General features: G+C 42.0%; 2 protein-coding genes across 3 annotated transcripts; one reads left to right on the top strand and one right to left on the bottom strand.

Annotated features, from left to right (window-relative positions):
• The first annotated feature begins 18,212 nt into the window (after nucleotides 1-18,212).
• Nucleotides 18,213-39,444, top strand: ndrg1a (N-myc downstream regulated 1a). 2 transcript variants are annotated; one of them, XM_071375212.1, is made up of 16 exons: nucleotides 18,213-18,369; nucleotides 28,806-28,864; nucleotides 29,176-29,211; nucleotides 31,964-32,069; nucleotides 32,426-32,546; nucleotides 33,072-33,134; nucleotides 34,054-34,114; nucleotides 34,558-34,644; nucleotides 34,830-34,874; nucleotides 35,055-35,158; nucleotides 35,589-35,651; nucleotides 36,210-36,261; nucleotides 36,735-36,782; nucleotides 37,382-37,417; nucleotides 37,718-37,769; nucleotides 38,117-39,444. In XM_071375212.1, exons 2-16 carry the CDS (start codon nucleotides 28,808-28,810, stop codon nucleotides 38,329-38,331), a joined length of 1,146 nt encoding a protein of 381 aa, XP_071231313.1. In that variant the 5' UTR covers nucleotides 18,213-18,369; nucleotides 28,806-28,807; the 3' UTR covers nucleotides 38,332-39,444. The 2 variants fall into 2 exon arrangements, with proteins under 2 accessions (XP_071231313.1, XP_071231314.1); XM_071375213.1 differs by lacking the exons at nucleotides 18,213-18,369; nucleotides 28,806-28,864; nucleotides 29,176-29,211 and adding an exon at nucleotides 30,997-31,181.
• On the bottom strand, nucleotides 39,441-48,707 carry LOC139559322 (CCN family member 4-like). The gene is made up of 5 exons (XM_071375214.1): nucleotides 48,507-48,707; nucleotides 45,021-45,309; nucleotides 44,300-44,554; nucleotides 41,049-41,242; nucleotides 39,441-40,881 (listed from the first exon to the last, which is right to left on the bottom strand). The coding sequence occupies exons 1-5, from the start codon at nucleotides 48,552-48,554 to the stop codon at nucleotides 40,576-40,578; spliced, it is 1,092 nt and encodes a 363-aa protein (XP_071231315.1). The 5' UTR covers nucleotides 48,555-48,707; the 3' UTR covers nucleotides 39,441-40,575.
• Nucleotides 48,708-72,089: the final 23,382 nt, after the last annotated feature.

The following is a 72,089-nucleotide window of genomic DNA, read 5'->3' as shown; positions in this document are numbered from 1 at the left end:
AGATTTACTATGCAATCTGATACACGTCAAATCAGTTTTCATGATATTCTGATCTTGTGTGAAAATAATGTTCTATACACTGATCTTTACAGGACACTGTAAAGAGACACTGATCAGTTACACTGATCGTAACAGTTTGTTGAGGGCTGACAGTGCCACTTCCCTTGAAAAATAGTTTGCCCTACAGCAAATTCTGTCGAATCAAAAGAATTTGCAAAAAACAATCCGATTTCGACAGAAATATGGCTGAGACGGAAAGAAAGTTCAAGGAGAGGGGGTACAAATATGATCAGATTAATATTGCCATTGAGAAAATTCAAAACAAAACGAGACATGACCTTTTTCAAGCGCAGTCTCGCAAAAAGACGCATTCTTGCATTCTAACTACCCGCTATTCAAAGCGCTCTGAACAAATTAAGGGAATAGTTCACAAACATTGGCACATTCTAAAATCCGATGATAGTCTCGGTAATGTGTTTTCGGACCTCCCCTTGGTCGTATTTTCGCGGGGCAGAAATCTCAGAGACCAATTGGTACACTGATTTACCACCCCAAGATATTCCTGAACAACGTCTATTTGCGCCCCTACTGGATGGAAATTATAAGTGTACTGGCTGTGCTCAATGCAATGGCACTTATAAATGCAGATCCTTCAAACACCCACAAACAGGGAAGTCGATCCCAATCAAAGGTGTTATTACGTGCTCCACTAAGGCAGTTATTTATCTTATAACTTGTCCTTGTGGTAAAAATTATGTGGGTAAAACAAACCGCGAATTAAAGTACGTATCTCCGAGCATCGTAGCACCACTAGGTGCAAAAACTTGACTTACCCAGTTGCGGCCCACTTTTTGGAGGCAGGCCACTCGATTTCGTCTCTGCGTTATATTGGCATCGAACATGTCTCCCTCCCTATGAGAGGGGGTGACCTTGATCATTTATTGTTAAAACGAGAGGCTGCCTGGATCTTTAATTTAAAGACCCTTGCTCCCTTCGGTCTCAACGTAGACTTTGATCTGAAGCCATTCTTGTGATTATTGTGACTTTGCCATTGTAATTGTTTGTAAGCTTGTGTAGTCTAAAATGAATCTATGATTGTATGCTATCCATTTGTTTTTTGTATGCTGCTCTTTGTATGCCATTTCAATATTGAGAATTAACCAATGATATTAGGCCACTCTTGGCCATGATTACAGACACCCGTGTGTCTTTTGACACTATATAAACGAGTCATCCCGCAGTGTTTGTGATTATACCCTGATGAAGACAGCTTGGCTGTCGAAACGTTGGTAATTACATTTTTGCATCTGAGTTCCTAGAGTGTTCGGCTCTCCTTTATTTTTATGTTTTCTACTCCGCTAGCCAGCACCTCGCCTAAATAGGTGTGCGTTTCTTTTTATTCTAGATTCCTCGATTAACCCCACCTGCTATGGGGTTCTTTCGAAAAACATTAAGGTTCTTCGATGAACTTTGAGGATCTTAGAACCCTTGTTGAACCCCTAATTTTTAGAGTGTGTTATGCAAAATATGCACTTTTACGCATAAAGCCCCTGGTATTTGTGTCGCCATAACGTGGATAGTGAGAAAGTTATATTAAATTAAAATGTTCCAAATATTACACACACAAAAAAGTAAGGAACCTGGTTTCCTCGTCTATTGTCAACAGTAGCAATAGACATATCGATGCGCCATGACGCATGCGGTTGTCTAATTTAACTCAAATGTATTATTTGTCATTATTAGGGATCCCCCCTCCATTACTTGTGAAAAACTAGATGAATGTTTGTGAAAAAAAATTAAATGTTGACATCTTTCTGTTTTCTCAACGACATTCAATTCAGTATCGGAAAAAGTCGCAAGTTTAAGTTTGTTCCACCTGAGTGAGTCCAATCATAAATCAGAGACCACTATGATGACATACCAAATGCATTTGATGGATCCTTTTTGTCTTCTTCTAATGCCTCTTTAAGGGAAAAGTAATCCAAAAGTAACTGAAGGTAATTAATCAGATTACGTTACTGAGTTTGGGTCATCCAAAAGTTATGTTACTGATAAATTTTTTTTTGCAGGTAACTGTAACGGATCACATTTAGAAAGTAATCGAATGTGGGTATGACCGTTACATTACAAACTAAAAATCTTCGTTTTTTAATAAATACTTACACAATTCTATCAACCCATAGATGGAATCTGTTTTGTTGATGAAGCAGAGGTGAGGAGCGTCACCCAGCATGGTAAAAAACAATTGGAGTATAGTTCTGCTGTTTTATGGCGTGTGCAATGATGCCCGATGGAAACAGACAAGTGTTCGTTGTTTTGCAGTAACTTCTTTGTTGTTGTAATACCGCAAATGTACCTGAAAGTTTTACCATCAAGGATTACAGCTTTAAAGCTTGATTCAATCAAATGCCTAATACAATGTAGTTCTAGTTGGTTTGCCAAAATCAATTCCCCATTTTCTTTATTGTTTATAATACCATTTCAGTAGGCATATTCGGTCTTGACATGTGCAATATGCCTGGTTTATGGCCTACACTGTAACTGCATGTAATATGATTAACCACTAGATGAGAGTAGTACACCTACTTGAACACTTCACCACAACCTTTAGCAAAGCCCTGGCAGAGAAGGCTATATATTTCAAAAGTCAGTTCAGTCACAAAGCAACTCCTTTGGTAAATATACCATTACAAAAACACATTGTAAATGAGCACTACTAGCTATGCTGCAGTGAATAATATTAATTGCATTATTTTCAATAAACTATGTAGGTATACACTGTAGGTCCCGTGTGGCTCAGTTGGTAGAGCATGGCGCTTGCAACGCCAGGGTTGTGGGTTCATTCCCCACGGGGGGACCAGGATGAATATGTATGAACTTTCCAAATTGTAAGTCGCTCTGGATAAGAGCGTCAGCTAAATGACTTAAATGTAAATGTAATGAATTTGGAACCATAGACAGCAACTTGCTGGAATATTTGGGCAACCTCAATTCTGACCATTCTACTTTATCAGTATTCTCTGTTGGCTCCAGTTATCAACACTGTTGAAGGGTTATGTAATTCAAAGTTGACTGAGCACCTGCCCACCATCAAGGTTAGCAAATATGGAGTGAGTGAAATCCGTGTTTGCGATTCTATCTAGAGTTGTCTGTGCAGGGTGTATGCTATGTGGTCGGCACCTTGCCGCACTGCACCTGACTGAAACATGGACTATAGGGCAGACTCATTTGTAGAGGTGCAGAAGGGCATTGTGTGAGTGTGTGTGTGTGCCTTTGTGCTTGCAGTCTGTTAGGCTACTTCTGTGGCCCATTCAACTCAGCAAGGTGGCCGACTTGACCTGCAACTCCTTCCTGAATAGCACTGAACTCTGCCGGGTCAATGCAAAAAGATGCAAAGTTCAAGAACTGAAAGGTATGACGGAAACCACTCTAAATATATGTCCCCATCTCCACTAGTGAGTGCCAATATGGCATGTAGGCCTACACTGTTTGTTGTTCTGACACACCCACTGTTCAGAAGACAGTAGGTTTACTCACCCACAAACCCACAGGCCACAGGTGAGGTGTATCATAAAGTCTACATCCTGCTGTAAAGTTACAATCCAGGATGTTGTGGATCTTAATAACTTTATTTGAGACTTTGGCGGCATGCCAAATGGCACCCTATTCCCTACATTGTGCACTACTTTTGACTAGAGCCCTATTGGCCCTGATCAACAGTAGTGCACTATATAGGGAATAGGGTGCCATTTGGGACAAAGCGTCTATCAGAGTCAGACATGTGTATAGTACAACAGCATCTGCGCTAACTGGCACATTGGCTGTTCACCTCATAGTCCACAGGAGGGCCTCAGTTGGTTTTATATCCATAAAGCCTTTAATACACCTATTGTGTTTTTGTCTTTCTTATCTTTTAATATTTGTTAAGCACTTTGAATTGCATTTTCTGTAAGAAATGTGCTGCATAAATAAAGTTTGATTGATTGATACATCTCATGAAAGAGCAGCACAAGGTGATCCTGCCTTACACTACATGTAGGATATCTTGTTCTATAAGAATGTCAGCTGTTTTTAATTTCAGAATCAGAACAAAATTCAGCCAATGACTTTCAAACTATAGATGCCATTTAACAGATGCTTTAATCTAAAGCGACTTAGTCGTGTGTGCGTACATTTGGGGGGGAATTGAACCGACTAACACAAATGATGGAACACTGAATGAGATGTTATGACACCTATCACCATCTTTGTTGAAGTTTATATTGTTACATCACATATTAGCGTTGCATTCCAGCCTGGTATAAGAGACTACCTACATATCAGTATTATGAACAGAGATCTGTAGGTATGACATTTGACTATTGATAGTCTTAGCTGCCTCGTGTGAATGTGTGACTGTGGAGGGAGCTAGTCACGGGTCTGCAGTCCGGAGAGGAAGAAAGAGAGGATGATGGTGCTGTCAGTCAGCACTCTGTGTCCACAGCATACTTCTATTCTATGGATTACTGATGGCTGACCTAGATTGTGACCTCCCTCCCTCCCTCCCTCCCTCCCTCCCTCCCTCCCTCCCTCCCTCCCTCCCTCCCTCTGAGTGATCAACAGAGATTACACACAACAGAGACAACCTTGTTGTGGGCTACGTCCCAAATGGCACCCTATTTCCTGTATCTTGCACTATGTGGTCTTGCTAATGTGATACGGGACATTGTAGCGTATTCATGAGATTTGTTTAAGTGTTTCCTGCCAGATGGGGTCTCGCTCGCTCTCGCGCTCTCGCTCTCGCTCGCTCGCTCGCTCTCTCAGCTTTTTGTTCCAAATATTTACTTCCCATGCAAACAGGATGATCATACCAATACGATGTTTATAAGGTAAACATGTCGTATCAGAAGTGCATTTTAGCAAAACAAACATCCATTCCAGATTAATTGGATTAGAAAATAGACATGGTTATTCCAACAGATTCCCTGGAATTGAACAATCACAGTAAATGGAAGCTATGATGATTGGATATGTAAACTGGCTCAGCCATTAATCTGTTTCCCTGCAATATATACTGTGCAGTTTAGTTTATTTTATTTATTTAACTTTTATTTAACTAGGCAAGTCAGTTAAGAACAAATTCTTATTTACAATGACGGCCTACCAAAAGGCCTCCTGCAGGGACGGGGGCTGGGATTAAAAATAAAATACAAATATAGGACAAAACACACATCACGACAAGAGAGACACCACAACACTACATAAAGAGAGACCTAAGACAACAACATAGCATGGCAGCAACACATGAAAACACAACATGGTAGCAACACAACATGGCAGCAGCACAACATGGTAGCAGCACAAAACATGGTACAAACATTATTGGGCACAGACAACAGCATGCGAAGCAGCCACAACTGTCAGTAAGAGTGTCCATGATTGAGTCTTTGAATGAAGAGATGGAGATAAAACGGTCCGGTTTGAGTGTTTTTGTAGCTCGTTCCAGTCACTACTTTCATAGAACTGAAAAGACGAGCGACCCAGGGATGTGTGCTTTGGGGACCTTTAACAGAATGTGACTGCCAGAACGGGTGTTGTATGTGGAGGATGAGGGCTGCAGTAGATATCTCAGATGTGGGGAGTGAGGCCTAAGAGGGCTTTATAAATAAGCATCAACAAGTGGGTCTTGTGACGGGTTTACAGAGATGACCAGTTTACAGAGTAGTAGTGAGTGCAGTAGTGTGTTCTGTAAGGAGCATTGGTGGCAAATCTGATGGCCGAATGGTAAAGAACATCTAGCCGCTCAAGAGCACCCTTACCTGCCAATCTACAAATTTTGTCTCTGTAATCTAGCATGGGTAGGATGGTCTTCTGAATCAGGGTTAGTTTGGCTGCTGGGCTGAAAGAGGAGCGATTACGATAGAGGAAACCAAGTCTAGATTTAATCTTAGCCTGCAGCTTTGATATGTGCTGAGAGAAGGACAGTGTACCGTCTAGCCATACTCCCAAGTACTTGTATGAGGTACTACCTCAAGCTCTAAACCCTCAGAGTTAGTAATCACACCATTGGGGAGAGGGGCATTATTCTTAACAATTCACATGACCTTTGTTTTGGAGGTGTTCAGAACAAGGTTAAGGGCAGAGAAAGCTTGTGGGACACCAAGAAAGCTTTGTTGTAGAGCGTTTAACACAAAATCCGGGGAGGGGCCAGCTGAGTATAAGACTGTATAATCTGCATATAAATGGATGAGAGAGCTTCCTACTGCTTGAGCTTTGTTGTTGATGTAAATTGAGAAGAGGGGTACTCCCTTGGTGACAGGCAGTGGCTGAGACAGCAGATGTTCTGACTTTATACACTGCACTCTTTGAGAGAGGTGGTTAGCAAACCAGTCTACCGTATCTAGTCTAGTCTACCGTATCAAAGTGGGATGCATGCCAGCAAAGCCACGACACAACACTAAACAATACATTAATTGCACTATAGCGGTGATAGTTGTCAACTTTCTGTTCCTATGAAAGATGTCTGCAGAGTATGATACATTGATAAATTAGCTGCTAAAGGCATGTTCTCAATGGTTGCATTACATCCACTTGTTATGAATATAGAAATTAAATTAGATTCAACACATTACACATGGTAACCAACCCCTTAGTGCAAGTACTATTCCGATTGCCTCGAGTGGTGCCACATGCTTGCAGAAGCAGGAGGATAATAAACACCAAACACACACTTTGCTCCCCACCCAATAGTACTACAGTAAACACGCGGCAGTCACACTGCGCACATCTTTCATGTCAGGACAACGCCTTGTGATTCACACCACTTTGATAAGACGACCCAGTTGCCGTCCAGAGATAAACGGATGTCCCGTCACTGTTCAAAGATCAATTCTAGCTTATCCTACTGCCATTTGCACTCGCCAAAAAAAGGAAACTTATAAAAGGCCTACATTTGGTTTTAATGAACCAAATGTAGGAGTATGTGATGCTCACACTTGTCAATACCCAATACTGCATAGAGACTAATATCCAGTGCTGAAAGATGAAGAGAGCAGAATTGCAATTCTGCTTATTTGAATTGTCTTTTTGTTTAGGCTTTGACACAAATTGCTTTCAACAACATTAACTAGATAACATGTTGTGTCTGTACGTCTATTAAAAAGTCACATTTTGAGATAAAAAGCCATTGCTAGATGGCTTCTATCAATATTCACCACATTTACATTTACATTCATGACTTTTAATAACCCTACTCATAATGCTTAATGAATGATGATAGAAAATACAACAACCTTTAGTTTACAACACAACGATAAATGTACCCTTGTGTGTGTGTGTGTGTGTGTGTGTATGCGCGCACCTGCACACAAAGGGGAGTAGAAAAACACTTCAAAGCATCTCATGACTGTAAGGTTAGGATAGGCTAATGAAATCATTAACAGGTCTCTTCTGATATCCAGGTCAAATACTCAAGTGTCCACCGACTAAACCTCAAACTATAATCATTAACCTCGGTCACAAGCAAGTTAGGGCAGTTTGTATGCATATTTAATGAATAACATGGAGCATATAAAAGATAAAAAAAACTTAATTGTTTACCTATTTTGAGGGGGAAGTTATTTTCAAGGATTTAAGGGCTGTAGTGAAAACAAATAGATCAGGGGTCTCCAACAGGTTGATCTCGAGCTATGGCGAGCTACCAGTAACCCACCTATGAGTAGAATCAGACACCTCAAACTCACAGCTACTATCTAATTAACGCAACTTTTACATTATCCCACCCCTGGTTAGCCACTATTGGCTATAAAAAACAAACCTAACACAATATCTGCCAATTAATTTCCAGCAATATTGCCCCTGTCTGTCTGTGTGGTGCTTGCATTTGTCTAATACATCTGTAGCCAGTTGATGTCATAATCATCTTGTGGGTTGACAGAAATGCTTTCACCAAAACCTTCTCAATTAAATGTTAACTGCAAAGTAGGTTTACCTGGCAGAAGTACACTATATATGCAAAAAATATGTGGACACCCCTTCAAATGAGTGGATTTGGCTATTTCAGCCACACCCGTTGATGACAGGGGTATAAAACAGCACACAGCCATGCAATCTCCATAGATAAGCATTGGCAGTAGAATGGCCTTACTGAAGAGCTCAGTGACTTTCAACATGGCACCGGTATAGGATGCCACCTTTCCAACAAGTCAGTTCATCAAATTTTTGCCCTGCTAGAGCTGCCCTGGTCAACTGTAAGTATTGTTATTGTGAAGTGGAAACGTCTAGGAACATGGCTCAGCCGCGAATGGCTCATCCGCGAAGTGGTAGGCTACAGAATCTCACAGAGCGGCACTGCCGAGTTCTGAAGCACATAGCCCGTAAAAATCATCTGTCCTCAGTTGAAACACTCACTACACGCAGTTCCAAACTGCCTCTGGAAGCAACGTCAGCACAAGAACTGTTCGTCAGGAGCTTCATGAAATGGGTTTCCATGGCCGAGCAGCTGCACATAAACCTAAGATCACCATGCGCAATGCCAAGCATCAGCTGGAGTGGTGTAAAGCTCGCCGCCACTGGAGCAGTCTGACTGATGAATATGGGTTTGGCGGGATGCCAGGAGAACGATACCTGCCCGAATGCATAGTGCCATCTGTACAGTTTGGTGGAGGAGAAATAATGATCTGTTTTTCATGGTTTGGGCTAGGCCCCTTAGTTTCAGTGAAGGGAAATCTTAACGCTACAGCATACAATTACATTTTAGATGATTCTGTGCTTCCAACTTTGTGACAACAGTTTGGGGAAGGCCCATTCCTGTTTCAGCATGACAATTCCCCCGTGGACAAAGCCAGGTCCATACAGAAATGGTTTGCCTGGTACAACATTTACAACACTAGTTAGATGTGGCCTACATCTGTATGCATCCCAAATGGCACCCTATTCTCTACATAGTGCACCACTGTACCCTACATAGTAGTGCGCTACAAAACGAAGGAGCTGATCATGGATTTCAGGAGACAGCAGAGTGAGCATGCCCCCAGCCACATCGAAAGGGCCGCAGTGGAAAGGGTGAAAAGATTCAAGTTCCTTGGCTTGCAAATCACTGACAACCTGAAATGGTACATCCACACAGACGGTGTGTTGAAGATGGTGCAACAGTGCCTATTCAACCTCAGGAGGCTGAAGAAATTTGGCTTGGCCCCTAAGACCCTCACAAACTTCTACAGATGCACCATTGAGAGCATCCTGTTGGGCTGTATCACCGCCTGGTACGGCAACTGCACAGTCTAAAACCGCAGGGCTCTCCAGAGGGTGGTGTGGTCAACCCAACACATCACCGGGTCCACACTGTCTGCCCTCCAGGACATCTACAGCACCCGGTGTCACAGGAAGGCCAAGAAGATTATCAAGGACCTCAGCCACCCGAGCCACAGCCTGTTCACTCCGCTACCATCTGGAAGGCGGAGACAGTACAGATGCATCATAGCTGGGACCGAGAGACTGAATCACAGCTTTTAGGTCCAGGACATGAGACTGTTAAATAGTCACCAATTTTGATTCGATTTGAATAGGTTACCAAGTAGGACGCGAACATAGTTGATCTAATTTTTCATCTCAACTGCAATTACTGTAGTGTCCGCAAAACACTACATTATTTAATATAGTAAATACTACTCTTTTTACTACCGTATTTATACTATTGTCATACACTATAGTATTTTTTAATGTGGGAATGCTAAGTACCATCAATGGAAAGAGCCTCACTAGATCATTGGCCTGGCCAGCAATTACGATGCAATCCATACTTGCCTAACTGACATGTGACATGTATCTGAGTCACAAGCCGTCATCATTGTTACACACCAGTTGCATCATTCTACCTCTGAATGCTGATTCGATCCAGTCAAAATGGATATCGTGATGACAACACCACAGACTTATGCACACACTATACTGTAAGTGGCATTGTAAAAAAGTGTCTGCTAAATGGCATATTATTACTGAATATCCATCCTTCCTCTGAACAGTGCTACAGACTAAAGACTTACATGCAGAGATGTAAGGATTTTGGCCACTGGCAAGTAGACTGCAATTTTTACTAGCCCGTGTCCAAAATCTGTGCCATGCGATATATGAAAAGACAACATTTTACTAGCCGGGTAGCTAGTTGGACATGTTTTCTACTAGCCGGTCTGAAGAGTACTAGCCATGAGCTAGTGGGCTAGCTTAATTTCCCATGTTCTCTCTACTCTAACTTGTTTCCCTATCTTCCAGGAGCTTGGGGTGAGGGGAGAAAGGTTCACTCTTACATATCCAATAGATTTGATCACACCACAAAGAGAGGTCAAGTGAGGTGGGACAAACAGGACTTGAATTGTATTTATAGTGAAGATCAGGGCAGTAGAGCAATGCATGAACCCAGCGTGCTCACAAATCAAACAGGACCCTAAACTCTATGACCCTCAAATGGTAGCGCGGCAGGTAGCCTAGCGGTTAAGAGCATTTTACTAGTAACTGAAAGGCAGCTGATTCGAATCCCAAAGCTGACTAGGTGAAAAATCTGATGATTTGCCCTTGAGCAAGGCACTTAACCCTAATTGCTCCTGTAAGTCGCTCTTGACAAATGTAAATTAGAAACGTTTGCGAGGGGGAAAATAGAATGTGGAAAAATATTGATGATGATTATGAAACAAATACATTTCCAATCAGTAAGTCCTTCACCCCTCATAACCTGAGTCCCAATGCCCCAGACTCTTGTTCACATACATAGCGCACTTAAATGTCAGACAACAGATAGTGTTTGAGGAACCCTGGTCTTCTTTCATCTGCATATGCATGAACACACACACATGGTTGCTGGGAGAGGCCTTTCTGACTTCTCTCACAAACACCGTAATCAGCCAGGTAGAAGTCCACTATTCTTATCAAGTGTAGAGACACTCTTTGACCCAAATACACAGTCCTACAACTCCTATTAACTACTCACGTCCTGCACTATATCAAACATCAAATCTACTGAGAATTATCATCATTCAAGACTGAAGTTACAAGTAACAAGGTCAGTACAGGTAGATCAAAGCGGGGACAGAGAGACTGAAAAACAGCTTCTATCTCAAGGCCATCAGACTGTTATACAGCCACCACTAGCACAGAGAGGCTGCTGCCTACATACAGACTTGAAATCATTGGCCACTTCAATAAATGGAACACTAGTCACTTCAGTAATGCCACTTTAATAATGTTTACATATCTTGCTTTACTTACAGTTGAAGCCGGAAGTTTACATACACCTTAGCCAAATACATTTAAACTCTTTATTTTTTTTATTTTTTTTTACAATTCCTGACATTTAATCATAATAAAAATTCCCTGTTTTAGGTCAGTTAGGATCACCACTTTATTTTAAGAATGTGAAATGTCAGAATAATAGTATAGAGAATGATTTATTTCAGCTTTTATTTTTTTCATCACATTCCTAGTGGGTCAGAAGTTTACATGCACTCAATTAGTATTTGGAAGCATTGCCTTTAAATTGTTGAACTTGGGTCAAACGTTTCGGGTATTCTTCCACAACCTTCCCACAATAAGTTGGGTGAATTTTGGCCTATTCCTCCTGACAGAGCTGAGGTAACTGAGTCAGTTTTGTAGGCCTTCTTGCTCACACATGCTTTTTCAGGTCTGCCCACACATTTATAATAGGATTGAGGTCAGGGCTTTGTGATGGCCACTCCAATACCTTGACTTTGTTGTCCTTAAGCCATTTTGCCATAACTTTGGAAATATGCTTGGGGTCATTGTCCATTTGGAAGACCCATTTGCGACCAAGCTTTAACTTCCTGACTGATGTCTTGAGATGTTGCTTCAATATATCCACATAATTTTCCTGCCTCATGATGCCATCTATTTTCTAAGTGCACCAGTCCCTCCTGTAGCAAAGCACCCCCACAACATGATGCTGCCACCCCCGTGCTTCACGGTTGAGATGGTGTTCTTCGGCTTGCAAGCCTAATCCTTTTTCATCCAAACATAACAATGGTCATTATGGCCAAACAGTTCCATTTTTGTTTAATCAGAACAGAGGATATTTCTCCAAAAAGTACGATCTTTGTCCCCATGTGCAGTTGCAAACCGTAGCCTGGCTTTTTTATGGCGCTTTTTGAGCAGTGGCTTCTTCCTTGCTGAGTATACTTTCAGGTTATGTCGATATAGGACTCGTTTTACTGTGGATATAGATACTTTTGTACCTGTTTCCTCCAGCATCTTCACAAGGTCCTTTGGTGTTGTTCTGGGATTGATTTGAACTTTTCGCACCAATGTACGTTCATCTCTAGGAGACAGAATGAGCGGTCCTTCCTGAGCGGTATGACGGCTGCGTGGTCCCATGGTGTTTATACTTGCGTACTATTGTTTGTACAGATGAACGTGGTACCTTCAGGCATTTGGAAATTGCTCCCAAGGATGAACCAGACTTGTGGCGGTCTACCATTTTTTTTCTGAGGTCTTGGCTGATTTCTTTTGATTTTCCCATGATGTCAAGCAAAGAGGCGCTGAATTTGAAGGTAGGCCTTGAAATACATCCACAGGTACACCTCCAATTGACTCAAATTATGTCAATTAGCCTAACAGAAGCATCTAAAGCCATTACATAATTTTCTGGCATTTTCCAAGCTGTTGAAAGGCACAGTCAACTTAGTGTATGTAAACTTCTGACCCACTGGAATTGTGATACAGTGAAATAATTTGTCTGTAAACAATTGTTGGAAAAATTACTTGTGTCATGCACAAAGTAGATGTCCTAACCGACTTGCCAAAACTATAGTTTCTTAACAAGAAATTTGTGGAGTGGCTGAAAAATGAGTTTTAATGACTCCAACCTAAGTGTATGTAAACTTCTGACCTCAACTGTATCTCATATGTACACTACCGTTCAAAAGTTTGGAGTCAACTGCACTATCAATTTAGGAGTCTACAATTTCACCATGTTCAACCTGCAGATCGATGTGCCTCACAGAGTAGAGTCTAACATTTGCAACAGCAGATATACTTTTGAGGAGAAACTTTGCCCATGCTATGTCTTGCGGTGCATTCTGGGCGATTTTGGGAGAAGGAGTGCTCTCTTTCAAGGAGTGAATGGGAGTCTATTGGGCACTAGTTCAAAAACCAAACACTAGCACTAATTTTGTCAACAAGAAGTACAACATTACAAATCTTTTTAGAGATGTGAGATAATTAACTTGCTATCTGTAGTATAGTATAGCTGTGGAATCGTGACATTACATACTTACGAGGAAAATAGGCACATTTCTCGACATATACACTGACTTTGAGAAAGGATTGCATGACGATTAGCTTAGCAACTGCATGACGTAGCATGACAACGTATATGCGATTGGTCAACAGTCTGCTGTGTGGGGCGTTATAAGTTCCTTCATTCATTGGATTCCTATCTCCTTTCTATAATGTCTCTGGCAACTGCAACATGCAATGCACCCTGGACTAAAGAGGCAGACAAATAGGAAAAATGTGCTAGACACTCAGTTAAATTACAAATTTCAAGGTAGGAATATCGCTAAAATATGATCAATGGCTCATTCGAGAGAAGACACCCCCCCCCCCCCCCCCCCCCCCGAGTTATGACATCGACCATTATTGAAGTCTACCATGTATGATAGAGATTTTCGTGATCTAAAAGTCTTATTCCTAATAACTTCCAGTGTAGTGAGAGCGACTTTATCACGGTTCTACGTCATACCAAACGGATTTCTACCTGCCTGAACGCCAATCACTCAGTTACACATGATCACATGAAATGACCCAGGGAATAGATAGAATATCACTCAGAGATGCACAAAAGCAATATAACATTCAAAATGGTGGAACCTTTTCTTTAATATAGTGAAACATGATTTGCTAGATTGCAAGAATGTTTTCTGTGTAGTATGAATTTAATATTCCTGAATGGGAAACTACAGTTGTGTAATGGATCTATTGTTATTTGTGTCATGCCCTGGCCGTAGAGAGGTGTTAATTCTCTATTTTGGTTAGGTCAAGGTGTGACTAGGGTGGGCATTCTAGTTTCCTTATTTCTATGTTGGTGTGGTTGATTCCCAATCAGGGGCAGCTGTCTATCGTTGTCCCTGATTGGGGATCATATATAAGTTGTCATTATCCTTTTGGGTTTTGTGGGATGTTGTTTTCTGTTTATTGTCTGTTACCTGACAGAACTGTTCGCTTTCGCGTTGTTATTTTGTTTGAGTGTTTTTGGATAATAAAAATCATGAACACTTTCCACGCTGAGCTTTGGTCCACTCCTTTCGACGAGAGCCGTTACAGAACATCCCACCACCAAAGGACCAAGCAGCGTGGCCAGGAGGAGCAGGGATCCTGGGCCCGGGAGAAAAGGGAGTGGAGGACATCCTGGACCTGGGAGGAGGTAATGGCAGGGGACAAGACCCTGCCATGGAAGCAGGCGGAGGTAGCGAGAGAGGAAAGGCGACGCTACGAGGAGTTGAGACAACAACGGAAGCCCGAGAGGCAGCTCCCCAATTTTTTGGGGGGGCACACAGGGAGATTGGGGGAGTCAGGGTTTAGACCTGAGCCAACTCCTCGTGCTTACCGTGGGGAGCGTGTGACCGGTCAGGCACCATGTTATGTGGGGATACGCACGGTGTCTCCAGTGCGCATTCACAGCCCGGTGCGCTCTGTTCCAGCTCCCCGCAGTTGCCGTGCTAGTGGGCATTCAGCCAGGATGGATTGTGCCGGCTCAGCGGTCCTGGTCTCCGGTGTGTCTCTTCGGCCCAGGATATCCTGCGCCAGCTCTACGCACGGTATCCCCAGTTCGCCAGCACAACCCAGTGCGGCCTGTTCCAGCTCCCCGCACTTGCCGTGCTACAGAGGGTATTCAGCCAGGACGCGTTGTGCCAGCTCTACGCTCCAGACCTCCAGTGCGCCTCCACGGCCCAGTATATCCTGCGCCGGCTATACGCACTATGCCTCCAGTGCGCCTTCTTAGCCCAGTGCATCCTGTGCCAGCTCTCCACACTCACTGAGCTAAAGTGGGTATCCAGCCAGGACGCGTTGTGGCAGCTCCACGTACCAGGCTTCCAGTACGTCTCCTCAGTCCGGTGAGACCTGTTCCGGCTCCATGTACGAAGCCTCCAGTGATGATCCATGGTCCGAAGTCCGGATCCATGGTCCCCAGTCCGGAGCCTCCGGCGATGATCTGCGACCCGGTTCCTCCAGTGAAGGTCCATGTACCAGGGCCGCCACCAAAGCGGAGGGATCTGCGGGCGGAGGGGGGTCTATGTCCCGCACCGGAGCCGCCGCCGTGAATGGATGCCCACCCGGACCCTTCCCTTTAGAGTCAGGTTTTGCGGCCGGAGTCCGCACCTTTGGGGGGTACTGTCACGCCCTGGCCGTAGAGAGGGTTTTATTCTCTATTTTGGTTAGGTCAGGGTGTGACTAGGGTGGGCATTCTAGTTTCCTTATTTCTATGTTGGTGTGGTTGATTCCCAATCAGGGGCAGCTGTCTATCGTTGTCCCTGATTGGGGATCATATATAAGTTGTCATTATCCTTTTGGGTTTTGTGGGATGTTGTTTTCTGTTTATTGTCTGTTACCTGACAGAACTGTTCGCTTTCGTTTTCGCTTTGTTATTTTGTTTGAGTGTTTTTTGGACCCTGATCTCTCTTTTGACGAACATATCAAGAATGTTTCAAGGACAGCTTTTTTCCATCTACGTAACATCGCAAAAATCAGAAACTTTCTGTCCAAAAATGATGCAGAAAAATGTATCCATGCTTTTGTTACTTCTAGGTTAGACTACTGCAATGCTCCACTTTCCAACTACCTGGATAAAGCACTAAATAAACTTCAGTTAGTGCTAAATACGGCTGCTAGAACCCAATTTTTTTATCATATTACTCCAGTGCTAGCCTCCCTACACTGGCTTCCTGTTAAGGCAAGGGCTGATTTCAAGGTTTTACTGCTAACCTTTCTTTCTTTCTTTCTTTCTTTCTTTCTTTCTTTCTTTCTTTCTCTCTCTCTCTCTCGGAGGACCTGAGCCCTAGGACCATGCCTCAGGACTACCTGGCATGATGACTCCTTGCTGTCCCCAGTCCACCTGGCCGTGCTGCTGCTCCAGTTTCAACTGTTCTGCTTGCGGCTATGGAACCCTGACCTGTTCACCGGACGTGCTACCTGTCCCAGACCTGCTGTTTTCAACTCTCTAGAGACAGCAGGAGCGGTAGAGATACTCTCAATGATTGGCTATGAAAAGCCAACTGACATTTACTCCTGGGGTGCTGACTTGTTGCACCCTTGACAACTACTGTGATTATTATTATTTGACCATGCTGGTCATTTATGAACATTTGAACATCTTGGCCATGTTCTGTTATAATCTCCACCCGGCACAGCCAGAAGAGGATTGGCCACCCCTCATAGCCTGGTTCCTCTCTAGGTTTCTTCCTAGGTTTTGGCCTTTCTAGGGAGTTTTTCCTAGCCACCGTGCTTCTACACCTGCATTGCTTGCTGTTTGGGGCTTTAGGCTGGGGTTCTGTACAGCACTTTGATATATCAGCTGATGTAAGAAGGGCTATATAAATACATTTGATTTGATTTGATATAGTTTCGAAAACCTGACCCTAGGGTTGGGTTTTCGAGACGAGAGCTCATAGGGCTCTGGTCAAAAGTAGTGCACCACATAATGAATAGGGTACCATGTGGCCCTGGTCAAATGTTGTGCACCATGTAGGGAATAGGATGCCTTTGGGCCTTGGTCAAAAGTAATCAGTGTTGGGGAAAAGTGAACTACATGTAGTTCAATTAATAAAATAAACTACATTTTGCAGTAGCTTGGTGGTAGTTAGAAATAAATTACAATCTTGGTATTGTTTTCAGTAGTTAATTACTTTGCCATGTAGCGGTGTAGATAACTACTGGAACTGCACACTGCTTTTTTTACTAAAATAATATATGGGTGAAGTAGGCAAGAATATCCTTTATTTTTTGGCATTAGACCTGCCTAATTCTCACTTAAAACATTGTTTTTGTGTTTAAAACATAAGTGACAAAATTCTGTTGACAAGCGTGATCTGTTCTTGCACTTTTATATTCTATGACATTTCAGATTTAGATAGGATACTTTTTCATGAAGTAGTTTGGATGAAGTGAACTACTTTTTAAAGTAACTTTAATTCAGTAAACTACATTTTTCTTAAGCGTAGTTTTAGTGTAGCTTAACTTCTTGCAGTGGGAAATAATTGGTAGCTTGGTAAACTCTCTTTTCAGAGTAGGTTCCTCAACACTGAAAGTAATGCAGTATGTAGGAAATAGGGTGCCATTCAATAGATCACAAGAAAACTGAAGTCAATGACATAGGTTAGTATTGATTGAGCAACACAGAGACAGAAAGCACTATTTGTAGAGGATCCCTAATACCATATCCAGAAATACTGAGGGAACGTGAAGGGCTTCCCTTTATACAGACTTCTCTCTGGGTAGCTCTGGTCAAGGGCGTAAGTGTGTGATCCTTAGTGAAGGAACATGCACTAAAAAACCTGGACCAGAGCTACTCTGGAAAATTAAAACCCAAGGTTGCGTGCCTGCATTCCTTCTCTTCCTCCTCCTCCTTTTCCTCCTCCTCTTCTCATGCCTGATGTTAACTGTTGCTTAAAGTTTGTGCTTAAAAATTGCCCTTGGCAGGTTGACAAGCAGTCAGAGGGAGTGAAGAATACCTCCCCGACTCCCTTTCTCTTTAAGATACAACATAGATTACTTAGTTTTGGCACGGCTTTGTATAAATACGACAGGGTTGCCAAGATTCCAGTACACATCCAGCCACTGTCCAGTGAAAGTGTAACCTACTAATATCCCAGTAATGACCACCTAACCATGAAGCATGGACTGTTGACAAACTAACAAGCGTTCCTGAAATAAACTCACATCAAAAGTAACCCTCTTGGATGCCAAACACGTCACAAAATTAGTGAATGTAATAATTGCACTAAAAATGCAAAAATGTCCGGATAAATACATGTAGTTAGAGGTGAGAAGTGGGCATCAATGGATGTAGGCTGCTTCACTACAACTGTACTACAGACACACGTCAATCAGCAGCCTCAGTGTCATCCCCTTTCTCATTCAACCGCTGGGAACAGTATAGCAGTATTACCAAATGCAGTGATATTGCCCAATAGCAAGTGGAGAAGGGGAAGTGGGCTGGGCTGTATCCTACTGCTTTATAAACGCCCTGATACACCTTCCCTCAGATGCAAGTAACTAGTAAATATAACCCATCCTTAGTGAATAAATATTACTGAGGCGATTTGCAACCATTTAAAGTGTTTAACTACATTGTGTGGGTGATCAACAGTGGACAATCAAACTTAACAGGTGAGTGTTTTTGAATCGATCTCTGGACATTACAGCGCAATTCAATTGACCTAAATACAGGTCCTTTAAACTCTCCAGATGTTAGTACCAACCCAGTGTAGCTATTGCGTCAAACCAGCATATACACGCACCACGAGCGCCATTATGCCAAACAGGAAGCTTTTTGTTTTGTTTACATTTTTGAACAAATACTTTCTGTATTTGATCATTTTACCCAATTATTTTTCTCCCCAATTACATGATATCCAATTGCAATCGTGCCTCATCGCTGCAACCCCTGCGTTCGTGTGTTAGTGGGTAGTGATGGGAACCCGAGGCTTCAGAAGCGTTTGGGATTTTCACCAAATTGTGCCGAAAAGCTATTCATTAGGCTACTTGGAGCTTTTAACACAATGCAGATTAGTGATATATGCTGGCAAGTAATGAAAAGCAGCGTTTGTTCATACAAAATTATTTTCCATAAAGATGATCAAATCTCCGTGGCGCAGTGGTTACTCTCGGTTTTAGTAGCCTATTGTCAGTTACTGTTACAGGTTCGCGCCTTCTGTCATGCTTCTTTTTTGCTGTCACTGTGAACCTATTGCATTATTTAGTCTAGAAGCTTATACTAAATAAAACACATGTGCAGAAAGTGTGGTGTCAAAATAAATGTCATATTTATTTGCATTCGCCAGCGTTATGATCTTTGAAACCCGACTCTACCTGCTGAGCTACCATGCAGGAGAAGTTATTTGAAAAAATCAAAACTGAACAAAAATATAAACACAACATGGAAAGTGTTGGTGTCATGTTACATGAGCTGAAATAAAAGATCCCAGAAATGTTCCAAATGCACAAAAAGCTTATTCCACTCAAATGTTGTGCTCAAATTTGTTTACATCCCTGTTAGTGAACATTTCTTCTTTGCCAAAATAATCCATCCACCTGACAGGTGTGGCATATCAAGAAGCTGATATTCCACACTTGCATGATCATTACACAGGTGCACCTTGTGCTGGGGACAATAAAAGGCCATTCTAAAATGTGCAGTTTTGTCACACAACACAATGCCACAAATGTATGAAGCTTTGAGGGAAGTGCAATTGGCATGCTGACTGCAGGAATGTCCACCAGAATTGTTGCCAGATAATGTAATGTTAATTTATCTACCAAACCCCTCTCCAACGCCTTGTTAGAGAATTTGACAGTGCGTCAAACTGGCCTCACAACTGCAGACCACGTGTAACCACGCCAGCCCAGGACCTCCATATCTGGCTTCTTCACCTGCAGGATCATCTGAGATCAGCCACCCAGACAGCTGATGAAACTGTGGGTTTGCACAACTGAAGAATTTCTGCACAAACTTCAGAAACTGTCTCGGGGAAGCTCATCTGTGTACTCATCCACCTCACCAGGGTCTTGACCTGACAACAGTTTGGCGTCAGTGGGCAAATGCTCATCTTCGATGGCCACTGGCACACTGGAGAATATGCTCTTTACGTCTGAATAGTTGTTTCAACTGTAACGGCCAGATTGCAGACAAATGCAATTGTGTTCGTTGTCCTTAGCTTATGCCTGCCTATACCATAACCCCACCATAACCCCCCTGTTCACAACGTTGACATCAGCAAACCGCTCACCCACACAAAGCCATACACTATATCAATGGCAATTTGAAAGCACTGGGATACCGTGAGGAGATCCTGAGGACCATTGTCGTGTCATCTGCCGCCACCACCTCATGTTTCAGTGTGGTCCCGTGTGGCTCAGTTGGTAGAGCATGGCACTTTCAATGCCCGGGTTGTGGGTGTGATTCCCACAGGGACCAGTACCAATAAATATGTGTAAATCGCTCTGGATAAGAGTATCTCCTAAATGACTAAACATTTCTACAAATAAAATAATGCAAGGCCCCATGTCACAAGGATCTGTACACAATTCCTGGAAGCTGAAAATGTCCCAGTTCTTCCATGGCCTGCATACTCACCAGACATGGTTCCCATTGAGCATGTTTGGGATGCTCTGGATCTAGGTGTATGTTCCAGTTCCAGACGATATCCAGCCACTTCACACAGCAGTTGAAGAGGAGTGGCATAACATTCCACAGGCCACAATAAACAGCCTGATCCACTCTATGCGAAGGAGATGTGTCCTGCTGCCTGAGGCAAATAGTGGTCTAACCAGATACTGACTGGTTTTCTGATCCACACCAGTACTTTTTTAAGGTATCTGTGTACACCAGATGCATATATGTATTCCCAGTAATATGAAATTCATAGATTAGAGCCTAATGAATTTATTTCAATTTACTGATTTCCTTAAATGAACTGTAACTCCGGAAAATATTTGAAATTGTTGCATGTTTAGTTTATTTTTGTTTAGTGTACATTGTAAGTACATTGTAAGTACTCGTTGTTTGAAAGCAACTTGGAATCGAAGAAAGCACCGGAACCACAGCGTAATCCGTAGGATCTTGCTTCTGATGTCATTGATCATGTGATGTTACTTTGAAACGAGCATCGGTACATACACAGTAACTATCTAGGCCAAAGGCCGGCAGATGGCGATATTGAGTCTTTTCCATCTTACCGTCCAAATGCATAGTAAATCAAATGCAATTTTATTGGTCACAAACACATATTTGGCAGATGTTATTACGGGTGTAGTGAAATGCTTGTGTTCCTAGCTCCAACAGTAATATCTAACTAAATGCTTGTGTTCCTAGCTCCAACAGTAATATCTAACTAAATGCTTGTGTTCCTAGCTCCAACAGTGCAGTAGTATCTAACTAAATGCTTGTGTTCCTAGCTCCAACAGTAATATCTAACTAAATGCTTGTGTTCCTAGCTCCAACAGTAATATCTAACTAAATGCTTGTGTTCCTAGCTCCAACAGTAATATCTAACTAAATGCTTGTGTTCCTAGCTCCAACAGTGCAGTAGTATCTAACTAAATGCTTGTGTTCCTAGCTCCAACAGTAATATCTAACTAAATGCTTGTGTTCCTAGCTCCAACAGTAATATCTAACTAAATGCTTGTGTTCCTAGCTCCAACAGTAATATCTAACTAAATGCTTGTGTTCCTAGCTCCAACAGTAATATCTAACTAAATGCTTGTGTTCCTAGCTCCAACAGTGCAGTAGTATCTAACAATTCACAACAATACACACAAATCTAAAAGTAAAATAATGGAATTAAGAAATGGATAGTATTAGATTGAGCAATGTCGGAGTGGCATTGACTAAAATACAGTAAAATAGAATACAGTATATACATATGAGATGAGTAAAGCAGTATGTAAACATTATTAAAGTGACTAGTGTTCCATTATTAAAGTGGCCAGTGATTCCAAGTCTATGTATGTAGGGCAGCAGCCTCTAAGGTGCAGGGTTGCGTAACTGGGTGGAAGCCGGCTAGTGATGGCTATTTAACAGTCTGATGGCCTTGAGATAGAAGCTGTTTTTCAGTCTCTCGGCCCCAGCTTTGACCTCGCCTTCTGGATGATAGCGGGGTGAACAGGCCGTGGCTTGGGTGGTTGATGTCCTTAATGATCGTTTTGGCCTTCTTGTGACATCGGGTGCTGTATGTGTACTGGAGGGCAGGTAGTTTGCCCCCGGTGATGTATTGGACTGACCGTACCACCCTCTGGAGAGCCCTGTGGTTGCGGGTGGTGCAGTTGCCTTACCAGGGCGGTGATACAGCCTGACAGGATGTTCTCAATTGTGCATCTGTTAAAGTTTGAGGGTTTTAGGGGCCAAGCCAAATTTCTTCAGCCACCTGAGGTTGAAAAGGGGCTGTTGCACCTTCTTCACCACACTGTCTGTGTGGGTGGACCATTTCAGATTGTCAGTGATGTGTATGCCGAGGAACTTGAAATCTTTCCACCTTCTCCACTGTGGTCCCGTCAATGTGGATAGGGGCATTCTCCCTCTGCTGTTTCCTGAAGCCCACGATCAGCTCCTTTGTTTTGTTGACGTTGATTGAGAGGTTATTTTCCTGGCACCACTCTCCCAGGGCCCTCACCTCCTCCCTGTAGGCTGTCTCATCATTGTTGGTAATCAGACCTACTACCTTTGTGTCATCTGCAAACTTGATGATTGAGTTGGAGGCGTGCGTGGTCACGCAGTCGTGGGTGAACAGGGAGTACAGGAGGGGGCTGTGAACGCACCCTTGTGGGGCCCCTGTGTTGAGGATCAGCGAAGTGGATGTTTTGTTGCCCACCTTCACCACCTGAAGGCAGCTCGTCAAGAAGTCCAGGACCCAGTTGCACACCCAGTTGTGACCAATAAAACATTTGATTTGAACTTGGAGGGCACTATAGTGTTGAAGGCTGAGCTATAGTCAATGAACAGCATTCTAACATAGGTATTCCACTTGTCCAGATTGTATAGGGCAGTGTGCAGTACAATGGCGATTGCATCGTCTGTGGATCTATTGGGGCGGTAAGCAAAATGAAGTGGGTCTAGGGTATCAGGTAAGGTAGAAGTGAGTGCTACAGGGCGATAGTCTTTGAGTTCAGTTACCTTAGCTGTCTTGTGTACACGAACAATGGTGGACATCTTGAAGTAAGTGGGGACAGCAGACTGGGATAGGGAAAGATTTATATGTCTGTAAGGAGCTTAGTTTAGCTAGTAGGAGTCTGCCCTGCTCCTAATATTTCAGAATGGGGCGGGGGATTTGACAGATTAAATGAGTACTGAAAATTTAGTGAAGCAATCATTGTTTCTACAGATGCAGCTGGTTTGGTTTTTGTATTGAAGAAAAAAGGAAGGTGGCAGTTGCCTTAATTTTAGCTACCTAAAAGAGAGACTTTGCTTCCCAATTCCAATCAGTAGTGTTTTGTTAACCAAGTAGTGGAGAGTAGGTGTTTTGTAACATGATTTAAATCATGTGGATTTAAACTCTCTCTCTCTCTCTCTCTCTCTCTCTCTCTCTCTCTCTCTCTCTCTCTCTCTCTCTCTCTCTCTCTCTCTCTCTCTCTCTCTCTCTCTCTCTCTCTCTCTCTCTCTCTCTCGCTGTGTCTCTCTCTCTCTCTCTCTCTCTCAACATTTAGGCCTACTCAGTCAGAAAGTGTTAGAGTATTGTGCCAATATTTGTCACGCAGACAAATATTTATGGTTTATGGTTCCAACATTTCCTGTGTTGGATGAATCCATAAGGCAGTCTCACTTCTGCGCGCTAAGATTATTTTGGGGAATTGTCTGTTGTCCTCATCTACGCACAAGTTCTTGAAAAACAGGAGTGTGAAAGGAGAGATCAGGATCTGATACATGGTAGAGCACCACACTGTAAAAAAATAGATGTTGTGGATGTGCTTAGGAGGTAGTAAGATTTTAATCTCCTCAGAGAGAGGGAGGAACAGAGGGATGAGGGAGGGAAGACAGACACAGTGAGAGCAAGGAAGGAAGAGAGAACTACAGTATATGCAGTACCAGTCAAAGGTTTGGAGACACCTACTCATTCAAGGGTTTTTCTTTATTTTTTACTATTTTTCTACATTGCAGAATAATAGTGAAGACATCAAAACTATGAAATAACACATGGAATCATGAAGTAAGCAATAAAGTGTTAAACAAATCAAAATATATTTTTTATTCTTCAAAGTAGCCACCCTTTGCCTTGATGACAGCTTTGCACAGTCTTGGCATTCTCTCAACCAGATTCACCTGGAATGCTTTTCCAACCGTCTTGAAGGAGTTCCCACATATGCTGAGCACTTGTTGGTTGCTTTTCCTTCACTCTGCGGTCCAACTCAGCCCAAACCATCTCAGGTCGGGTGATTGTGGAGGCCAGGTCATCTGACGCGGCACTCCATCACTCTCCTTCTTCGTCAAACAGCCCCTACAAAGCCTGGAGGTGTGTTGGGTCATTGTCCTGTTGAAAAACAAATGATAGTCCCACTAAACACAAACCAGATGGGATGGCGTATCGCTGCAGAATGCTGGTTAAGTGTGCCTTGAATCATAAATAAATCACTGACAGTGTCACCAGCAAAGCACCCCCAAACCATCACACCTCCTCCATGCTTCACGGTGGGAACCACACATGCGGAGATCATCCGTTCACCTACTCTGTGTCTCACAAAGACACTGCAGTTGGAACCAAACATCTCAAATTTGAACTCATCAGACCAAAGGACAGATTTCCACAGGTCTAATGTCCATTGCTCGTGTTTCTTGGCCCTTTGCAAGTTTCTTCTTCTTATTGGTGTCCTTTAGTAGTGGCTTCTTTGCAGCAAATCGACCACGAAGGCCTGGTTTTCAAGCAGTCTCCTCTGGACAGTTGATGTTGAGATGTGTCTGTTACTTGAACTCTGAAGCATTTATTAGGGCTGCAATTTCTGAGGCTGTTAACTCTAATGAACATCATCTGCAGCAAAGGTAACTTACTTTCCTGTGGCGGTCCTAATGAGAGCCAGTTTCATCATAGCACTGGATGGTTTTTGCTAATGCACCCTTATTTAAGCTGTTCTTGCCATAATATGGACTTGGTCTTTTACCAAATAGGGCTACCTTCTGTATACCCCCTACATTGTCACAACACAACTGATTGGCTGAAACAGATTAAGAAGGAAAGAAATTCCACAAATTAACTTTTAACAAGGCACACCTGTTAATTGAAATGCATTCCAGGTGACTACCTCATGAATCTGGTTGAGAGAATGCCAAGAGTGTGCAAAGCTGTCATCAAGGCAAAAGGTGGCTGCTTTGAAGAATCTCAAATATAAAATATATTTTGGTTTGTTTAACGCTTTTTTCTTACTACATGAGTCAACGTGTTATTTCCTGGTTTTGATGTCTTCACTATTATTCTACAATGTAGAAAATAGTAAAAATAAAGAAAAATCCTTGAATGAGTATGTGTGTCTAAACGTCTGACTGGTACTGTAGATACAATGCCTTGCAAAAGTATTCACCCCCATTGACGTTTTTCCTATTTTGTTGCATTAAAACCTGAAATTTAAATAGATTTTTATTTGGATTTCATGTATTGGACTTACACAAAAAAGTCCAAATTGGTGAAGTGAAATTAAGAAGAAAAAAAAAATGGAAAAGTGGTGCGTATTCACCCCCTTTGCTATGAAGCCCCTAAATAAGATCTGGTGCAACCAATTACATTCAGAAGTCACATAATTAGTTAGATTGTACACAGGTGGACTTTATTTGTGTCACATGATCTGTCACATGATCTCAGTGTATATATACACCTGTTCTGAAAGGCCCCCAGAGTCTGCAACACCACAAAGCAAGGGGCACCACCAAGCAAGCGGCACTATGAAGACCAACGGGTCAGGGACAGAGTTGTGGCGAAGTACAGATCAGGGTTGGGTTATAAACTTTTAACATCCCACGGAGCTCCATTAAATCCATTATTAAAAAATGTAAAGAGTATGGCACCACAACAAACCTGCCAAGAGAGGGCCTTCCACCAAAACCCACAGACCAGGCAAGGAAGGCACTAATCAGAAAGGGAACAAAGATAACCCTGAAGGAGCTGCAAAGCTCCACAGCAGAGATTGGAGTATCTGTCCATAGTACCACTTTAAGCCGTACACTCCACAGAGCTGGGCTTTACGGAAGAGTGGCCAGAAAAAAAGCCATTGCTTAAATAAAAAAATAAGCAAACACGTTTGGTGTTTGCCAAAAGGCTTGTGGGAGACTCCCCAAACATAGGGAAGAAGGTACTCTGGTCAGATGAGACTAAAATTGAGCTTTTTGGCCATCAAGGTTAACACCATGTCTGGTGCAAACCCAACACCTTGCATCACCTCGAGAACACCATCCCCACAGTGAAGCATGGTGGTGGCACCATCATGCTGTGGGGATGTTTTTCATCGGCAGGGACTGGGAAACTGGTCAGAATTGAAGAAATGATCGATGGCGCTAAATACAGGTAAATTCTTGAGAGGAATCCTGTTTCAGTCTTCCAGAGATTTGAGACTGGGATGGGGGTTCACCTTCCAGCAGGACAATGACCCGAAGCATACTGATAAAGCAACACTCGAGTGGTTTAAGGGGAAACATTTTAAATGTCTTGGAATGGCCTACTCAAAGCCCAGACCTCAATCCAATTGAGAATCTGTGGTATGACTTAAAGATTGCTGTACACCAGCGGAACCCATCCAACTTGAAGGAGTTGGAGCAGTTTTGCCTTGAAGAATGGACAAAAATCCCAGTGGCTAGATGTGCCAAGCTTATATAGATATACCCCAAGAGACTTGCAGCTTGTAATTGCTGCAAAAGGTGGCTTTACAAAGTGTTGACTTTGGGGGGGTGAATAATTCTGCATGTTCAAGTTTGCTTTTTTTGTCTTATTTCTTGTTTGTTTCACAAGAGAAAATATTTTGTATCTTCAATGTGGTAGGCATGTTGTGTAAGTCAAATGATACAAACCCCCCAAAAATCAATTTTAATTCCAGGTTGTAAGGCAACAAAATAGGAAAAATGCCAAGGGGGTGAATACTTTCGCAAGCCACTGTATATAGCAAGGAAGAGAGGGAGAATTTCCTCAGACACAGAGAGGGAGGGGGCAGAGAAGGAGAGCGAGAGTGAACATGCTCTGTACTCGTGAGGTATTACTGATGTCCTGAGAGGTAGTTTTTTTTTATACCGCCAGGTAAAAGATTAGCTTAGGAGAGTCAAAAGGGCATCCTAGCTTGTAAACAACATTTGGCCTAGTTGTCTCAAACTGCCTATTCAGCACCAAGCCTATCTACAGGTCTGGAAACTGGTTTGGGTTTAATGGTGTTTGGTTTACTTGGCCATAATTTGAAACCAAAACAGAAGGTTTGAAAATACAGACATGGGTTTCAAGATCACGACTAGCCTCTTTAACACCAGTAGGATTAACTGCGCTGCTATAAATACAAAACAGTTTTTATCAACATTTCCAGATTATGTTGGGTTGTGTAACTTCTCTGACATGGTTGGATTGAATAGAATGTTGGAATTTCAGTGGGAAATGGCAAACAGTTTCTCCAACGAAGGATTTGTAGTGGAAGGCGTCATGTCTTTAAAAAAAACACATCCGAAAAATGAACCTGTTTGATTGATACTCCTCTTCCTCTCTGTACTATTGTGAGGCCTGGCAGAGGCCTCTGTTACGGTCTGCCTCCCACATTGCACTCTGCTCCCTATGTAGTGCTCTAGGCCGAATAGCGTGCCATTTGGGATGTAGCCGTAGAGTCCGGATGCTCTTCTGATGGAAGCCTGCCCAGACACCCAAAACTCTGTGTTAAATGAATTGCTTCCTTTAAATTACCCTGGAGAGGCACATCTCAAACCTGTACAGAGATCAGATCCAAAGGATCTTGTTATCGCTGTGCAGCGGAGAGAGTGAGACACAGGAATATGGTGTGAGGCAGGAAGCGAGAGAGAGTACTGTGTTTATGTGTGAAGGGAGCTATGGAAGCTGTGCAGTGTCAGTAGCTTCTTGTGTGTTGGCCAAGCCCAGTAAGCCCACCACGGAGGAAGAGCCTGACTCCTTTACCAGCCTCGCCTGCCTGCCCGCCCTGCCTCGACTGGTTGTCCTGCCTTGGCCTTGCCGGACACAAAGACCCTGTCTGTTTACCATCGGATTTGATTTGCATGCACAGTAGAGCCCACACAATCCGACCAAATTAGCATCATGATCCACAGCAGCATGATCTCTAGACAGCAGCTTGATTGAATTTTTCGCCCACTCCCTCCCTCTGTCGAAATAGCCGGAGCGACTCTCATTTGAGTTCATTCTGGTTTAAAATGCTTTGAAAACTGTAGCTGTAGCTAGGGCCTGGTGTACTGCTAGTGTTCTAGTCTTAAAACAGTGTCATACATCAATCCCTACAAGAGGGCAACATGGATGTTGTGTTTTAGTCATCTGTCATTCCTTTGTGTAAAAATCAGGTGGTCATGGCTAACTGTGCAGTGGAAGGTTGGCAAACAACTCCTGGTAAACAACTCCTGGAAACCACCTGTCAAACACTTGAGGAGTACCCTTCTTCAAGTTGTTTTGGAGACGTTTAGATCCGTAGAAGGATCATACAAAGGTTGGGAAGGAAAGCATGGTACCTATACGATCCAGACCTGGGTTCAAATACTATACATTTTTTTAAATATTTTTTTAATAACTTTTCAATTATTTAGAAGTAAGTATTTAGATATTGTTTATTTGAAAAGACAAGTAGTTGAATATTGGACTGTATTTGTAAATGCAGTGTACTTTCCAAGTGTATCAGAAAATACTCAAATGCACTGTTGAACGAGAGTGCACCAGTCTTGTTTTCTCAGTGTTAAGTTATTAACGTAATAACATGATTTCAAAACAAATGTACAGGGATCAGAAAGGTATGTGTGTTTTGTAATATGAAACTTCCTCTCAAACACGGAGGAACGCTCCACCACTGGTTGAAGCAGTCGACGTATATCTAAATAACAGTCTCTCTCTCTCTCTGTCTCTCTCGGCTTCTTCAACTGAAAGAGATGGATGACATCCAAGTTGCGCCAAAAGCAGCCCTGCTTGTTGACAGGGAATTGCCAGTAAGTAAACACATGATCATTGCTATGATCATACATTTGATTTGCATGTACTATAGACAATGGTTTATTTGTCTGAGCAAAATGTTGTTTAAACTTCGTTATATGACAACTGAAGTCCATAGATAAATGCTGACTGTTTAGCTGTCAGGAACAGTCTGAAATGTTTTTACTATATCTTGATACTGGTCCTTTATGGATACCTTTCTTTATATTTAAAACACAATGCAGCCCATAGGACAATTACTTATATTCTCTATTTCATCATGTCTTATTGGCAAAACTTCACTCTCTATAACCGTTGTCATTTCTAGGGGTTGAGAGCAGCTGTTGCGCAACTTGTGATAAAGGTATGTCCCTATGGTACACACGTAGATACCCATCAAAATCTATACATGTTGACATAATCCACAGGTTTCAGTGTAGAGTAGTCAGATTAATGTCCACATGGATTAGGTTGGGATATTTTAGTAATGTGAAAGGAAAATGATTGATGAATCATCTTGCAGTACTTAGGTGTTTCTGGTGGAAGTTTTGCATACATTTAGGTCTCTTTGATACTGACAGATGACGTTACATGACTACTGCACTAGTGTTTCATCTGTAGCCCTTTGTGTAATCTAAAGAGGGAAAAGTATCATTTAATTTTGAGCACACTGTAGTATGAATGTGTATGTTGATTTGACATACAGCCAGCAGCATACCTACTGCATACCAACTACATACCAACTACATACATTCAGGACCGTGGACTGCACCACTGGGAACCCACTACCTAACAATATATGCTTTCATTCTTAACTTGTCAAAGTACCTTATAAACATCCTACCACATGCCAATATCCTGAAACTGATTATACTGTATGCCGACCTGAGAATTTTCAGAGGTGACAGAGGGATTTTGCCTGCAGCTAACCATCTCGTGCAAACCGACCCTCACGCCTGCTGGGATTAGTCAACTCAGGTTTCCAGGGCAAGCGTTTAATATCGCTTTGTGTCTTAGAGCCCTACTGACGCAGGTAGAGGAGGGACACCTCAGCCACCTGTCCCGTTCCCAGGCTGCCCCCCCCCCCCTTAAGCTCAGGCACACAAGTTACACATGTATCCCTCCTCCTCTTTTCTCCTCTCCCCCTCCTCTAGCTAGTTCAATGAGATTAGCTCAGCATGTGTCTATATCAAACTGCCACCAAATAAGCCGTGGCTACCTAGACGACACTGCCGTCAGATGTTTACCTCAGGTCATGTAAATAGGTTATGTGAACCTGGAGGGAAGCCTTGGTTGAACTGGATTTGACTACATCGTTGACTCTTATTGCGTCCCAAATGGCAACATATTCCCTATGCAGTGTACTACTTTTGACCAGAGCCCAAATTCATTTGGTAAAAATGTGTGCACTATGTAGGGGATAGTTTGCCATTTGAGACACAACTCCTCAGGGTCTTAACCTGGACCTAACTACCTTCCTTGTAAGAGTTGTTTTGGTCAGTGTATGGGGTTTATGACGTCAGGATTCCTCCCCTATTCCAGTGGCAATATTATTTTATTGGTAACCACTCATACTTGCAGTATCAGTATAGTGGGCTAGGCCTATGAAATTGAACATGCCGCAAACAAAATTGCACCTAGGAGCCAATAGTCTATTTTATCTTTGGAATAGTGGACTAAAGATAATCTCCGCACACTGATAACATTGAGACATGAAACAATGTATTTGTACGGTATCTCATAGCGATACTGAGTTAGTTTTCAATCTATTGAAACATTGCCACACAGACATACCTAACAGAATGACTTAAAACACCATAAAGGCTTCAGATGTGATTATGCCAGTGCTATTACAAAAAAAGTCTTTATTTTTCTCTTTCTTGACTGCCTGATATGTCATCAAAATAGGATATTTTGGCAACTGGGTTAAAAGTTATTCATTGCTCTTTTATACTCTATTCCCACTGATCTGATGGCTTGCTTACTCTTCACTTTGCACTAGTCCTCATTAAATATCCCATGCTGTCCCACTTTCGGACATTGTGCTGATCCAATTTAGGGATCTCTTCAGCAAGAATTATCTTGTTTTGACCACCTTGCAAAGCACCATGGGAGGCCAGGGCTTATGCAGAGTAGTAAGTACCAGGGGTATAAAACACAACCCTCAGACAAGTCCCCTCATAAAGACCTTTACAGAAGCTTACCTTCAATTGGATCTATAGCTCAGAGCACTACCTCCGTTTACTACTCAGTACGGGTGACCAAAAGCCACTAGGAAACATGGTTCTTGAGGGGGATTCGGACATGGAGAGTGTTGCTGAGATTGAAACCTCTGTAAGTACTGTTGGATCTCTGTCAGTTATGGAGTAGTTGATGGTGTGCTTTGATAGGCTGTCTTGGGCTTGTTTAACTTTATATTTTCTTCTGTACTATTGTGGGATTAAAATAAACAATCTCTGATTGTGAAAAACATGGTGGACTGATGGTTCTTTGGAAGTAATACGCATCAGTCAGAAATCATGTGGAAATGAATCATATTGTTAAAACATTATTGCCAGATGCTCTGGTCGATGACTCCTTGAGAAACAGAACGTACTGAAGATACTGAATGCAGAACAGCTAACTGCTTTTGCATGAGCCAATTGTCTGTTTCACTGAAAGTTGGATACATTTGTTTTCAATGGAACTTTCTCATGAAGCCTTTACATTTTGGTAATTTATCATGTTTTTATTATTTAACTACGCAAGTCAGTTAAGAACAAATTCTTATTTACAATGATGGCCAAACGGAGAACAGTGCCTTGTTCAGGGGCAAGACCAACAGATTTTAACCTTGTCAGCTCAGGGATTTGATCCAGAAACCTTTTGGTTACTGGCCCAACGCTCTTACCACTAGGCTACCTGCTGCCCCTTATTCAGAGCGAACTTTAAGTCTGTTTGGATGTATTCTGATTACAATGTGTTGTGTTGGAGAAAATACATGCAGCCCAAGTTAAAAACAAGTGATTTTGAAGTGCAAAACTTTTTGTTGTTGTTATGTTTGGATATTTTCTTATGAAATTGAACAGAGTGCTGTGGTACCCCTATTTGCTAACCGTGGTTTATTCCTTCTTTAGGAGCACGATGTGGAGACTCCCCATGGAAGGATCCACTGCACCATGAAGGGGATGCCCAAAGGAGACCGGCCCGTCATCCTCACCTTCCATGACATTGGACTGAACCGTAAGCCCCATATGTTTCATTCTTCCCATCCTAGTTAATGGATTTGATATTACCCCTCAATGTAAGACTAATGTCCCCATGCACTTTGGTATTGTTACGTTTAAGAATGAGAACGTCTATTTGTTGACTAACGGAGAGTCAACATCATGAAAAGTGAATTTACTTCATTTGTAAAAGATAATTGATTCTCAATGACTTACCTGGCTAAATAAAGATGAACATTTAAAAAAAATAGTAATATATTTGAAAGTTGGGAAGAAGCACACAATGGTCACCGTGATAGACATTTGACATCCACAAATCATGTGAGATCCAGCCTCATCACTAACATCCTGTACCGGATCTCCATGTTTCAGACAAGACGTGCTTTGACTCCATGTTCCAGCATGAGGACATGCAGGAGATCATGCAGCACTTTGCTGTGTGCCACGTCGATGCCCCTGGGCAGCACGAGGGGGCCAACACTTTCTCTACTGGGTGAGCCCAGTCGCCTTATCTTATTTGTTGTTGATTGGATAGGACAGATGTAAAGAGGAAAGATGGAGGAGAGTGTGTTGAAACGGCACTGGGCCGTATTCAAACCCATGCTGCAGCGGTATGAGTTCTGGAGGCAGCGGCTTAGACCACTTGACCACCCTAGACCTCGCCGCCTTTGCACCAAATGTAGTCCAGCCTGTTCGTCTGTCACCCTTTGACCTCTGTACTGTAGCATCTAGATCTGTTGTGGCCCATTTACACTGATCTCTTGATAAATCATTTGCTTGTTAGGTGAATATAGTTTTTTACCTTATTGCTCTGGTGCTTCGTTTTTATGATCGTCTGCATCTTGAGTCCAGATCCCCATTGATCTGAATAGGAGAGATGATCAAAGTAAAGAAAGGATAGGAGAAACCAGTATGAGGCTGTTGATGGAATAGAGATATGGAGGGCAGTGATAAGAAGCATTGTAAAGTGTTGATAATGGAAGTACTTTAATCCTGACGGTTGTTGTTTTGTCTCCAGGTACGAGTACCCCTCCATGGATCAGCTGTCTGAGTCCCTCCCCCTGGTCCTCAAGCATTTTGGGTAAGTCCAAACAAGGACTTTATAAGATTTAGAAGTTGATGAAATATTTTCATGATGAAATATATTTCTCCTCATATATTTGAACCCCGTCCATAGGGCTCACATGCTGACCAGACCGCTCGTGCACATGTTGATTTTGTCCACCCACACCAGACGCGACCAGGACACGTAGCTTGAAATATCAAAATGAACTCTGAACCAACTATATTAGTTTGGGGACAGGTTGAAAGGCATTAAACATTTATGGAAATTTAGCTAGCTAGCTTACTGTTACTAGCTAATTTGTACTGGGATATAATCATTGGGTTGTTATTTTACCTGAAATGCACAAGGTCCTCTACTCTGACAATGAATCCACAGATAAAAGGGTAAACAGAGTTAGTTTCTAGTAATCTCTCCTCCTTCAGGCTTCTTCTTCTTCTTTGGACTTTATATGGCGGTTGGTAATCAACTTTAAGGTGCATTACCACCACTAACTGGAGTGTGGACCTCAGTTCATCTTTCAATCACCCACGTGGGTATATGCTCCTAAAAACCAATGAGGAGATGGGAGAGGCAGGACATGCAGTGCGTCAAGTGTCACAAGTAGAACCAAGTTCTATTTTAGTGCCTGGCTACGCAGACGCTCGCTGACGCGTGTGAGCAGTGTGGGTGCAATGATTGAATAACATGTATGTGTCAATTTATTTTGCAACGCTCGCACACGCGATGCGAGCGGTGTGGTCAGCATGTCATGCTACTTACCGTTCAGGATCTATATTCATAGTGTCTCAGATTAGAAGTGCTGTTTTGCCTTCTAGATCATAATGAAGAGAACTCCTATTTTGAGATGCTTTATGAATAAAGACCATGATGCCTTAGACCCTCATCCATTGGCCCCAAAAAATCTGATGATATTCTGTTTGTTTGTTAACCACAGCCTGAAAAGCATCATTGGAATAGCCGTCGGAGCTGGAGCCTACATCCTGGCGAGATTCGCTGTGAGTTTGACGCCCTCCTCCCTCCTACCTTCCCCTTTCAATTACGCTTAAATTTGGATCATTATGAAGAGTTTTAATCAAACCGGGATTAGAAGTTATAGTAGATTAATATTCCCAGTGATGCTGTGCTGATTTTGGGTGTACAGTCCTGTTTATTGCTTTAGTCTGCTGCTGAGAGTCTGGAAATGTTGTAGACTGGCTCCGTACCAAAACACCCGGCCCTGTAGGGATTCCGTCTCAATATGCTGAAACCCAGATGATGGAGGGATACGAATAATGTTTTAACTCCTAACTGACCCATAACTAACTTCTCTCTGTTACGAAACGTTGAGGTTTCAATGAGTATAGTGAATGAAATGGACCCCTATGAGGTTTCAATGAGCACTGTTTGTATAGTTTCACCATTACGAAGTCATTGACCAAATGTTTGTTTCTGTTTTTAGCTGGACTACCCAGCATTGGTGGAAGGCCTGGTTCTGGTTAACATCAACCACTGTGCTGAGGGATGGATGGACTGGGCTGCAAACAAGGTACTATACAGGACCATCTCCACACAACCACAAATCCACAACAATCCATCAACTTTGATGATTTATAAAGCCCTTTTTAGATTGTCAACATTGTCACGGAGCTTGTTTATACAGTATTAACGTAGAGTACAGTATTAACGATTGCTATTTGACCCATGAAAAAATATATACAAATCTCTTTTCAGGTCACTGCTTTGCCTGAAATGCTCATCGGCCATCTCTTCGGGAAGGTGAGCAGTGGGCACCAAAATAGACAGTGATTGAAACTGCAAATCACATCAGCATAATCCCATTGAATCTATTCCAATTATGGGCTACATGGATATAGGACAGTTCGTGGCAGGCTTACATGTTGCAGTACTGTCACTAGGTCACAGAGTCTGAGTAGGTGTTTATTTCTCTCTCTGTAGGAGGAAATATCCAACAACCATGACCTTATCGCCACCTACCGCCATCACATCATGAACGACATGAACCAGTACAACCTGCACCACTTTGTCAAAGCTTACAACAGGTAAATACACTGGGCTCCTGCAGAGAATAATCATAAAAATGGTATCCATGAGTTCATCTGACGATGGGGAAGTAGATAAAGGGCTTCATTGACAAAATCCCCAAGTTTCCCTTTTAATCAAGTCTTACAACATGTAAATACACTAGACTCCTCACTGCGGAGAATAACACAGATTACCATGAACCTCCCTTGACTCCACATAAACATGTATATATTTAATATACATAATCACGTCTTACAAGTCCTCCAGAGGACGCCTGTATATTCATTATAGAAATATACTGTATCTTATATATGTATTTATAATATTTCAATATATGTTATTACATATCTATAATAGATAATAAACATATATATGTAATATTATATTTGTAAAATGTCAGTATGTTCAGTTTGGGCCTCACTGATATCCCACCTTTTTCCCTCTCAGCCGGCGGGATCTGGAGATTGAGAGGCCCATTCCTGGTGGGAAAGTCTCCGTCAGAACCCTGAAGTGAGTTCCAAACTTTCAGACTTTTCGGCATACCTCAATCATCCCACATGGCATATTGCTAGAGCCATGAGTTTTCCCTGACCTGGAAACTCTGGGCCCTAGTTATAGCCTGATCTGGTGGTTACTCTGTCTGGGAAAAACTCCTGACTCTGTAGTACTATAACCACAGATGGATATAATGACAAGATGCTAGTCTCCGCCCTAACAATGGGATTCGGTGACCAAAGAGCGGAACGGCGGGCTGTCAAGCTCCTTCCTGTTCCTCTCTTCGGATTGGTGGATACATCTCATTATTTGAATACTCTCTTGAATATTCGATGATGGGTGTCAACCGCCTGTATTCAATGGAGAGTGAGATGCTATGCTAGCCTCATGAATATGCATAGATCATCAACAGGGACAACTCTGATATAAAGTGTTTTTTCTCAAAGTTGCCGGGATGTCACATGCATCACACTCATATCAGTACAGTCGTCACAACCTAAGCATTACCAAACTTCTATTAAATCAAATAAGCCTCGCGTATCAAAATAGCAATACATTTCTTTTTGCTCTCAGGTGTCCTTCTCTGTTGGTGGTAGGAGACAGCTCTCCGGCTGTTGACGCTGTGGTAAGTCTAAATACACACTGTAATCCTAACGGCCATTAACAATTCATTAACAGTAATACCTCTGGTCTTTAGTCCCTAGGTTCCTAAGAACATGTGTTGTCCTTTCATCTAAGTCAGGGCTCTCCATCCCTGTTCCAGGAGGGCTACCGTCCTGTAGGTTTCCGCTCCAACCCTAATCTAGCGCACCTAACCTGAATCAGGTTAGTTAAAACTGGGGTTGGAGTGAAGGGTGGGTAGCCCTTCACTGGAGGGTAGCCCTCCTGGAACAGGGTTGGAGAGCCCTGACCTACCCAACAAGATATTGTCAAAGGTTAAAACTTTTAGGATTTAAACATGGGACAAAAAAGGGAAAGAAATCAAACACCACAAAAGCTATTCTAGCAATAAAATATTACTCCCCCAGTTACCTATTTGTTTTTCTACTAGGGTAAATATTTAGTCACTCAATTAGACTCTGTACTGTGCATCTACAGGTAGAGTGCAATACTAAGCTGGACCCGACAAAGACCACACTGCTCAAGGTGAGTGGCCCCCTACAATCTACCTCCTGCTAATAATAGGTCATAATATTGGCTAGGCAGTCTGATGAGCTTCCAGGAGCTCAGCAACTACCTGGTGACTGATTTACTAGCCTTGCCTTGGACCCCTGAGACCGCAGGTTGAGGCTATGCTGCTATACCCAGCCTCGAGGGTCTGTTCATTAGGCACGTAATGGAAAACGTTTTGCAATGGAACATTTGAGTGTCTTATTGGACCAAGTCCAGCTTGTGCCCTCCCTGTTTGAGTTTGTTTACCTCTGTTTGGTCCCTGATAAACATCACTCAGGTCACAATCCTTCCTGTCTGGCCTACCTATGACGTGCACGCCCCTGGCTGTGACCTAATGCGTTCTGTAAAGTCCTGAAATGAGCACGTTTTACAGACGCTAAACTGTTAACTGTCCAGAGGCTGATGGAAAACACTTGTTTCACGTTGAGGAAGTGTTAGATGGGAGGTTGTTTTGTGTAATGGGGGGTGACTAATGTCGTACCGCGGCTGACCTGATACCTTAACTCTGCACTCTTGAATGACCTGTTAACGGACCAAAATCACATGGCCTTTTTATTTTTTATTTTATCCAGATGGCGGATTGCGGAGGCCTGCCCATGGTTGACCAGGTGCGTTTCTAACTTGTTAACATGTTCACGCAGGTGAGGTGGGGTGGTAAAGGGATAATCAATAGGGGGTTAATACAACGGCAGCTTGACTTAAGAGCATTAGTGACAGTAGCAATGAGGCACATATGTCGGTTCTGGAGAGCTAATACCCAGCTCAGCACCTGCTGCTACAACAGCTGTCATACATATGCCTCTCATTATCACAGTTTGTAGGATAGGACATGAATCTGTCTGTTATGTCATTATGTTGATAATACCAGGGAAACCAGTTGCTAACTTTCTCCTTTGCTCACCCAACAGCCTGCAAAGCTGACAGAGGCCTTCAAGTACTTCATTCAGGGAATGGGCTACAGTAAGTACACCCTCCAACACACACTCTCTGTGTAACCAACGCTGACCAGTAATTATATTAACACAAGTATTTAATTAACTATGTAGAAAGTAATAGGATACCCTATTACTGTTTGCAAAAGAAACGTGGGTGTTCACGTCAACCTGTAATAATGAGTTTGCCTGCCACCTGGTGGGTGAGATTCGTAACTGCACCTTCAGATAACAACAGGATGCCAGTTAACCTGTTCTATAATGATTATGAAATATAAATATGAAATATAGTGCCCATAATCAGAATTCAGTTGACCATGAACACAGTGTGAATGGCTCTTTAACCTTGTCTCCTCTTCCTCCTCCTTTCCTCAGTGCCCGCCGCCAGCATGACCAGACTGGTCCGCTCTCGCACTGCCTCCGGCTCCAGCATCCACTCCATGGATGGCAACAGGAGCCGGTCTCACACCAACGAGGGAAACAGGAGCCGGTCACACACCAACGAGAAGCGTGGCCGCTCCCACACGGACAGTATGGAAGGCACAGCGAACAGCAGCACTGCGCTCAAGTCCACCGAAGTGTCCTGCTAGATGACTCTTACATGACACTCAACCTTTAACCTCTGGCCCCCTGGTTCCTGCTGCGCTACCACTAACCACACCTACAAACACACATACTCAACTAGAGAATGTCTCTATGCCAAAGAGTTATGCGAAGAGGTTGTGTGTGTAAGGCTATGCAAGTATATACTACTGCATTATGAAGGAAATTCCTTAGAGGGAAAAACGTATTTTAAAATAAACAGATCCCTTCCCATCTGCCGAGTCAGGTGGAATATCTAGTTGTTAGTGGCAACGCAGCAGAGTGACACAGCGCAACGGAGAATGTGGGAGAAAGCTGTGGCTGCAGAACCAGTACTTAGTACAGCAGTTTGTTTAAATCTATCATGACAGTTTTTTGCTTTTTTGTCTATAGTTCTTTATTACATATGACACAGCTTTCTCAAATGTGTACCTGACTATAAATGACTTTCTAATTGTTCATCGTTAACTTTTCAATGTTATGATTAATGTACTGTGGGATACAGGAGAGAAGTGGCGTAAGAATAGGTAGGCAAGTGGATAAAAAATAAATATATATGGCGTCTTTTTTATCTTCTCAAATTGCTATTGGTCTTTGAAACTTTGGAAAGGAGTGAATTGAAAAGTATCATGTACATACAACACATTCCTGTAATGATTCCTCTTTCAGGATGTCTGTTTCGTCTGGAGTTAATATTCTTCTGGATGTATTGTAGAACATTTCATGAGATTATCCTTTCATTAATCAAACAAACGCATACTGTTGCTTTATTAACAGATCATGGCTTCAGGCACAATTGTTCTTTTGGATATTTCTTCTTGTGTAAATGATTATTTCTATGAAATCACGGCAAACAAAGATAATGTGCCATGGAAACTTATTAAGGCTCCTTTGTTGTGATGGATTTGAGAAAGTCAAGCCGATCCACATGATGTAATATAAAGATCCGAGTTAGCCATAGAGCTTATCAAAAACCCTCCCACTCTTACGTGCACTACAGCAACACTTGCCGGTGCCGTAGAACACCGGACTACATCGCTTTATAAAGATGCATAACTGCCTAATGCTGTAGATGAGAAGCATTAAATATAGGATGTATTTATTAAAAACCTATAACTTTTTGTCCTGGTGTTGTCATCAATTTTAATGATTGTAAGATCAAATGATACCACAGTTCCACACGATCTTTAACCATATATATAGCACATGCATTCTATAGTAGCATCTCACTTCATCTCTTACTCATTATTCAATTCAGAGCCACGCGATCAAATCAATCTTTACATGAGTATGAACGAGATTTCATGAAACTTGTTCCTGTGAATATAAAAATACCTGTATGACAAACAATTTGTACAATCATTTAGTATTCAAAATGTACTTCAATAAATTATTACTAAAATATTTCACACACTTGGTTTACTTGTCAAGTCAATAAACTATTTCCGAAAGCAACCATATACAGACCATAAAGACGAGCTTAAAAAACCCCAAAAACATTGATTTACACATTTTTCCAATAGGAAAAAAAGCAAAAGAAGGATCCCCTTGTAAGAAAAAATGCTTTGTCTGGATTTCAATCCAATGGACGATCTAGAGACTGAATGCCATCTCTGCGAATGCCGGGGAAATTGCCTTTAAAAGGTGGACTGTCTGCTGTATGGAGCGCTGTTCTAAACGTGCCTTAGATTGAATACCGGCCTCTATGTATAAAATCACATATAACAGAGTTTCTGAAAGTCTGACAAACCAAAAAACACTGAGAAAAGGATAAGTAGGTGAAAATAGGGGTAGATGGAGGCTTAGGCCTAGGTTCAATTAGATCAGGCATTAACCAGCGATAGCAGACACCTGCATAGTGGATGTTTCAGAGGTCGAACAGCAAATCGGTGAGCAGCTACACATGCGACCATTGTCACAAATCCACACCCGCCACACTCCTGTTAGAAGTTCAGAAGGAGAAAGTGTAGGCTATATGGAAATAATGACGCTCAAATTTAAAATCATGAAACTAAATAATATGCATTTCTATCATCATAATGGAGGTGTAGATTACATCTCACATTCCACTGACTCCGTGCAGCCAATGGCAATGTCCGCTTTAGGTATAATGCCGGGAGCCACTTGTGGATTGACAGCTCTAAAGAAGTTCCACCTCTAACACCATCAAAACAACCGCTATGCGGATGTTGGCAAAGCAGATCTGATTGAATAGAGCCCATAATAAGAGTATGACTTATTATTGAAATGTCTCAGTTCACGATCTCAGGGTAGCCATAGTAATTCTCTAGCTCGGCGAAGATGTCGTTGGGGTTCTTGCAGCTGAGGTTACAGAAGCAGGCGTTGATCCACATGACCTGCCAGGTGAACACGGCCCCGTTGGGACACATAAACTCCACATCGATGGTCTTGGACTTGTAGGGAATGCAGCAGCGATGGTCCGCGGCCACGCACACCCCACAGTATTTAGGCCTGTAAGACTTCTTACTGACACAGCCTGAGATGGTAAAGTTTTTTGGCTGCTCTTCTCTGTAGATGTTCATACAATTCTTCCCTGGCTGAGAGATAAGAGAGGACTTTTTTACAATGTGAACTCTTCAATATAGATATCATAACAAACAAACATTTGACCTCTATGCAATGCGTACATGTATGCATGCATGTGTGTCCGTGTCCATATATGTGGGTAAACGTGTGTATGCATGCACATACTCTGTACATGTACCTTGATGTGCTTGGTGATGTCCACCTCACAGGGCCGTATGTTGCAGAGGCGGGACTCTTTTACCATCTCACACCTGTCGTTGGCATTAGAGACACGCAGGGACAGACCTCGACCACAAGTCTTAGAGCAGATACTCCAGGAGGTTGTCTGGATCACACAGTTCCTGCTCCGTCCCTTCGCCTCAACAGGAAGAGCTATGTCAACAGAGACAGGCAGAGAGGAAGTGTGTGAGTGAGAGATAGAGAGAAAGAGAGAGAGAGAGAGAGAGAGAGAGAGAGAGAGAGAGAGAGAGAGAGAGAGAGAGAGAGAGAGAGAGAGAGAGAGAGAGAGAGAGAGAGAGAGAGAGAGAGAGAGAGAGAGAGAGAGAGAGAGAATACAATTGAATATGGGCAGTGACAGAAGTGCTTTTTAGACATTATTCATCAAAACTGGATCTAATACATTACATTACCAAAAGTATGTGGACACCGTTGAACATACTCGTTGAACATCTCATTCCAAAATCATGGGTATTAATATGGAGTTGGTCCCCTCTTTGCTGCTATAACAGCCTCTACTCTTCTGGGAAGGCATTCCACTAGATGTTGTAACATTGCTGTGGGGACTTGATTCCATTCAGCCACAAGAGCATTAGTGATCTGTCTGGCACTGATGTTGGGCGATTAGGCCTGGCTGGCAGTTGGCATTCCAATTCATCCCAAAGGTGTTTGATGAGGTTGAGGTCAGGGCTCTGCGCAGGTCTGTCAACTTCTTCCACACCGATCTCGACAAACCATTTCTGTATGGACCTCTCTTTGTGCCCGGGGGCATTGTTATGCTGGAACAGGAAAGGGCCTTCCACAAACTGTTGCCACAAAGTTGGAAGCACAGGATCTTCTAGAATGTCATTGCATGCTGTACCATTAAGATTTCCCTTCACTGGAACTAAGAGGTCTAGCACAAAAAATGAAAAATGGCACCAGACCATTATTCAACCTCCACCAAACTTTACAGTTGGCACTATACATTGGGGCAGGTAGTGTTCTCCTGGCATCCGCCAAATCCAGATTTGTCCGTTGGACTGCCAGATAGTGAAGCGTGATTCATCACTCCAGAGAACGCATTTCCACTGCTCCAGAGTCCAATGGCGGCAAGCTTTACACCACTCCAGCCGACGCTTGGCATTGCCCAAGGTGATCTTAGGCTTGAGTGCGGAGTGTTGCAACCAAGGACAGATGATATTTACGCGCTTCAGCACTCAGCGGTCCCGTTCTGTGAGCTTGTGTGGCCTACCACTTAGTGGCTGAGCCATTGTTGCTCCTAGACATTTCCACTTCACAATAACAGCACTTCTTTGACAACTGACTTGTTGGAAAGGTCACTGAGCTCTTCAGTAAGGAAATTCTACTGTCAATGTTTGTTTATGGAAATTGCATGGCTGTGTGCTCGACTTTATACACCTGTCAGCTCTTCAGGAGCAGGGTTGGAGTTAACCTACAGGACGGTAGCTCTCTAGGAACAGGGTTGGAGTTAACCTACAGGACGGTAACTCTCTGGGAACAGGGTTGGAGTTAACCTACAGGACGGTAGCTCTCTAGGAACAGGGTTGGAGTTAACCTACAGGACGGTAACTCTCTAGGAACAGGGTTGGAGTTAACCTACAGGACGGTAACTCTCTGGGAACAGGGTTGGAGTTAACCTACAGGACGGTAGCTCTCTAGGAACAGGGTTGGAGTTAACCTACAGGACGGTAACTCTCTAGGAACAGGGTTGGAGTTAACCTACAGGACGGTAACTCTCTGGGAACAGGGTTGGAGTTAACCTACAGGACGGTAGCTGTCTAGGAACAGGGTTGGAGTTAACCTACAGGACGGTAGCTCTCTGGGAACAGGGTTGGAGTTAACCTACAGGACGGTAGCTCTCTGGGAACAGGGTTGGAGTTAACCTACAGGACGGTAGCTCTCTGGGAACAGGGTTGGAGTTAACCTACAGGACGGTAGCTCTCTGGGAACAGGGTTGGAGTTAACCTACAGGACGGTAGCTCTCTGGGAACAGGGTTGGAGTTAACCTACAGGACGGTAGCTCTCTGGGAACAGGGTTGGAGTTAACCTACAGGACGGTAACTCTCTGGGAACAGGGTTGGAGTTAACCTACAGGACGGTAGCTCTCTGGGAACAGGGTTGGAGTTAACCTACAGGACGGTAACTCTCTGGGAACAGGGTTGGAGTTAACCTACAGGACGGTAGCTATCAGGGAACAGGGTTGGAGTTAACCTACAGGACGGTAGCTCTCTGGGAACAGGGTTGGAGTTAAAACCTACAGGACGGTAGCTCTCTGGGAACAGGGTTTGAGTTAACCTACAGGACGGTAGCTCTCTGGGAACAGGGTTGGAGTTAACCTACAGGACGGTAGCTCTCTGGGAACAGGGTTGGAGTTAACCTACAGGACGGTAGCTCTCTGGGAACAGGGTTGGAGTTAACCTACAGGACGGTAGCTCTCTGGGAACAGGGTTGGAGTTAACCTACAGGACGGTAGCTCTCTGGGAACAGGGTTGGAGTTAACCTACAGGACGGTAACTCTCTGGGAACAGGGTTGGAGTTAACCTACAGGACGGTAGCTCTCTGGGAACAGGGTTGGAGTTAACCTACAGGACGGTAGCTCTCTGGGAACAGGGTTGAAGAGCCCTGCTCTAGTACATCCAAGTTCCCTTTTGTCTTTGCACACTACTGGACAAGGTCGCTGAGCACTGGAACTACCCAAAAGTAACAATGAGAATGAGAGCGAGAGAGTGTACAGGAAAAGGGTTTGTTCTTCTCTTACACACAGCTGCACCTCTTCTCCCCACTGGAGTAACAACCTACATTCACACCCTAGTCCACCGCTGATAGTGTTTATAGATCCCACACAACTACTGCTGCAACAGAAGTACTACCTGTGAACTACTATGAAGCAATGTCCTTAAACTATTTTGCTTCACAATTTTCAAAGAATTGCTCAATATTACCATGGTTATTAGTGTTACGAGATTCTCAATACACGAGACTCTGTCCATGTAATGACTGGAATGGAATGGTATTGAACACATGGACTATTTCTCATTCACTAATGGTAACAATGTGTTTGAAACGGTTCCATTTATTACATTCCAGCCATTACAATGAGCCTGTACTCCTATTTGAAGTGACACCAGCCACCACTGATTAATTAATTGACTGACTGACTGATTGATTGCTTGATCAATTGTTTGATTGATTGTTGGATCTGTGTCCTACCTTCCACTGCATGTCTTGGAGCAGTCTTCCTCCCCTTCTTGGGCTCGTCACAGATCCACTGTTCACAGCAGCGTCCGGGGATCTTGACCCTCCTCGGGTTCTGGCACCACACCCGGGGGGGCTGGGAGTCCGTACACAGGGTCACGCACCCGATGGCCCCGTTCACACACAGACACTGGTATTTACAGCTGGGTTTAAAGCTCTGCCCATTCCGGTAGATCACACCGTCATGCTCGCAGCCCGTGCCAACCATATCTGGCAAAGAAGGTCAGGACAGCAGTCTTACATCACAGAGAGATACACAGTGAATAAGGTAATGATAACAATGTAATGTAGCAGACTATGTTTTTAGTGTTATCTGAACAGAAACAAACATGTCATGACATTGGGTAATATGATTGTGAAACCTATCTTTTGGTATTTTTTTCATTAGTCCACTGCTGATACAGTCCCAAAATGTTTTGTATGTCAGCAATCAGGTTTTCAAGATATAGGACTTTCAAGAAGCAAATTGTAACTTGCCACATCATCATGATAATGTGGCAAGTTACAATTTGATATATCTTGAAAACCAGATTGCTGACATGCAACATATTTTGGGACTGTATCAGCACTGAACTAATGAAACAAATACCAAAATATAGTTTTTGAGTGGATTATTCCTTTAATCATGATTGGTGTCTTTAGTAGGTTAGAGTAATGTGTGGTAAATGACACTTACATGCACACACTCCTTTTTCGTACCTAGGCTTGTCTGAGCTGTAATCGCAGTACAGTCCCTTATGGTAGTCGCAAGTGTCTGCCTCGTTGCACTCCTCCCCCACCTGCCTGGCGCAGGCCTTGCAGCAGTCACAGCCATCCATGAGCAAGCTCACCCCTGAAGGGCAGGAAGGGGGGACCAGGGGGCACTCACAGGGCCAGTGGCAGTACTGGGTCCGGTTGTATGGCTCTAGGTCTGTGGATTCTGCTAGGGGCAGCATGGCAGTGGAATTCTGGGTCTGGGAGTAGGCCTAGATGAGAGGGACAGGGAGGAGTTAGTGTTATGCACTTTGATATACATAATACATATTTTAGTTTTCTATGGTCAAACGCTATGACTTTTGGTAACACAATAAACCATGTAAGTAGAGAACAGACATTCCTAAAGCATCAAAGATGTACAGTATGTTATCGGTGTAGGTTTCCGTGTCTAGGACAATTAAAAGCACAATCAGTGGAGGCTGCTGAGGGGAGGATGGCTCATAATAATGTCTGGAACGGAGTAGATGGAATGGCATCAAACACATGGAAACCATGTGTTTGATACCGTTCCTCCCATTCCGCTCCAGCCATTACCACGAGCCCGTCCTCCCCAATTAAGGTGGCACCAACCTCCTGTGAAGCACATGTACTTGTTAGCACGTGGATCACCTGTATCACAATCACATTATATAAGTGCCACCCAAAATACTGTTGCTAAGTTGACGTAGCAACAGTTACAGGGGAATAATAGGCTGTTGCCCCAAGGATCAAAGTCGTAATTAGCTTCATGTCCTTAATCTTTTTTATTTCCAACATGTCCTATATCGGCCTAAGAACTAATAGACCCAAATCCCCTATTTAGCTCGATAAGTGTTGCAAGTCCTGAATGTGCTAAAAGGTCTGGCTGGCCTTCTTGTTCGGATTGTACAACAACAAGGTTGATTAACAGGGTAAGGGAGGTAAAAGAAAGAATATGAAATCAAAATGATTTCATCAATATGACGCTGATTAGTCAAAGTACTTTTTGTTCCCCTGTCTACACAATATTCTGCCTGTAGGCCATTTTTCATAGTTTCTTTGAAAATATAAAAGTATTTTCACAGCTGACGTGACAATACAATAAAACGTGTCCAACATTTCACCCCATGAATACAAACTGTATATATTTATGCCGAGATCAGAAACCCAGTTTTTGTGTGTGTGATCAAATGAAAAACAGCCCTTTTTAAAGCACTCCAAACAGATGTGCTGTCTGAACAAGCCACTAGGAAGAGTTTTACAACCAAACAACTGGCGGTTGGTCTTGGATCCAGACTGTTTAAGTCCCTACAGAGGAAACTGGCTCGTCCGCTGGCTCAGACTGGCTCAGTATTTATAACTCCAAAAATGATTCTCAGTCTTGGCCTCACATTATAAGAGCAGGACTTCCTCGTATGAGTCAGGACACAGAGTGTTCCATAACCCATTATTACACATGGAGTAGCCAGATTGCCTAATGGGCTACTTTAAAATGTCATACTTTGTGAACGAGACACTCTTTTATGCCTAACGTCTGAGGGCCAAACTTTCATTTCGGATGTCTGAACATTCAACAAACAGATTTTTTGTTGGGAACTTTTTGGGGCTGGTTTCCCAGACACAGACTAGGCATTTTTAGTCCAGGACAAGGCTTAATCTTTGTCCAGGAAACCATCTCAATGAAAACAAGTGTAACTAATGTTGATGTCATAACAGCAACCGCTGCCTCCAGTATGGGCCGACCAACAGTGCTAAATGAACTTTTCTTGGAGATTCCCATGCAGGGTACAACAGGGTCTTATTCTGTATTAAACCTCTCTAATTACATTTCAGCCTCAACATGTTAATATTAAAATCATAAAAGCCAAAGAACTTCTGATCCAGGTAGGTTATACAGACACAATTAATCTGCAATTAATTAAATGTGAAAAAGACCCTTTAATCATGTTTATTTTTGTTTTCCTAAGCTTGTTCTTGGCAGCCCATCAGTTGCCTTCACGTTTTTCTAATATAATTATAGTAATAAATAGTAAATCCATTGAGCGCATAGGATGTTTAATGCAGATAAATTAGATGTAATCATGGGTGTACCACAGAGCCAGTACCCAGGGGATCTGCCGCTGAAGCGTCAGCAGTCATCAGGCTCAGTCATTACACAACAACATCAGAGAACACGGTTACATCCCAGATGGCACCCTATTCCCTATATAGTGCACTATTTCGGAATAGGGTGCCATTTGGGATTCAGACAACGTGTCACTTTTAGCATTAAAGGGCATTCTGGGGGTGTTTCACAAGGTAATGAAAAAGACACGGACAACAACTGATCATGACAATAACAGTTTATCATCTCCATGTAGCTTTTTAATCTAAAAATGAAGGGAAATTGGATGAAGAGTACAAAAAAAAATCTTTAAATCCATATATATACATATTGCATAACAGGAATTTGAACTGGGTTTTCTGTTGAGATGAGAAGCTTTGTGCTTGTCGGTTTATGTACGTGTATACAAAGTTTCATTGTTCCTTACCCCCATCATATCTAGACAGCCAAAATTGGTATTGAGATTAATGTGAATACCATCACCTGTTCAGACTTATAACCCCTTGACCTTTTGTGTGACCTTTGTGTGACCTTGTGACCTCAAGCAGACATATAACATCAACATCAAACGCTGTTTGGGCATCCGGGAATGAAAAAAGGGATAAATGGTTTATCAAACATCTTGATTGACTTCTAATGTGACCTTGACAATACTGCCATATTGGTCAGATAAGAAATTTGGAACTTTCTTTCCTCAGATGTGGAGTGTTCAACTGATTTGACCTCTAACCCCTGCCAAACCTGGGTGAAATGACCAATGTTGTGTCACACATGCAGTCTGTTGTCAGGTTGAGAAAGTGCAAGCTGAATGTTGAGGGTAGACCATGAGCACAACTCTGGTCAAATCAACATAGAGCATCATAGACGCTCACCTTCATCTCTTTGTGTAAGCAGTTGTTTTTTCTCTCCCATTTAGATGCAGTGTGAGTGATATAACTTAAGTTTGAGGCCAGACATTTTGAGACTGTGAGCAGTTTTAACGTGTGAAGTATTGAATTAATGAAGAACCTTTCATAACTTGGCAGATAGGGCCAAATTAAACTAGAAACATAGTATTTAATGTTTGTTGATGCCATGCTATTACAGTACTGTCCAATAAGTTCTTGAATCTGGAGTAAAATGCAAAACATGACTCCACATAACCATATGGTGGCAGTAAAGTACAACTAACAAATGGAGGGATAACTTGTGAATAAACGGGGAATTTTTCCCGGAAGCATCAATAATACTATTCTATTCTAAAGAAATCATGAATCAGATCTGGCACGTCAGAAATGAATAGATTTGGTAAAAAAGGCTTAAACCATGTGTTGATAAACAAGTATTATATTGGCACTTTCTCACCTGTTGAATCCCTGCTGCTATAAGAATCCACTTTAGCAGCCAGCTCATCACTGGTTAGGAATTGTAAATTCATTGAACCCAGAATTATTCCTTTACTAAAAACAAAATATTTCGCACTCCACAAGTCCCAGGCAATCTTCTTCTAGTTGTCATCTCCTCCGCGAGGACCACTGTCTGGGTCTGGGACTGGTGATGTTATTAAAGCTCGTGCCTGCTGACGTCAGGTTTAAGGACGAGCCCCACATTTTTCTGGCAGCGCGCTCTGCTTTATCCCTCTCCTCCACTCTCACCCGCTGCTCCTCACGCGCGAAAGCCCGCCCTGAAGTTGAGCTGGCTTGTCTATAAACTGAGCAATGTGCATCCCAGCTATGCAATTGAACAGTTAGCCAGTTAACTTGCCTAAATACTCTGAAATAACACACACACACGCACACATATATATATATATATATAATATATATATATATATATATATATACAGTTTAAGTCGGAAGTTTACATACACTTAAGTTGGAGTCATTAGAACTCGTTTTTCAACCACTCCACAAATTTCTTTTTAACAAACTAGTTTTGGCAAGTCGGTTAGGACATCTACTTTGTGCATGACACAAGTAATTTTTCCAACGAATGTTTACAGACAGATAATTTCACTTATAATTCACTGTATCACAATTCCAGCGGGTCAGAAGTTAACATACACTAAGTTGACTGTGCCTTTAAACAACTTGGAAAATTCCAGAAAAGTATGTCATGGCTTTAGAAGCTTCTGTTAGGCTAATTGACATAATTTGAGTCAACTGGAGGTGTACCTGTCGATGCATTTCAAGGTATACCTTCAAACTCAGTGCCTCTTTACTTGGCATCATGGGAAAATCAAAAGAAATCAGCCAAGATCTCAGAAAAGAAATTGTAGACCTCCACAAGTTTGGTTCATCCTTGGGAGCAATTTCCAAACGCCTGAAGGTACCACGTTCATCTGTACAAACAATAGTACGCAAGTATAAACACCATGGGACCACGCAGCCATCATACTGCTCAGGAAGGAGACGTGTTCTGTCTCCTAGAGATTAACGTACTTTGGAGCGAAAAGTGCAAATCAATCCCAGAACAACAGCAAAGGACCTTGTGAAGATGCTGGAGGAAACAGGTACAAAAGTATCTATATCCACAGTAAAACGAGTCCTATATCGACAGAACCTGAAAGGCCGCTCAGCAAGGAAGAAGCCACTGCTCCAAAACTGCAATAAAAAAGCCAGACTACGGTTTGCAACTGCACATGGGGACAAAGATCGTACTTTTTGGAGAAATGTCGTCTGGTCTGATGCAACAAATATAGAACTGTTTGGCCAAAATGACCATTGTTATGTTTGGAGGAAAAAGGGGGAGGCTTGCAAGCCGAAGAACACCATCCCAACCGTGAAGCACAGGGGTGGCAGCATCATGTTGTGGGGGTCCTTTGCTGCAGGAGGGACTGGTGCACTTCACAAAATAGATTGCATCATGAGGCAGGAAAATTATGTGGATATATTGAAGCAACATCTCAAGACATCAGTCAGGAAGTTAAAGCTTGGTCGCAAATGGTTCTTCCAAATGGACATTGACCCCAAGCATACTTCCAAAGTTGTGGCAAAATGGCTTAAGGGCAACAAAGTCAAGGTATTGGAGTGGCCATCACAAGCCCTGACCTCAATCCTATAGAAAATGTGTGGGAAGAACAGAAAAAGCGTGTGCGAGCAAGGAGGCCTACAAACCTGACTCAGTTACACTGAGGAGTGGAATGGGAGGAGGAATGGGCCCAAATTCACCAAAATTATTGTGGGAAGGTTGTGGAAGGCTACCCGAAACGTTTGACCCAAGTTAAACAATTTAAAGGCAATGCTACCAAATATTAATTGAGTGCGTGTAAACTTCTGACCCACTAGGAATGTGATGAAAGAAATTGAAGCTGGAATAAATCATTCTCCCTACTATTATTCTGACATTTCACATTCTTAAAATAAAGTTGTGATCCTAACTGACCTAAGAAAGGGAATTTTTAGTATGATTAAATGTCAGGAATTGTAAAAAAAAAACTGAGTTTAAATGTATTTGGCTAAGGTGTATGTAAACTTCCGACTTCAACTGTATATTATTATTATTATTATTATTATCTATTTTTTTAAGATAAACTTATAATTGGCATGGTCTAACTCTAATTGACTCAACAACCAAAAAACACATATATAACTTTAGCTTTCTTATTGAATCAGACAAGTTATTTCATGTTGTTTATCAAAATAAGCGAAGTCATTGATTCTGCATTGTGTTATATCCCTCTGCAGTGTATTCAATAGCATTTGCAAACTAGATGTTAATTTTGCATGAAGAAAAATTTGGTGACTTGCTTCAGCTCTTGAAAAGTGTTTTTGTGTCAGTGGATATGATAGCTGGAACATGTGAAGTTGTTTTGGTGTCTCTAGCTTGGACGGTTCAAGAGTTACTGTTGGTAGGTTATTGTATGCTAATTTATGCTAATTTATATAGTTATAGTTTATAAACGTTTTAAGGAATTTTAACTTCTTAGAATAGCCTGAACATGTGAAAGTTGGTTTGGTGTCTCTAGCTTCAACGGTTCAAGAGTTGCTGTTGGTGGGTTATTTTATCCTAATTAATATAGTTTAAGTTGATAAAAGTTTAAAAGAATTTGAAGTCAGGATAGCCCTAACATGTGAAAGTTGGTTTGGTGTATCAAGCTTGAACAGTTTAAGAGTTACTGTTGGTGAGTTAGATTATGCCATCCTCTGTAAATAAGTCCCCAATCAATACTTTAAATTGCCCGAACTGCACCAGAACATCAAGATGAATATACTGTATTTTGAATCAAGTTAAGACCCAAGTGCAGACTGTGTGAAGTAACAATGTTTATTGTAAACACAGGGGCAGGCAAATGACAGGTCAAGGCAGGCAGGGGTCGATAATCCAGAGTAGAGTCCAAGGTACAGGATGGCAGGCAGGCTCAGGGTCAGGTCAGGCAAAGGTCAAAAACCAGGAGGACGAGAAAAAGAGAGACTAGGGACAAACAGGAGCTGAGACAAAACGCTGGTAGGCTTGAACAAACAAGACGAACTGGCACAGACAGACAGAAAACACAAGTATAAATACCCAGGGGATAATGGGGAAGAGGGGCGACACCTGGAGGGAGGTGGAGACAAGCACAAGGACAGGTGAAACAGATCAGGGCGTGATAGTTCCAGAAATACGGTGCGCTAAAAATAAAATCAGATTTACCTAGCTCGGTGGAGACCCTAGGAACCTCAAGAGATAACCAATCCTGTGAATGGGTTAGCCAACTCAGGTGTCTATACTTCAACATCAAAGTTAAATAAGACGGAGGTTTATGAAGTAGGGTCTGTAGAGATCGACAGGTCTTTAGCAAAGTCCAGCCAACCTTTTGATATAGGATGCAGTGATGAGTATCAAAACTGTAGCCTGTATTAAAACGAAGAGCATTATGGTAGATCGCATCCAAAGGTTTAAGAGTAGTAGCAATGAAATGTATTTATAAATCCCTTTTTACATCAGCAGATGTCACAAAGTGCCATACAGAAACCCAGTCTAAAACCCCAAACAGCAAGCAATGCAGATGTAGAAGCAAGGTGGAAATCTCCCTAGAAAGGCCAGAAACTAGGAAGAAACCTAGAGAGGAACCAGGCTCTGAGGGGGGCCAGGCCTCTTCTGGCTGTGCCAGGTGGAGATTACAAGACTACATGGCCATTTAAGGCCAGATTGTTATTCAAGATGTTCAAACGTTCATAGATGACCAGTAGGGTCAAATAATAAGCAGTGGTTGTAGAGGGTGCAGCATGTCAGTACCTCAGGAGTAAATGTCAGTTGGCTTTTCATAGCCAAGCTTTCAGAGGTTGAGACAACAGGTGTGGTAGAGAGAGAGAGAGAGAGAGTTTGAAAACCGCAGGTCTGGGACAAGGTAGTACGTCCGCGGAACAGGTCAGGGTTCTCTAGCCGCAGGCAGAACAGTTGAACTGGAGCAGCTGCACGACCAGGTGGACTGGGGGCAGCCAGGAGGCATCAGGCCAGGTAGTCCTGAGGCATGATCCTAGGGCTCAGGTCCTCCGGGAGGAGAGGGAGAGAGGGAGAGAAAGAGAATTAGAGGGATCATACTTAAATTCACAAAGGACACCAGATAAGATGGGAGAATTACACCGTATATAATAGACTGACCCTAGCCCCCCGGCACATAGATGATTGCAGCATAGATACTGGAGACCGAGACAGGGGTGGTTCGGGGGACACTGTGGCTCTGTCCCACGATACCCCCGGACACGGCTAACCAGGCAGGATATAACCCCACCCACTTTGCCAAAGCACAGCCCCCACACCACTAAAGGGATATCAACAGACCAACTTACTACGCTGACACAAGGCTGAGTATAGCCCACGAAGATCTCCTCCACTGCACGAGCCCGAGGGGCGCAAAACCAGACAGGAAGATCACGTCTGTGACGCACCCCTCCTAAGGACGGCATGGAAGAGCACTAGTAAGCCAGTGACTCAGCACCCGTAATAGTGTCAGAGGCAGAGAATCCCAGTGGAGAGAGGGGAGCCAGCCAGGCAGAGACAGCAATGGCGGTTCATCGCTCCAGTGCCTTGCCGTTCGCATTCGCACACCTGGGCCAGACTACACTCAATCATAGGACCTACTGAAGAGATGAGTCTTCAGTAAAGACTTAAAAGTTGAGACTGAGTCTGCGTCTCCCACATGGGTAGGCAGACCATTCCATAAAAATGTTGCTCTATAGGAGAAAGCCCTCCCTCCAGCTGTTTGCTTAGAAATTCTAGGGACAATAAGGAGGCCTTGTGACCGTAGTGCACGTGTAGGTATGTACGGCAGGACCAAATCGGAGAGATAGGTAGGAGCAAGCCCATGTAATGCTTTGTAGGTTAGCAGTAAAACCTTGAAATCAGCCCTAGCCTTAACAGGAAGCCAATGCTAGCACTGGAGTAATATGATCACATTTTTGGGTTCTAGTCAGGATTCTAGCAGGATTCTAGTGCTTTATCCGGGTAGCCGGAGAGTATAGCATTTCAGTAGTCTAATCTAGAGGTGACAAAAGCATGGATTAGCTTTTCTGCATAATATTTGGACAGAAAGTTTCAGATTTTTGCAATGTTACGAAGATGGAAAAAAGCTGTCCTTGAAATATTCTTGATATGTTTGTCAAAAGAGAGATCAGGGTCCAGAGTAATGCCGAGGTCCTTGACAGTTTTATTTGAAACGACATTAAAACCATCAAGATTAATTGTTAGATCCAACAGCAGATCTCTTTGTTTCTTGGGACCTAGAACAAGCATCTCTGTTTTGTCTGAGTTTAAAAGTAAAACATTTGCAGCCATCCACTTCCTTATGTCTGAAACACAGGCTTCCAGGGTAGGCAATTTTGGGCTTCACCATGTTTCATCGAAACATGTGTGTCGTCCGCATAGCAGTGAAAGTTGACATTGTATTTCCGAATGACATCAACAAGAGGTAGAATATATAGTGAAAACAATAGCTGTCCTAAAACGGAACCTTGAGGAATGCCGAAACGTACAATTGATTTGTCAGAGGACAAACCATCCACAGAGACAAACTGATATCTTTCCGACAGATAAGATCTAAACCAGGACAGAACTTGTCCACGTAGACCAAATCTCTCCAAAAGAATGTGATGATCGATGGTGTCAAAAGCAGCACTAAGGTCTAGGAGCACGAGGACAGATGCAGAGTCTTGGTCTGACGCCATTAAAAGGTCATTTATCACCTTCACTAGTGCAATCTTAGTCTAAAATCAGACCGAATCGTTTCATATACATTATTTGTCTTCAGGAAGGCAGTGAGTTGCAGCGCAACAGCTTTTTCTAAAAATTTTGAGAGGAAGGGCAGATTCGATATAGGACAATAGTTTTTTACATTTCCCAGGTCAAGGTTTGGCTTTTTCAAGAGGCTTTATTACTTCCACTTTTAGTGAGTTTGGTACACATCCGGTGGGTAGGGAGCCATTTATTATGTTCAACATAGGAGGGCCAAGCACAGGAAGTAGCTCTTTCAGTAGTTTAGTTGTAATAGGATCCAGTATGCAGCTTGACGGATTAGAGGCCATGACTATTTTCATGAATGTGTCAAGAGATACAGGATTAAAAAACTTGAGTGTCTCCATTGATCCTAGGTCCTGGTAATTCTGTGCAGACTCAGGACAACTGAGCTTTGGAGAAATATGCAGATAAAATAAAATAAAATTTTATTCGTCACATGAGTGAAATGCTTACATACAAAAAAATAATAAGTGTTAAGTAAAAAATAGATAAGTAAAAAATAAAAAATAAAAGTAACGAATAATTAAATAGCAGCAGTAAAATAACAGTAGTGAGGCTATATACAGGGGGTACCGGTACAGAGTCAATGTGCGTGGGCACTGGTTAGTCGAGGTAATATGTATTCGTAGGTAGAGTTAAAGTAACTATGCATAGATAATAAACAGAGAGTAGCAGCAGCGTAAAAGAGGGGGGGGCAATGCAAATAGTCTGGGTAGCCATTTGATTAGCTGTTCAGGAATCTTATGGCTTGGGGGTAGAAGCTGTTAAGAAGCCTTTTGGACCCAGACTTGGCGTTCCAGGACAACTTTCCGTGCGATAGCAGAGAGAGCAGTCTATGACTAGGGTGGCTGGAGTCTTTGACAAATTCTAGGGCCTTCCTCTGACACCGCCTGGTATAGAGGCCCTGGATGGCAGGAAGCTTGGCCCCAGTGATGTACTGGGCCGTACGCTCTACCCTCTGTAGTGCCTTGCGGTCGGAGGCCAAGCAGTTGCCGTAACAGGCGACAACTGATGCAACCAGTCAGGATGCTCTCGATGGTGCAGCTGTAGAATCTTTTCAGTCTGCTGAGGGGAATAGGCATTGTCGTGCCCTCTTCACGACTGCCTTGGTGTGTTTGGAACATGATAGTTTGTTGGTGATGTGGACACCAAGGAACTTGAAGCTCTCAACCTCCTCCACTACAGCCCCGTTGATGAGAATGGGTGCGTGCTCGTCCTCCTTTTCCTGTAGTCCACAATCATCTCCTTTGTCTTGATCCCATTGAGGGAGAGGTTGTTATCCTGGCACCACACGGCCCGGTCTCTGACCGAGTCCGTAATTTGCTTTCTAATGATCATGATCTTTTCATTGAAAAAGTGAAACCCCTCCTCTCTTGTCGAACACTGCTTTTTAGTTAGCTTTGCAACATTATCAAAAATACATTTTGGATTGTTCTTATTCTCCTCAATTAGGTTAGTAAAATAGGATGATCGAGCAGCAGTGAGGGGTTTTCGATATTGTACAGTACTGTCTTTCCAAGCTAGTCGGAAGACTTCCAGTTTGGTGGAGCACCATTTCCATTCCAATTTAGGAGCTGCACTTTGATAAATAATATTACCATAATCAAGAACAGATAGAAAGGTAGACTGTGTTCTCTGGCGCTCAAGGGCGCCAGGCTGCCCATCATTATGCACACCTGTCACCATTGTTACGCGTATCAGCCGCTTCATTGGACTCAACTGGACTCCATCACTTTATTGATTGCCTCCTCTTTATCTGTCTATTCCTCAGTTTGATCCCCGTGTTAGCATTAATGTTGTCATGTGTATCTTGTCCAGACGCTGTTCGTGTTTTGTTTCCTGTCTGTTTATTCATTCAATATTCACTCCCTGTACTTGCTTCTCGTCTCCCAGCCTCTGTTTTTACAGAATGCTGACACCAATATTGGAAGCATCAGGGAGGTTTTGTTTGTTTTTTGTTTTGGTTGGTGACGTCAGGTCCGGGTGCCGCTGTCGATGGAACTGGGGATGCCTCAGCTAGCTCCTCAGGCTCCTACGCCTCAGCCGGCTCGTCCGGGTCTCACGCCTCAACCGGCTCGTCCAGCTCTCACGCCTCTGCCGGCCCGTCAGGCTCGCCTAGGTGGGACGCCGGGTGGCTCCCCTAGAAGGGGGGTACTATGACGCCTGTTCCCGCTCGCCCTCTCTGGTGCTCGAGGGTGCCAGCCTGCCCATCTTTACGCACAACTGTCACCATCGTTACGCGCATCAACACTTCATTGGACTCACCTGGACTCCATCACTTTCTGGATTGTCTCGTCTTTATTTGTCTATTCCTCAGTTTGATCCCCGTGTCAGCATTAATGACGTTATGTGTCCCTTGTCCAGACGCTGTTCATGTTTTGTTTCCTGTCTGTTTTTTTATTAAATATTCACTCCCTGTACTTGCTTCTCGTCTCCCAGCGTCTGTCCTTACAGACTGAATAATCAGATTTTTACTGCTTAGAGAAAGGCACCATCTGTTTCTGTAGAAAAAGACAACTTTAAATCCTAGCTTCTTAACCAGCTCATCTATATGTTTTTTAAACGTCAAATCCATATCAATCCAAATGCCTAAGTATTTATATGCAGGAACACATTCGACTGAAGAACCATCTAATGAGTGAACATGTAGTTAATCTGAAACACTCTTATGAGAGTTTAAAACAACAGGTATTTCGTTTTTCCCGTATTAAGCACAAGTTTTAAATCAGCAAGTGATTCCTGCATAGCTATACAATCTGACTGTAGTTTTGATGTAACGGATGTGAAATGGATAGCTAGTTAGCGGTGGTGCGCGCTAATAGCTTTTTAATCGGTTACGTCACTCGCTTTGAGACCTTGAAGTAGTGGTTCCCCTTACTCTGCAAGGGCCGCAGCTTTTGTGGAGCGATGGGTAACGATGCTTCGTGGGAGGCAGTTGTTGATGTGTGCAGAGGGTCCCTGGTTCGCGCCCGGGGCGAGGGGACGGTCTAAAGTTAAACTGTTACATTGACAGAACCAGATCAACAGTCAGGGCAATAGCATATATAATAGTATCATCCAAATACAGATGAAATGTATAATTTTTAACAGATTGACCAATGGTGTTTATATAAATAGTGAAGAGAACAGGTCCCAAAATCGACCTCTCTGGTACACCTTTATGTACTTCAAGAAATTCAGACTTGACCCCATCAATCACGATGGCCTGAGGTCTATCACTAAGATAATCATGAAACCATGAACAGGTGTCAGAGCTCAGGCCTATCAAGGACAACTTATTTAATAAAATAGCATGATCAACAGTATCAAAAGCTTTTGACAGGTCCACAAACAAAGCAGCACATTTCATTTTAGTGTCTAAAGGATTGAGGAGATCATTACCAACTAATGTGGTTGCTGTCATAGTGCTATACCCAGGTCTAAACCCTGATTGGTTTACATTCAAAATACATTTCTCAGATAAAAAAGAGCAAAGTTGTACATTTACCAAGGATCAAGAATCTAAGCTAGACAAGGAATCCTTGAAATGGGGCGATAATGATTAAGATTACTACTATCCCGGTGGTTATGGCATGGCAGCACAAGAGCTGATTTCCATACTTTTGGAGTATTTCCTGATAACAATGTAAAATAATAAATGTGGGTTATTGAGCCAACAGTGATGGGCGCTGCATACTGAAGTAGCCCAGGATCCAATTGGTCGGCCCCTGTGGATTTCTTGTTGTCTATTGCTAGCAAAGCATCTAGGACTGTATAAAGCCTCGTTATTGTTATTTTTATTGTGTTACCTTTTATTATTTTTTTATTTTATTTTATTTGGTAAACATTTTCTTTACTCTTCTTGAACTGCACTGTTGGTTAAGGGCTTGTAAGTAAGCATTTCACGGTAAGGTCTACACTTGGCGCATGTGACTAATAAAGTTTGATTTGATTTGACATATTTTTCTGTTTAAAGCCTTCAAAGAAAAGGATTTGACAGTTTGCCAGAATTTAGCCCGGTTCCCATTACAATCCGAATGAGCGGTTACATAATAATAAGATTTAGCCTTTCTGATTTGTCTTACACAATGATTCCTCAGTTGCTTAAAAGCTTGCCAGTCCAGGCCTAAGCCTGTGTTCCTGGCCTTGACCCAAGCATCATCTCTTTTATGAATGACTTCTGATAATTCCGGAGTGTACCAGGTATTCAATCTACCTTTAACCCTTGTTTTTTTGAAGGGAGCATGATTATCCCTAATAGTATTGAAGATATCAATCAAAAGGCTCAAAGCTAAATCAGTTTCAGTCAGAGCTGAAATACAATGAAGGTTACTAAAATAAAGATCAGGTAAAAAAGCCTGTTCTCTGAGGAAGTTTTTAAAGCTCTTTGTGATGACATGAGGCTCAGATTTTTGTATTCTCACATCTCTAACACAAACAACTGGGCAATGGTCACTAATGTCTTGGGTGAAGACACCAGTAGAAACATATTTCTCTTGTGTATTCGTTAAAATAAGATCAGTCAGAGTTGACTTTGAAGGATCTTTAGGGTTGGGCCGTATAGGCTTAGTCACCAGCTGTGTTAGGTTTAGATCATTACTCATGTCTTTTAGATTGTCTGAAGCCTACATTTCCCAATCACAATTTAGGTCAACCAGGATAATAACTTCTGATTTAGTAAAAGAAGACAACAATTAATATCTCAACATTAATATCAGAGTCCAGAATGTTCCCAGAGATCCAAGTTTCAGTCAATACCAGAATGTCTGGATATGCTATAATCTCTCAATTTGCTTACTCTGGATGTTCAGCCCAGACATATATTTCTCAATAAGTTGACAGTTTCCACATTGGAAATTTGGCAAGTCAGTATTATCCCAGAACTGTACAAAATAGGTGCAGCTCCTACATGGGATGAAACGTTCACCGTAGTCTCTGAAGACTTTATATAGTTATAGTTGATACAAGTTTTAAATAGTTTGAAGTTAGGATAGCCTGAATGTTTTAAAGTTGGTCTTGTAGCTTAATTGGCCAAGGAGCAGGACCATTTTAACTAACTACCTCTGTATTCCTGTGGTTCGCATTCAAACTCATGTTAATTTATGCAAATGATAAATGGTTATATTTCAAAAAGTCTTTATAGTATAACAAATCTTTTAACAAGCAATCTAAGAAGGGTCAATCTGAACATCTCAACGTTGGTTTGGAGTTGATAGCTTAAACGGAGAAAGAGGAGATAGGTAAAAAAAAAATAATGATTTTAGCCATTGAGCCATTGAAATGCATGTGTATACATAGCAACATATCCATTTGGACTGCTCAATGATGAGACATGAGAGCTGTTAGCTGACGTTAGCTAGCTACTTTTCATCACTCTAAACTCAGACAAAAAGCTGTAACTTTGGATTGGTAGAAGATAATTATGTTCTGATTCCGAATTTGAATAGCAGAGAAGTAGACCAAGATGTCAGACTGTATACGTTTTTGTCTAAAGTCCTGCGTAAGGGGTAAAAAATTCAGTGGTTTGGAAAAAGTTGGGGGAAAAGTGTTAATGTGGTTACTAAAACAGCTGTATCGTTTAGATCGGTAGGATATATATTTTTTCTGACTTCAGATTGGAATAGCAGAGAAGCAGAAAAAGATGTCATACTCGCTAGCTTTTTGTCTAACTTGTTGGGAAAGTGGTAAAAATGTCAGTTGTTTATAAAAAGTTAGAGAAAATGTTGTTGATACGGTTATTTAAACAGCTGTAATGTTTGATCGGTACCAGATAATCAGTTATGATTTCAGATTTGAATAGCAGAGAAGTACTGGAAGATTTCATTCTAACTTTTGATTGAATCTGTTGGGAAAGTGGTCAAAGTAGCTGATGAGTCAAAAGTTAAGTTGTTTACAGTGAATAAAATAGAATGTTGGGAGTGATGATGTCACAATGGGACATTTAGAATGCAAAGGAAATCCCATGAAAGTGGACAAAAAAAGGACAAAGAGTTAAATAATTTAAAAAGTATTAAAGATATATCACAAATTGTATACAAGCACACTATTCCAGACTAGTCTACACGTTTTAAAGTTTGAACGGTATTTCTAGCTTAAACAGGGTAAGAGGAGTAGCATTGTAAAGAATAATAATAACTATGTGTCCGAAATAATTTGTACAATATCTAAAATGTGGGTGCTGTTGCAAGCCACACTAACAAACAGGAATTTTTCTGTGTAGCTGTAATGACTAAGGAGGGCAGATGCAATTTATTATGTTTATATATGACTATGGTAAGTTGAATTTCCCCTCATCTAGCCTACATATTAATTAAATGAAACTGTCTGGTTAATTAACTGTCTGGTTCACAGATGTTCAGTTCAAATCACAATGATGTCATCCTCCATGTTCATCATGTCCTTTAAAACTCCTATTTTTAAATGTCTGGAATAAACGGGGTTTGCTGTTAAAGAGACAAATATTTTCTACATTGCCTTTGCTGTCATCTCCCGTGGGCAGATTCTGCATGTAGACCAAAGAATCTGCCGGGACTGAATTGGATGTGTGAGATAATGTGCTGCAGTAATTCTGGTCTTTGGGCCAATCTTTGTTTTTTTCGTCACTGGTTATATGGACGTATCAGGATTTGGCGAAGGCGGTGCGTAAAAACTTCTTGTCAATAGGGGGGCGCTGTTTTCACTTTGGAAAAAATCGTGCCCAATTTAAACGGCCTCGTACTCTATTCTAGATCATACAATATGCATATTATTATTACTATTGGATAGAAAACACTCTCAAGTTTCTAAAACTGTTTGAATTATATCTGTGAGTAAAACAGAACTCATTTGGCAGCAAACTTCCAGATAGGAAGTGAAAATTCTGAAAATGGGGCTCTGTTTCAGGGCCTGCCTATTCAACTGGCGTATATTTATCGATATACATGCACTTCATACGCCTTCCACTAGATGTCAACAGGCAGTGGAAGGTGGAATGGGGTGTCTAGCTTGATCTGGGGTCGAATGAGAGCTTTTGGAGTGGCAGGTCAGGAATTTCCTTTGTCTACCAAGGCGCGAGGTGGAGCTCGACATTAGCTTCTGAAAAGCTTTCGGTTTACACGGCGAATATCTCCGGCTCTGATTTTATTTGATACATGTGATAATAACATCGTAAAGTAGGTTTTTTCAACCGAGTTTTATCAGTTTATTCAATGTTTATTGGGACTTTTGGAGTTTTCCATTCTTTGCGTCAAGAGAGGGTGGGAACGTTATCAACCTTGGCTAGCATTGTGGCGCGAATTCGACAGAAGAAAAGGACATTCTAAAACCAAACAACGATTTATTCTGGACCAAGGACTCCTTGTACAACATTCTGATGGAAGCTCAGCAAAAGTAAGAACAATTTATGATGTTATTTAGTATTTCTGTGGAAAATGTTGATTCCTATTCTCCGACGTTTTGGTGAGCGCTGTCTCGCAATAACGCAAGCTGTATGTTATGGTAAAGTTATTTTAAAAAATCTAACACAGCGGTTGCATTAAGAACCAGTGTATCTTTCATTTGCCATACAACAAGTATTTTTATGTAAAGTTTATGATGAGTTCTTTGGTCAGATTAGGTGAGTGTCCAAAATATCTCTGGAGATTCTGGTGAATCGATGCTACGTATTCACAATGTATAATCAGGATTTGTAGCTCTAAATATGTACATTTTCGAACAAAACATAATTGTATTGTATAACATGATGTTATAAGACTGTCATCTGATGAATTTGTTCAAGGTTAGTGATTAATCTTATCTCTATTTTGTCGGTTTTGTGCAAGCTATTTTTGCGGGGAGTAAATTGCGTTGTGTGTTTGGCTACTGTAGTGAGCTAATAGAAATATATATTGTGTTTTCGCTGTAAAACACTTAAAAAATCGGAAATATTGGCTGGAATCACAAGATGTTTATCTTTCATATGCTGTACACCATGTATTTTTCATAAATGTTTTATGATGAGTATTTAGGTATTTCACGTTGCTCTCTGTAATTATTCTGGCTGCTTTGGTGATATTTTTGATGGTAGCTGCAATGTAAAACTATGATTTATACCTCAAATATGCACATTTTCGAACAAAGCATAAATGTATTGTATAACATGTTATAAGACTGTCATCTGATGAAGTTGTTTCTTGGTTAGTGACTAATTTTATCTCTTTTTGGTCGGTTTTGTGATAGCTACCTATGCGGTAGAAACATGGTGAAAATATGCGGTTGAGTCTTTGGCTATTGTGGTTAGCTAATATAAATACATATTGTGTTTTCGCTGTAAAACATTTTAAAAATCGGAAATGATGGCTGGATTTACAAGATGTTTATCTTTCATTTGCTGTATTGGACTTGTGATTTCATGAAATTTATATTATATGATATCCCTGTCCCGTTAGGCTAGGCTATGCTAGTCAGCTTTTTTGATGAGGATGCTCCCGGATCCGGGATGGGTATTAAGTAAAGGTTAATTCGAGTGGATCGGGGTGGGAGGCTTTGGTTGAGAGTTTCCTTTTGTGAGAATCGAGACTTCGCAAACCACCAGAACTCTCAATTTCTAACACGTATAGACCCAGAAGTTAATCACGTAGCTGACCAAATTATGCAAGATTTTACTTCGGGGTTAACCAAGATTACCTGCTGTGTAAAATGTGTTAAGGAAATGTGATTTATGTGTGAAAGAGAGCGACCCAGCTCTTCGTGTTTGCTGGCAGCGCCCCCAGTTAAAGTCGAATAAGGCAGCCCAAGAGATGACACACGCAGGAACTTTATTCACACACACACACACACACACACTGCTGGAGATGTACATGGGGATGAATCTGTAATTCAGAAATGAAAGGAACAATAAATATACTGTAAATAGAGCAGTAGTGGATGGATATGATGAGCTAAAACAGTGTAATAGCATAGAACTACAATAGCACAATTAGTAAGGACTGTATATGATAACCAGGTCTTACATAGTATTGCATTAATGCATTAATTGCTAGCAATAATAAGGAGCAGTGTTGATGTAAACATAATACCTAACAACATTCAATGAATAGAATGAAGCTATACAGAAATAGGCAACATCTACTTGTAGCACATAGCCAACTAAACACAAAAACAATAACGATAACAACTTACGTGTTCTCACGCATCCCATGCACACAAGTCCACCCACGCTCACACACTGGAAAAAGACCGTCCAGGTCTGGGACATATTTATACCCTTGGAGAGCGTGTCAAACTGTCTGGCCAATCAGGGCCTAGAAAGATTGCATGGCTCTTGCATGGTAAGGGATGAGACATGGGAACATTCCGATTGGCTGGAGCCACGAGCTGAAGGAGATAGCCATCTCTCAGTTGGGGGGGATGGGTGAGAGCTAGACATTGCCGAGCCAGCCCGACAAACAAACACCCCACATGCTGGAAAATAGTCCTACAGTGCCCTAGGCAGGGAAATTCATAATAATGTGAGACTGTGAAAGGTGGTTAATTCTGAGATCCATGAGTGACTTAAGGACAGCTCACAGTCACACTCTCCAACAAAGGGAGTTCTCGCCATATAAAAAAGCACTATAGAAAAGCCTCTTAGAACTGAACCCAGTCAACGGTTTGATTGGTGTATTATGGACATGTGTAAAGCTAGGTAAACTGGTGGAGAGAGGGAGAGAGATAGAGAGAGAGAGAGAGCAGAGAGAGAATATGACCACAGTGTCATTGAGCAACGCGCCCCATGCCTGAACCCCAATTATTTACCCTCGGCATCCTAATCCCAGGCACAGGTTTGTCAGGCTCTGAGGTGATCTGAGAGGTGCTCTTTCCACACTTACCACATCGACCTTACCCCTCATAGTACGCACACACACCGACCTTACCCCTCAGAGCACACACGCACATGCACACACACACACACACACACACACACACACACACACACACACACACACACACACACACACACACACACACACACACACACACACACACACACACACACACACACACACACACACACACACACACACACACACACACACACACATTTGGATCTACATTTTGGACAGTAGTTACAACGGAAATCCATCTAGCACGTTGGGGGCGATGAAACAACAGAGCCCCATTCATTTTCAATGAAGGGAAACCAAGCGGGCGGAGGAACGTTGGGTGACACAAGCATGGGCGGGACCAAAGTTGGGGAAATCTGAATGTTTGTAGCGTTGCTATTGACCTATCGAAGCTCACTATAGTTTCTAGACCCTCTTGTATTGGCTGCTAATACCCAGAACTACGTAGCCTGCTTGCTAGCACCAACATGAGGGCGAAGCAAGCATGGCTATCCGAATTTACGAGTTAAAAGGATCTTGGCTGTTACTGTTTAATAGAAGAAGGTTATTTTTACATGAAATTATTAATATAGTTCTACTTAATTTAATTGTGTCATTAAATCAAATTGAGAAATAATAATGAGAAATTATTATGTCAGATTTACAAAATCTATTGAGGTAATTATGTTTTAACTCAATTAAAATGTTTTGTCAGTTCTAGCTGTTTGAACTAGCATTCAACTACTAAATTTTAAAAAGCATTACTTTACTTTCAAAAGTTATATTTCCAAATGATGTCAGTATAGTGAAGACTTAAGTAGGAAGCTTTGAACTATGTACTCCCATCTGCTTCTTGCTCATCCATGAGCTACTCCACCAGGTCCAACAGGGCTAACCAACAGACCAGTTTAACTACAGTTACAATTTTTCAAACTTTTTACATATGGTTGCTTATCTACCTTAGTTGAATGCATTGACCGACATTGCTCTCGATAAAAGTGTCTACTAAATGCCAAAATGTACATGTAAAATGTACAAATGTATGGTTGCAAAGCATGCTGGGTATTATTAGCTCTGCCCTAAATGACAAACTCTTTGACCAAACAAAATTTGGTCAGTTCATTACTACATGAATGAATCCGGTGCACATTTTTTGGAGTAATCACACACACACACGCACCAACGTTGTCATCTTCTCTGGCCCAGTAAAAAACATAATTATCCACTTCCAGAGGACAACATTAGGACTAAACACATTTCAGGCACCTGGTGTACTGATCATAAACCATTCATCATGCATCTGCTACTAATTTGAGATTTAACATAATAGTGGGAGCCAGTGTGAAGCTGTGCATCATAAACATGTCCATTAAAAACAGCATTTGAGGCAAGGCGGCTCGTTTTCCATGTGTTTGTAGCTGCGTTGTCAAACTGCTTGAAGAGATTCGGGTCATTATGTAAGCAATTGTCTGAGGATGGTGCTGGACCATCTGGCATAAAAAGGGGACAGTTTCATGAAAAAGCTTTAAATAAAGGTTCAATTCCAGGCATGTCACATAATTGTGCAAAACACAGGGCCCTAGTATGAGTCTAGGATGATGAATGAGTCTGTGCTATGCTTCAGCCCAATGAGAGTTGGCTGACCTAAGGTCTTATTTTTGTCAAATACAGTAATTGTTAAAGTTAGGATTGGGGTAGCTTTTAACTGGTTTAAGATCTGGGCCCTTATTCACAAAGAGGCTCATGGAGTGCTGATCTAGGATCAGTTCCTCCCTGTCCATGTATTCTTATTAAATGTGATATAAAAGGCTAAACTGACCCTAAATCAGCACTCCAACTCTGAGACATTTGATAGACAAGGGACTGTTCTAAGGGACTATCTCTCCCATTGACCATTAAAGACCATTAAAGACTTAAATGTTAAATGTAAAGAAGGGTTTGATCTGATGGGTTGAGTGATGCAGAAACCAATTTCATAAATTGCCTGACTGGAGAATCAGCCTCCTGTACTTTTAGTGTGCATCCCAAATGGCACCCTATTCCCTATATAATGCACTCCTTCTGACCAGGGCCCTTGTCAAAAGTGGTGCACTTTTAAGGGAATAGGGTGCCGTTTGGCATGAAGCATTTGCGAAATGAAAATCTCTCCTTAAAAAGTCTCAGAGCTCTATGGTCCTGAGCTGAGAACGCCTTGAAGTTAAACCCTGTTTTGGAAATCCTTTAGCCTCAAAGTTAAGCAGGACTCTTCATCCAGTGAGTTTGCTGCAGCAATAGAAATTCAAAAGAAAGGAAGAGGTCATATGAAAATTGTTCATTGGTAATAGATACAGTACTTCCGCCTGGGAAAGTTTCCTTCAATCAGTTTGAATAAAACATCAAATCATACTGTACAGTTGGATCCATGACAACATGCATTTAGCATATACAGGCCTAGAAGTGGAGGAATTGAAATTACTCCAGATGTTAGACTCTCAAACTGGCATTCATACCTTCTCCTCTCATAACAGTTGAATCATACATCCAAATGTCATCTATCTAAAGCATCCATATCTAGTATCAGCCATTTTAATAAATATACATGTCAATGATTATAATTGAGCAAATTAGGCAAAGTGAAAGTTGAAAGTTGATTGAAGTCAGGTTATACATGTTCCTTAACAACCATTATGACATGAAAGATTGCTATAGAACAAATATGTTAAAGGAAAATCCCACCCAAAAACTTTATTTTGTTATTTGTTTCATTAATCCATTGTTGACATAGTACCAAAATGTTTTGCTTGTCAGCAATCAAGTTTTCAAGATATATACAGTGGGGCAAAAAAGTATTTAGTCAGCCACCAATTGTGCAAGTTCTCCCACTTAAAAAGATGAGAGAGGCCTGTAATTTTCATCATAGGTACACTTCAACTATGACAGACAAAATGAGAGAAAAAAAATCCAATAAGTATTTGGTCACCTACAAACAAGCAAGATTTCTGGCTCTCACAGACCTGTAACTTCTTCTTTAAGAGGCTCCTCTATCCTCCACTCGTTACCTGTATTAATGGCACCTGTTTGAACTTGTTATCAGTATAAAAGACACCTGTCCACAACCTCAAACAGTCACACTCCAAACTCCACTATGGCCAAGACCAAAGAGCTGTCAAAGGACACCAGAAACAAAATTGTAGACCTGCACCAGGCTGGGAAGACTGAATCTGCAATAGGTAAGCAGCTTGGTTTGAAGAAATCAACTGTGGGAGCAATTATTAGGAAATGGAAGACATACAAGACCACTGATAATCTCCCTCGATCTGGGGCTCCACGCAAGATCTCACCCCGTGGGGTCAAAATGATCACAAGAACGGTGAGCAAAAATCCCAGAACCACACGGGGGGACCTAGTGAATGACCTGCAGAGAGCTGGGACCAAAGTAACAAGCCTACCATCAGTAACACACTACGCCGCCAGGGACTCAAATCCTGCAGTGCCAGACGTGTCCCCCTGCTTAAGCCAGTACATGTCCAGGCCCGTCTGAAGTTTGCTAGAGAGCATTTGGATGATCCAGAAGAAGATTGGGAGAATGTCATATGGTCAGATGAAACCAAAATATAACTTTTTGGTAAAAACTCAACTCGTCGTGTTTGGAGGACAAAGAATGCTGAGTTGCATCCAAAGAACACCATACCTACTGTGAAGCATGGGGGTGTAAACATCATGCTTTGGGGCTGTTTTTCTGCAAAGGGACCAGGACGACTGATCCGTGTAAAGGAAAGAATGAATGGGGCCATGTATCGTGAGATTTTGAGTGAAAACCTCCTTCCATCAGCAAAGGCATTGAAGATGAAACGTGGCTGGGTCTTTCAGCATGACAATGATCCCAAACACACCGCCCGGGCAACGAAGGAGTGGCTTCGTAAGAAGCATTTCAAGGTCCTGGAGTGGCCTAGCCAGTCTCCAGATCTCAACCCCATAGAAAATCTTTGGAGCGAGTTGAAAGTTCGTGTTGCCCAGCAACAGCCCCAAAACATCACTGCTCTAGAGGAGATCTGCATGGAGGAATGGGCCAAAATACCAGCAACAGTGTGTGAAAACCTTGTGAAGACTTACAGAAAACGTTTGACCTCTGTCATTGCCAACAAAGGGTATATAACAAAATATTGAGATAAACTTTTGTTATTGACCAAATACTTATTTTCCACCATAATTTGCAAATAAATTCATTAAAAATCCTACAATGTGATTTTCTGGATTTTTTTTCTCTCATTTTGTCTGTCATAGTTGAAGTGTACCTATGATGAAAATTACAGGCCTCTCTCATCTTTTTAAGTGGGAGAACTTGCACAATTGGTGGCTGACTAAATACTTTTTTGCCCCACTGTAACTTTCAAAATACAGAAATGATAACGTGTCAGGAGAAGACCCAGATGCAGACAGTGTCGAAGTAACAAAAGTTTATTACTAGAACAGGGGGCAGGCAAACAACAGGTCAAGGGCAGGCAGAGGTCAGTAATCCAGATCAGAGTCCATAAGGTGCAGAACGGCAGGCAGTCTCGGGGTCAGGGCAGGCAGAGGTCAGTAATCCAGATCAGAGTCCATAAGGAGCAGAACGGCAGGCAGTCTCGGGGTCAGGGCAGGCAGAGGTCAATAATCTAGGGTGGAGTGACAAGGTACAGAACAGCAGGCAGGCTCAGGGTCAGGGCAGAATGGTCAAAATCGGGAAAACAAGAAAACAGGAATTAGCAAAAGACAGGAGCAAGGGGAATACGCTGGTAGGCTTGACAAATAAAACAAACTTGCAACAGACAAGCAGAGAACACAGGTATAAATACACTGGGGAAAGTGGGGAAGATGGGCGACACCTAGAGGGGGTGGAGACAAGCACAAAGACAGGTGAAACAGATCAGGGTGTGACAGAAATAATCCCTGTATGATGCTGTGTTTTGCATCATATGAGGTTGTGTTTTGCATCATATGATGCAAAAAGCATCATACAATGATGATTTCTGTATTTTGAAAGTTCAACTTCCAGAGGACGTCCTCCTTCCTATCAGAGCTCTTGCAGCATGAACTGACATGTTGTCCCCCCAATGAAAGGATCAGATCAATCAATATGCTACAGCAAACTAGCACTGCACTGCATACAATTTGGTGAGTAGTTGACTCAAAGAGACAATAGTTGAACAGTTTTAAACAAATACATCTCTTCAAAAATTAAGGATCAGATCCCAAAAGAGGGATACATTTTTTTTTTCTTCAATTACTTAGCTGGTGAAAGCAGCTAGCTAGTTTAGCCTACTGAAACACCCGGCTCAAACAGAGAGGGATGTCATGTTAGCTAGCTGGCTAGGGCTATCCAATACAGGAACTTTTCCAAGTCAAGGTAAGCTTTTGGTTTTATTAATTTATTGCCACCGGATCCCACCGGTGTACCTGCAAAACTGCTTGATATCTTTACACTAGACTGCATGATTGTAGCGGGTTTACTAACATGTTAGTTCTAGTAGCTATGTTGACTATGACATTAGCGAGAAGGAATTATACAACATGCTAAATTATCATGCTGTTTGTATGTGGCTGCTATGAAAGTGAACTGTGGTGTTCACACGTGTTCAGGGGTGTATTCATTGTGCCAATTCTGTTGAAAAATGTTTTTTAAACGGAAGCAAACGGAACAAAACGGAGATAAACATACCTGAATTTGTCCAAGAAACTTGTTTGCAACTTTTGGACTAATGATCACACCCTAGATCAGCTAGATGCAGGCAAGAGTGTGAAAAATCACTTTCGGTTGTTTGAAAAGGAAATAATCTTCAAATTCTTGCTATTTTTTTAACAAGCCTTAGAAAGTTGGTTGCAATTTCAGTTTAATCCACCTGAAAAGACAGAACAAATAATACAACAATATTAAATATACTAATTGATTAAAAAAACATATTTTTCGAAGAAATGTTTAAAAAAGGTATAATTTTAGTGAATGATATCATAAATAGGACTGGTGGAGTCATGTCACAGAAGTAGCTACCACAGACACATGGGAATGTCTGCTCTACCCAAAATTACAACCAACTAATTGCAGCATTACCACAAAAATGGAAGAGGCAAGTAGAAGGGGAAAAAAGTAAGGAACTTGTATGTCGGCCCTGTATTAAAAAACATAAATGGTTAAAGAATAAGTGTGATAAATAAAAACATATACCAATTTAATTTAAGGACCAAAAAACTGACAGCTGTGCCATGTAAATTGCAAAATAGTTGGGAAGAGATTTTCGTTGTACCCATTCCATGGCACATGGTTTATGAATTGATATGCAAAACAACGCCGGAATGTTATATATATGGGGGATACAATCTTCCCAGCTCTGCAGATTTTGCTGTGAGGAGGCAGAGTCATTAGATCATTTATTTTGGTATTGTCCATATGTAGCTCGTTTTTGGTCACAGGTCCAGGAATGGCTGAAGAATTGCAACATTTGCCTAGAACTGACGCTGCAGATAGCAATACTGGGTGATTTGAAAAGCCATAGTCAATCAATCAGTAATATAGTAATTATTTTAGCAAAAAAAATTATTTTTAATTTACAATCTGTAGAAGCTATGAGAATAGAAAGGTTCAGCTCTTTTGTCAAGCATCACAGCATAGTTGAAAAATATATGGCAAATAGAAATCCAAAATGGATGGTGTTGAGAGATAGATGGGAAGGGTTGAATGGAGCTGAAGGATGGGACTAATAACAAGATAACCAATGTATAACATACCGGGTCTGTAAAATGTGTATAGGTTCAGAAATGTTGTGAAATAGCACAGTTACGAACTGTATGGACATCAGAAATAGAGGAAGGACTAAAAACAAACAAAATATTGTAAAACTATTGTAAAATAGATTGTGTCTAAAATGTGTATAAGATGTATAAACTGAAGGTAGAAGCCTAAGTGTTATTGTTTATTAGTTTACTCCAATTGGGGGAAGGGTGGTAGGGTTTGCGGGGAATAATAGAGGTATATTCAAAAAAAAAGTAAGTATGTCTATATAGGTATGTATATGTATGCATATGTGTATGTATATGGATATATATATTTACCTCAAAAAGATATGGTGGATTGGAAATGATGCAGACAATTACATTGATGGAAGCAACAATCTATCTGCAATATTAAGCTGATCCACCCCATATAAAACGTTTTTTTTAAAGAGTGTGCAAGACGGTATTGAATGTGTCACTGTCTGTCACCATTTTCTCTCGACTTGTGCACCTACGTTGTAAACTTTAATTCATAGGCTAGGCAGTAGCAATCTCATGATGGGTATAGGGAAAATCTGTGTTTTTATTGCAATACATGTGAATTATGAGGATTTGTTTGAGGGATGTGTTGCTACAGTACTAAGTAATGGGAACATTAATGTGTTAATCATTGGCCATTAGTATTTGGTATTTATAGATTGCAAAATCCTGTTAATGCCCATTTACATAAAAACATGTATATTTTTCTATTAATGCCTTAATTTTTTGTTGAATGGAAAGTCATGACATGTTACGCAAACATTTGCGAGCCACAGCCTTGCCAAAAACAACAGTTATTTTATTTAAAACTCTCAGAATATTGGCTCTGTGCCCTGGGACTGGGACCAAAGCAACTAACTCAGAACCTCTATCTGAACATGTGGATAGATAGACACACACACACACACAGAGAGAGAAAAATAGGCACACTCACATACACACAGGCCCTAGTTTTGTCACACTTGGACTACTGTTCAGTCGTGTGGTCAGGTGCCACAAAGAGGAGCCTTAGGAAAATTACAATTTGCTCAGAACAGGGCAGTACGGCTGGCCCTTAAATGTACACGGAGAGCTAACATTAATCATATGCATGTAAATCTCTCATGGCTCACAGTGGAGGAGAGATTGACTTCATCACTACTTGTTTTTGTAAGAAGTGTTGACAAGC

The sequence above is a fragment of the Salvelinus alpinus genome, chromosome 29, assembly GCF_045679555.1.
Source record: "Salvelinus alpinus chromosome 29, SLU_Salpinus.1, whole genome shotgun sequence".
NCBI classification, from domain to species: Eukaryota; Metazoa; Chordata; class Actinopteri; order Salmoniformes; family Salmonidae; genus Salvelinus; species Salvelinus alpinus.
The sequence above is the reverse complement of the archived record's forward strand: the minus strand, read 5'-3'. Positions and strand labels throughout refer to the sequence as shown.

Coding starts and splice junctions, on each gene's coding strand:
- LOC139559322 (XM_071375214.1), bottom strand. CDS start 48,554: ATGAGCTGGCTGCTAAAGTGGATTCTTATAGCAGCAGGGATTCAACAG. Junction 45,310..48,506: donor TAGCAGCAGGGATTCAACAG/GTGAGAAAGTGC, acceptor CCTCTCATCTAG/GCCTACTCCCAGACCCAGAA. Junction 41,243..44,299: donor TCCAAGACATGCAGTGGAAG/GTAGGACACAGA, acceptor CTGTTGACATAG/CTCTTCCTGTTGAGGCGAAG.
- ndrg1a (XM_071375212.1), top strand. CDS start 28,808: ATGGATGACATCCAAGTTGCGCCAAAAGCAGCCCTGCTTGTTGACAGG. Junction 33,135..34,053: donor CTGGTCCTCAAGCATTTTGG/GTAAGTCCAAAC, acceptor TGTTAACCACAG/CCTGAAAAGCATCATTGGAA. Junction 35,159..35,588: donor TTTGTCAAAGCTTACAACAG/GTAAATACACTG, acceptor TTTCCCTCTCAG/CCGGCGGGATCTGGAGATTG.